This window comes from Salvia miltiorrhiza, chromosome 2, assembly GCF_028751815.1.
Source record: "Salvia miltiorrhiza cultivar Shanhuang (shh) chromosome 2, IMPLAD_Smil_shh, whole genome shotgun sequence".
Taxonomy (NCBI): domain Eukaryota; kingdom Viridiplantae; phylum Streptophyta; class Magnoliopsida; order Lamiales; family Lamiaceae; genus Salvia; species Salvia miltiorrhiza.
Genome location: NC_080388.1, coordinates 10,685,013 through 10,757,101, shown reverse-complemented (window position 1 = coordinate 10,757,101; position 72,089 = coordinate 10,685,013). Strand labels below are relative to the sequence as shown.

At 39.2% G+C, this 72,089-nt stretch overlaps 1 protein-coding gene and 1 non-coding gene across 2 annotated transcripts; one reads left to right on the top strand and one right to left on the bottom strand.

The window, feature by feature from the left end:
• Positions 1 to 14,802: 14,802 nt before the first annotated feature.
• LOC131013687 (chalcone synthase-like) lies at positions 14,803 to 38,905 on the top strand. Its single transcript, XM_057941813.1, has 4 exons — positions 14,803 to 15,123; positions 16,197 to 16,424; positions 33,284 to 33,591; positions 38,090 to 38,905. The coding sequence occupies exons 1-4, from the start codon at positions 15,057 to 15,059 to the stop codon at positions 38,774 to 38,776; spliced, it is 1,290 nt and encodes a 429-aa protein (XP_057797796.1). The 5' UTR covers positions 14,803 to 15,056; the 3' UTR covers positions 38,777 to 38,905.
• A 13,484-nt stretch (positions 38,906 to 52,389) lies between these two features.
• LOC131013710 (small nucleolar RNA R71) lies at positions 52,390 to 52,495 on the bottom strand. The gene has a single exon (XR_009097797.1). It is a non-coding gene; the product is annotated as a small nucleolar RNA R71 (small nucleolar RNA).
• Between the last annotated feature and the right edge of the window lie 19,594 nt (positions 52,496 to 72,089).

Below are 72,089 nucleotides of genomic sequence, written 5' to 3'. Positions count from 1 at the left end.
TTCGAGTTATAGAAAGACTCAAACCGAGATATATATTTATATATATATATATAGGACCTTACGATGTATTAGAAGGAGTAGGCCAAGTGGCCTATAATTAGCGTTGCTTCCGAGCTTCGCGAACGTTCAAGACGTTTTTCCATGTTTCTCAACTTAGAAAGTAGGTGTTTGTTTCAAAACACGTCGCCCAGGAAGAAGAGTCCCTGGAACCAGTTTTGAGCTACGAAGAGAGAGACCTGATGCTATACTGGACCAGAAGATCCAACAATTGAGGAGCAAGTCGATTCCTTTGGTGAAAATCCAATGGAGACATCACGGTCAAGGAGAGTCAACATGGGAACGTGAAGAAAAGATGATTGTAAACAGATGTTTAAAGCAACAGTTACAAAATAGCCAATTTCCAATAACCTCGAATGGCTACGGAGCACAAAATTCTAGATGACTAAAAAGCGAAGAAATTGATAGTCACATTTGATGGACTACTTGGAATTAGCGGGAATGTATTCCCCCAGAGCTTGAAGAGAAGATGAAAGAGAAGTACCCAGAGCTTTATCCCGGAGATGAATAACTCAAATTTCGGGACGAAATTTCTTTTAAGGGGGGTAGGATGTAACACCCCGTACCTTTCCTTATGATAAGAGATAGTGTTTCAACACTATTGAGGATACTGAGATGTCGAGATGCGAGATTATGAGTTATGAGTGGACAAACTCATGATGGAGTTAGAGTGATGAGATTTGAGAAACGAGTTGAGTTAGAGATGCTGATTGAATTGAGTTGAGATTTTACTTCCGACTACCGGGAATAGAATTACCGGATACCGAGTTATCGGAGTTTGACTGTCCTATTAAGAAAATAGGAATAATGAGTTTGACATAGAGTCGAGGAAGAGAGGGAGAGAACCCTTGAGTTATCGATGGATGGTAATATGAGTAAGATGGAGACGTTGATTGATTTTTGAGATGAGATGAAAGACGAGAGATGGAGTCGAGGTAGTGACTGAGAGTCACTATAAAGAGGATTAAGCTAAGAGTGATGATTAGATAAATGACGAGTGATGATTCGTTTTAATGTGATAGCCTTGTGAGCTATTTGATTGACGTTATGTGATTTTTTTGATATGTGTGCACTTATATTTGTGTCTGTATGATTTTCAAAATTTAGCACACATGATTTATATTACCGCCGCACACTTCTACACTCACAATCAATATTTTAAGCCCTTTCTCACATGTGGATAATTGGCGGATGAGACTTGCTGCTAAGGGGGAGACAAAATACTGTTGAGCATTTAATGCTTCTTATCTTAAGGAATAAGAATCTTGCTAAAACCGAAGAGCTTCTCTCTCTTTCCGTCATTCTCATCATTTTCGGCTCTTCACCTTCTTCTCTCTCCCTTACGCCATTCTTTCTCTCCTCCATTGGAGACTAAGCTCAAGCTTCTAAAGACATAACTATGATGAAATCCTCCACTAAATCAAGCCCTTAAACACTTTCTATTCTTGATTCAAGAAGATTAGTGGAGTTTGATGCTTGAAAAATAGAGAGAAGATTTTCTTTTCCTCGAAACTACTTGAGTAAGTGTTTGAATCCTTTGGGATCTAGACTTTTTATGTGATATATGTGCTTAGAAGGATGACTGAAGCATGAGAAACTCCCCCTTCACTTTTTCGTCATTTTCGAAAATTAGGGTTCATGCCCTTTAAAAATCTTTCTGATTCTTTTCTAAAAATGGGGTGAGAAATGAGTTATATGTGATGAGATGTATGTTATACGTGATGATTTGAAGTGATTAAGAGGTGTTTTTCAAAATTGAGTCTTGAGCATGAGTTTTTACAAAATTTGGTTTGATATAAGAAATAGGGGAAAAATCTGTAAGTTATGTCTTAATGATGTTTTGACGATGAGCATGAATAGATGAAAGGATTAACATGATGTTTGATGATTTCTGGGTATGAAAAGTCGATGAAGTTTAGAGTTACTCTTGTTCGCTTTGTTCTGCCTTGAGTCCCGTTCTGCTCTGCCAAGTTGAGATCCCGCTGGCATGCCAGAGAAGTCGTTTCCCCGCTGGCATGCCAGAGAATTCATTTTCCCCAGATATGCCAGCGAGTTCTTTTCTCCGCTGCCCTGCCAGCGAGTCCATTCCTCTGGCGACAGAGAGTTCGCCATTCCTCTGGCGACAGAGAGTTCAACATTCCTCTGGCATAGCAGAGAGTTCGTGATTCCTCTGACGATCGATTCCTCTGACGATCGATTCCTCTAATGTTTGATTCCTCTGACGATCGATTCCTCTGACGATCGATTCCTCTGACGATCGATTCCTCTGATGTTTGACTCCTCTGATGTTAGATTTCTCTGATGATCGATTCCTCCGACGAAGTCATTCCTCTGACTGATGATTTCTCTGGCGAGCATTCCTCTGCTTTGGCGAATATTTCTTCTCTGCTCTGCCAAGCTAGTCTGCTCTGCTCTGCTGAGTTCTTTCCCCCCTGACCACCGAGCATTTCTCTGCTCTGGTCTCCGAGTCAGACTTATGTTTGTTTGTTGTGATGTGTTATGTGAAGTTGTATGCTTATGTGATTATGTGTACCTATGTGCTTGACTGCTATGAGTATGGTCCGAGTTGAGAGTTAAATCGAGAATAAGACGTGTGAATCCTTAGAAGTTGAGTATACCTAAGGAATTAGTTTTACTGGGTAAACAGACGTTGAGTGAGAAGTTATCGATGAAACGAGATTGGATTTTAGTATTGAGATCTAACTGAGGTTTGTTTTATCACATGAACTTTCGTGATGATGTTTGATGACTCATGAAGACCCGAGCGAGACGAAGAAGTAAGTCACCTGTTCCTATCCAAGCTTAAGCGAAGGACTCCAGGTGGGCAATATTTTGAGTATACAGTTTATGAGCTTTTCTAAACTGTTTTAAATGATGATAAGATTATGAGATGTTTTGATGCTTTGAGTTAAATGATGTTTATGAACTGTTTGACTTGCCAAATTTTTTTGATGTTAAGCTTGTATGCTACCCTCTACTGATGAGACGAATTCGGTCCTGCCACAAGCGGGATTTTGTGCACAGAGGTGACTGTGAGCCGTCTTCGGGTCGGCCGGTCACGGTACTTGAGAGGGAGGCCTACTTCTCAGTACCGATAATAATGATGATGTTGTAGACGTGGTACATACATGATGAATATTTTGACTGCAGTCGTTTACTTATGATGTTATGTTTATGAAAACTGCATGCACAGATTCTTTGATGATAACTTATTTCTGTGTATTGCTGATGATATGGCAAGTTTTCAAACATATAGCTCTAAGAGCGCCTTTGATGTTTTTCCGGCGTTTGCCCACTGAGTATTATTACTCACGCCCTGCATATATTTCTAAATGTGCAGGTTAAGCTTTGGAGCGAGATTGGACTGGTGCTGGTGGGGATGGTTTCGATGATGAAGTTCCTTGCTGATTTCCTTTGATGTTAGAGTCTTAAGGATAATGAACCTTGTTTTCCCTCTGATATTGATAAAACTTTAGAGAGATGGTGTATTATTTCTTTCTAATCAAACAATATACTCGCGATTATATGTCTTCATACATATAATTGTTACACCTTTTGCTGTGTTACTCTTGATGTTAGGCTTCCTTATGGAAAATAAGGGATACCTACTTTGCTTTTCTTCTTGAAATTCCTGATATTCATGAAGTTATACTGATGTTGATATATATACCTTTGAGCCAGATTATGATACTTTGCCTTGGTATATTTTTGATGCGAGCTTCCGCTGATGTCAATTTAAGTCTTATGGTTCTTTATTCATTTATTTTAGTCGTATCGATACTCGTACCCCGCTATTACTAGCGTAGGGATTTCGGGCTGCGACATACAAAGCCAAAAATCAGCCACTGCTGATTACATACATTGTCTTAGAACTTAGGCAAATATTGTATATCCAAAGCCTAGGTGAAACTGACTGCAAAGAACTTGTTCTTTGTTTCTTTGTGGTTTAGTTGGCAAGTTTTCAAACCTCTCTTCAACTAATCGAATTGAGTGTTTGTGTTGAAAAGGAGTTCAGACCAGTGTTCTGTCTCCGTCAGATCTTAGTGCCCAGTGTGCGCTAGGAGTGAGAAATCCAACCCAGTGTGTTGGTACTGAAGATAGGATGTTCAGTCGTCTCAGTTTGTGTGCACTCGCAAGCACACATTCAGGTTTGCTGTGCACCCGTAAGCACATTCATCTGTTTACAGTGCACCCATAAGCACTTGCCCAGTGAAGTTGTTGGTCTGATCAACCGACCGTGGATGTAGGAAGTGTTTTCCGAACCACGTAAAATCCTTGTGTTATTTACAGCTTTCAGTACTTGCATTCTTACTTGTGCTCTTACCTTCATAAACTTAAAACTGATTAATCGTAAAGAGAAACTTAACGATTGACAACGTGATTAATATCACAGGCTATTTCGAAACAAAAGTTTTCTGCTGCATGTGTTATCAGTCTAACTGATCTATCTTCTGATAGTCAGTAAGATTCATAACATATCTCTGTTTATCAAACTCGACTGAAGCCTTACGTGTATCAGTTAAAGTCTTTGACTTAACTGATAACTCCTTATTGAAGAGTATTCAGTATCAGTCGTCATCCCTATTTTGTCAAAACTCTTTTCAGTAAACAGGTTGAGTCAATTCGTATTTGAAGTTTTGTTCTTACTTCTTAAAAATAGCCCATAGGTGTATTCCCCCCGATACACCTATTCGAGACCCTCCGGACCTAACAATTGGTATCAGAGCAGGTTGTTCGCAAGAACAATTTTGCTTCGATCAGGTTCTACAGAACTAGATCATTTTCCTCAAAGGTCTCGAAAACCTCTCTTTTTCAAAAAGAGCTTACTGATTTTCTTATCTGTTGTATTCTAAAGCTTCCTCACCGCCCAACATTGCCGAATGTGGGAAGTCATCACCAAATGACCCATCATCATCACGGAGGTGATCAAAAGAATTCCTCTAGACAAGACTAGAGATTATTTTGATGAAGTCCAGATCAAATCAAAGGCTGACTTCACCACAGAAGAAATGATGCAACATAAGCTCGACAACCTCGCCAAAAGCATCATCTCCGGCATAGTTCCAGACAAGCACGTCACCGAGATCATCAAGTGCAGAACTGCAAAGGAGATGTGGGACATTCTTGAAGGAATATGCATCGGATCAGAGGAGATAAAGGAGAACAAGTTATCAATAGCTTGTCCAAAATTCGACTCATTCCTCATGCTAAAAAATAAATCAGTCGACGAGATGGAACTCGGATTCAACCAGATCCTGAACGAAGTTCAATCCATCTCTAAGGACAAGTACACTCAATGAGAGATCAACCTAAAGATTCTACGAGCACTTCCGTGAGAAGATTGGCAGATCTACGCAGTTGCTTATCAGAACAAGTCAGGATTCAATCAGCTCCCAACGAACAAGATTTTTTTTATCTCGTGGCGAATGAGTTCGACATCCAGAGAAACCATGAGACAAAGAAAGCTGGAGGATCAGACGAAGATCCTCCATCAGCCTCAAAAGGAGCGGCGTTGAAAGTTTCAGCAAAAGAAAACAAGAAGCAGTCAAAGGAACAAGCGGAACTCAAACCAGAAGACTTCTTCAGTCAATATGCTCTATTGACTGAAAGATTCAACAAGATGGAATCTAAGTTCTGCAAGTACAGGAAGTTCCACAAGCAGCACTACAAAGGAAAAGAAAGATAAAGCAAGTCCAGATATTCCACTGACAGAAGCGGAGAAAGAAAGTAAACCGCTATTGATCTAAAAGATGTGGAATGCTATAGATGCAAGAAGAAAGGGCACTATCGGTCTGAATGCCCTGAAGTGTCGCAGTCCGAGCGCAAAGAGATGAAAGCTAAGAGAGAACGCAAATATGCGAACAAGAAAGCTATGGTTGCTGATGATGCATCAGAATCATCTGTCTTCAACTCCACCAGCTCAGATGATGAGAGCCAAGCCCTCATGGCCAACGACACCGAAAGCGTGGTCGACAACAGCTACGACAACGAAATGAATGGGCCAGAGGTAAACTCTTACTCAAAAACTCATTTTGCTAATAACTCCTTGTTGTTTACAGGAGACTACTCAGAATTTGGAGATAGCTCAGTCGATGAAATTGAAGAGTACGATCAGCTCATGACTGATCACTATCAGTTAAGGAAAATGTTCGAAGATCTTCTCATGCAGAATCAGAAAATGGAAATGGAGATCAATGAAGAACGAATCAAGAATCAGACGATCATCTGCTTTCCAGATGAAACCTCTCTTGATGGATTGATCAAGGAGAACAGTCGACTGGAAGAAAAGCTCAGAATTTCTACATCAGAATGTGACAGAGCATCTCATGAAATCAAGAGGCTCAATCAAAAATTGGAGGAAACAGTCTTTATGATGAAATCTCCCATGATGACTAACTTTTCTTCAAAAGCTCTTGTGGAAAATATCGGAGGAAAGGTGGCTCCTGCCGATAAAGGAAAGAATATCATGATCAAGGAAGTAACTGACACTTATGAAGACAACACTTCAGAAGAGTCTAGGGATCATGATATGGAAGAAATTCAAAAGCAAAAACTGATGGAAAGAAGAAATGTTCCTCGTCCTCAAAGCTACAGACAAGCTAAGGAAGCCCCCAACCAGTTCATCCTTCTAAGAAGACTGGAAAGCATATTTCAGTCAAAATATAGGGAAGGAACATCGGGACTAAAACAGAGTCTTCCTCACCAGTCCAGGGGGAAGAACAACATAAGCAATCAGAAACTGAAATCAGTTCAGTTCCGAAGATAACAGCAACCATGGAGTCAAATCTGTGATAAGTCCAGACGAGCCAAAGGTCATCCACAACAGTGTGCAACTGGACATCATAAGACTCATGTTCCACAACATCAGTCAAGACTCCATCAGTCGAGGATAACTCACACATCTCAAATGAGACCCTCATTGGAGCAAAGGAGACCTCAATACTGCACCAGACAAAGCTTCTACAAACGCTAGGCTTCTAAGAGGAAAGGTCAACGGAAGAAAGCACCGAACCCTCTACAGTTTTGGTGTGGGGACCAGGAAAAGAAGAGGATACTAAAAATCTTCAGTATCAGAAGATCAGTCAAAGGTCTGAAGATCCGATTGGAGTTACTACAGATGGCATCAGTGTTGGATTTGTATACTGAAAGCAAGAACGTTTTATGCTTGTATACAATGATTCCTGTGTTCACTATTTAATCTCCTATCTGATTGTGTTCATGATTGCATATGTGTGTTCTTTATCTCTATATAAGTAGATTATATGGTGTGTTGTAGATCACAGAAGACCATATAATTAGAATAACCTTAAGAGATATAAAATGATCACAGCCGAAATGACTCTAGGACGAGTCGTTGGTTTAGGCTGCAGTATAGATGGAAGGAGTTTATCTTGACTACTTGTCTATACTGGTACGTCATAACGTATTGATAGGATCACAGTGAGATGTATTCTTCTATCTGACATAAGTGAATAATCAAGATCTCGGTGACTTAATAAAATCTTAATACTAATAAGATTTCAAATATATATGTTGAATCATATATCACTTTGACTTACTATGGGTGAGAGTTATATAGTAACTTGAGTACTCTGTATCTTGGGTGATAGCGGTTAATATATGATATTTGATTATCTATATTAGTACCCGTATCCGGTATAGGATAATGACATCCCCTTAAGGAGCTCAATAAGGTTTATTGCGTTAAACCCTGCAGGTTGATTAAGTTCAGACGCAATAATAAGTTTTGACTGGTACTGCTTAAGGATTACAAAGAGATTAATTAATTTAAACTGTCCGAGCTCTAATTAATTAATGGATGTCAGATATTTTAAATACGGAGATTTAATAAGTCTAAATACAAGCCCCGACTCATCATCGGCAATAAAGGGGTAAGTCAGTATTGATTCTCTAGTGGAATGAATTAATACTTATGAATTAATTATGATATGGGTTGATCATAGAAATTAATTCATTATAGGCCCATCTTTATTCCTTGTATCTGGTCCCTGGACTAGCCCAAAGTCTCCTATACCCTAGTAGGAGAATTTTCGCCCATCAAAGTTATAGGTGCCCTAGGACTGTATTTTGTATTTAAATACAGCTGTCTACTCTCAGAAAGACACACACGATATTTAGGGTTTCGAGAGAGCAGCAGAGGGGCGCCAACTTTGAGAAGGCCGATTTCTCCTTGGGAACTCTCACAGCTCGTTGTCCATCCAACGGTGAAAGTTGAGCGGGATACAGTTTAGAAGATTAGAACTGGAGTCTTTCAACTCAATAATCAACAGCCTCTGCATACAATTCTCAAGTAAGTGTTTCTAACTCCAATGTGCAGCACTTAAATTCATATGAACATGTTAGGGATTAATCGTTGTATGGTGAATTAAGATATCCGAGAAACGATCCTATTGGAGCTATAATCCTTCAATCAGTCAAGGGGGAACTCCGACGGTCGAAGAACTAGTTGAACCTACTGCAGCAACATCAGTTCAACACTTCCCTGCTCGAGAAACTTTTGAAGGACTCAGAACCATTCTAACTGAAGAACCTCCACCCTCGCCAGAAGAAATCAAGAAGTATCGACGATAGTTTGAACTCCACTCAAAGGAGAACATCATTAGAGAACCATCAGACGGTGTGAAGACTCGAAAATCAATATGTAACCTCGTCTACGATATAAACCAAAACTGCATCAATGAAGACAAGAACTTCAGCTGTTTCTTATCATCTACAGAGCCCAAGGACATTGAAGAAGCTCTAAAGTCTACTCAATGGATCATCGCAATGCAAGAAGAACTCAATGAATTCAATCGGAATTCAGTTTGGGAACTGGTGGATCGAACAGACGATGCAAAAGTGATTGGTTTGAAATAGATTTTTAAAAATAAGAAAGACGAAGAAGGTCACGTGGTGAGAAACAAGTAAGGCTAGTAGCCAACGGGTACAGTCAAGAAGAAGGAATCGACTACGATGACAGCTTTGCACCTATTGCAAGACTGGAAGCAGTCAGGCTCTTCTTAGCCTTCGCCACTCACAAAGGATTCGAAGTACACCAAATGGATATGAAGTGCGCATTTCTCAATGGAGTGCTCACCGATGAAGTCTATGTGGAACAACCTCCGGGTTTTGAGGTTGCTGGACCAGAAAAGGTGTACAAGCTGAAGAAAGCGCTCTATGGATTGAAATAAGCTCCAAGAGCATGGTATGATACTCTTTCTGAGTATCTAGTAGAACAAGGATTCAAGAAATGATCTGTTGACATAACCCTGTTCACTCTAAAAGAAGGAGAAGATCTCCTACTTGTTCAAATTTATGTCGATGACATATTCTTCGGATCCAAATCTGAACGGATGTGCAAGAAGTTTGTTGACATTATGACTAAGAAGTTTCAGATATCCATGATGGGAGAAATTAATTTCTTTCTTAGACTACAAGTCAAGCAGACCAGCGAAGGAATACTGATTAATCAGTCGAAGTACGCCAAGGAACTGATCGCCAAGTTTGGTATTCAGCACATGAAATCAGTCAAGATTCCAGTGAACACAAATTGGAAGGTAGATCCAGGATCGGAAGGAAAATCTGTATCTTCAACCAAATACAGAGAAATCATTGGGTCATTACTGTATTTAACTACTAGCAGACCAGATATCGCGTATGCAGTCGGGGTTTGTACAAGATATCAGTCAGATCCAAATGAAGCTCATATGGATGCAGCAAAACGAATTTTACGATATCTCAAAGGCACACCCAACTTAGGATTTTGGTATCCAGCTGACGACGACTTCAAGCTCTCCGGATACTCAGACTCTGATTTTGCAGGATGCAAAATTGATCGCAAATCAACTTCGGGAACTTGTCAATTCCTAGGCAACAAACTTATCTCTTGGTTTTCAAAGAAACAGACTTCAGTCGCCACTTCCACAACTGAAGCTGAATATGTTGCTGCGGGAAGCTGTTGTTCACAACTCCTAGGGCTAGTCCAACAACTCAAGGACTATGGGATCGAAGAAAATGAAGTCCCAATCTTTTGCGATAGCTCCAGTGCTATTGCAATCTCACATAATCCAGTTCATCACACAAGAGTCAAGCATATTGCAATCCGACATCACTTCATTCGTGATCATGTGGAAAAGAATAATGTCTCTGTTGAATGGATTCCAACCGCAGTTCAGAGAGCAGACTTGCTGACCAAAGCTCTGCCTGAAGATAGGTTCAACGATCTTTGTGGAAGGATCGGCCTCATCAATCCTGAAGAATGATGATGTGTTTAAAGAACTCAACAGCAGTCACGATGACTGTTGCTCAGCCAACTGGTGCTCCTCAACTGCTGACGTGGAAATCAAAAAAGATGAGTCTTCATCTGAAGGGGAACTTATTCTTATAAGTCAACCAGAAACAGTGGTATCGACTGAATACAATGTTCAGTCGATCAGTAAGTATCTTCAACTTACCCTGTGAAAATCAGTTAATTCAGTTATGAGTCTTTGATAGTCTTCAAAAATCTTTCTCTAACTGATCAGTTTGTTTCAAAATACATTAATCGATTGTTGGAAAATGAAATATCCGTGAAGGGCAAGTACTTTTAAGAAGATTTAAAAATTGCTTTAACTTGTCCTGATCCTTTACTTAAACTATTTCCAACCTTTTTGCCTCTGAAATAAAAATCTTGAAAATCCCATTGATTTGACAAAATGCAATGATTTTTCTTACCTTTTGAAGCTTCCGTCCTCTGCACTGACGGCAGACATGAAATTTTTCTTCAAAAAGATTTTAGGCACCTTTTTCGAAAAACTTTTTCATCTTCTGTCTTGGAAATATAGTCTATATATGCCTCGATGTCTTCAATTATTTTCTTCATCAACTAACATCTCTCCATAGCATTCTCTTTGAGAATTTCATACTTTCAAAAGTTGCAGAAGAATTTCGTTCCGACCAAGGAGAGTTCAATGACAACGAAGTCATGGCGTGGAAAAATAACGCTCACACACTTGGTCTTCACAGAACCCTTCCACTGGATCTCAACGTCTCTCCGACGTCAAGCTTATTTCTACCCTCACTTATATCCAGCGACACGAGTGTCTTCCCTCCTAATGCCTGGCGCCAAGAAGCTTCTAAGCTTCAGGAGGTTATCAAGCTTATTTTACGTATCTTGCTCACCTCCATGGCATGCAACAACAACGAGCTCTCTCTCGTTGTCTGTCGGCATCACCAGCCGCACATGGTCCTTTCTTCAAAGACCTCATGCCGGTAAATCGACAGTGTTAGTCCTCACGACTGTCACTGATTCGATTTTTCCTTCTCACACCCCTCTTCTGTACTCTCCCTCTTTCTCCAACCTAGTCCCCTCTCTCTTCTTCATAAGCCTCTCCTCCTCCCTCTAAGGCAGCCTCATTCACCTCTAAGGCAGCCTCGTTCACCTCTCCATTTCCTTCACTTCTCCGTCTTCTTTCTCATCTCCCTTTCCACTGGCGTCTTCCTCTTCTGCATCTCTGGACATCCTTTTCTCGAATCCTCTCACTAGTTTTTGAGACTAGGAGTTGGGTACCATCTGATCATAGCTTTCATCATCAGCTCTCTTTTTTATGTTGCCAAAAAGGGGAAAAGTAGAAGTCAGAGAAAAACCTTCTCAAAGTTGGTTCTCTGCATCTTCTCGAAAGACTGAAGATGGTAAAGCAAAAGGATCACCAGAAGTTTTAAGGATGACGTTCCAGTAAGACCTCAAGTCAATGGAAAATAAGTGTGAAATGAACAAGCTTAGGAACATGAAGATGAAGATGAAGATCAAAGAAGTTCAAGGCGCAAACAAGCAGACTGCTGGAGTCCATAGGTTTCCATATGTTTTTCTTTGTTGTTTTTACTCCCTTGTATGTCTTGCTCTGTACCTCAATTGATTTCTCATCAGTTATTTTAATGCTGAAGACAATAACTTTTTGTCCAGGCTCTGATTAATGCTTTTATGTTTTGCCTTCGTTCAGTCTCTTTGAACTGTTGTGTTCTTCCTTCAAAGTGAAAGTTTTAGGTTCTATTGTTAAGGGGGAATAATATTCACCCTGTTTAATAACTTGTGCTTTGAGTTCAGTCTTTTTCTTGCTTAGAACTATTGTGTGGTTTTGGCATCAACAAAAAGGGGAAAATTATTGGGAACTTAATGAAATATCATAATCCTAGTTTTGATGATACCAAAATCAATAGGTTTCAATTGTAATAGACTAGAACTGTTCGAACTCAAGTGTTAGAGTTCTTTCTCTAGTTTAGTTGTTGTTCTGAAGACCGAAGAACGAATGACTGAAGACTGAAGATGCCGACTGATGTAACGATTAAGGCAAAGTCAAATATTGACATTTGACTTATCAGTCGAAGGATCAGTTTCGGCTGATTACTTAATGCGCGCCACGTGGATTCAGCGGACTGATACTAAAGTCATGTATCAGTTAAACATTCTTCCTTGGACTGAATCTCCAACATTCAAAGGAAGCCACACACTCCAGAAGTACAGCCGCATTAAATGCAGAGATTTTAGGATCGTCCTTTCTCTACAAAGGCCATTCCTTTTTGGTGATTACTTTTTCAGAGATGTCGCATCTCCTGCTCTTCAAAGTTGTCGTTCTCACCAAACAAGGAACCTCAAAGATTGAAGCCTCAGCCCAAGTTCAAATTACTTTCTAACGGAAGAAATCTTGAAGACAATCTCTGCGAACGGATCTATTCAAGACGTCTCCAATAAATAGCACTCGAGGATCACTTCAATCTTCACTAATTCAACGACATAAGCTGAAATGCTGCCGAATTCGTTACTCAGCAAAATCAAGCCTCCCCAAAGTTTGAATCGAAGAAGAGAATCACAAAGCCAAAAATCAGTCATTGCTGATTACATACATTCTCTTAGAACTTAGGCAAATATTGTGTATCCAAAGCCTAGGTGAAACTGACTGCAAAGAACTTGTTCTTTGTGGTTTAGTTGGCAAGTTTTCAAACCTCTCTTCAACTAATCGAATTGAGTGTTTGTGTCGAAAAGAAATTCAGACCAGTGTTCTGTCTCCGTGAGATATTAGTGCCCAGTATGCGCTAGGAGTGAGAAATCCAACCCAGTGTGTTGGTACTGAAGATAGGATCTTCAGTCGTCTCGGTTTGTGTGCACCCGCAAGCACACGTTCAGGTTTGTTGTGCACCCGTAAGCCCTTGCCCAGTGAAGTTGTTGGTCTGATCAACCGACCGTGGATGTAGGAAGTGTTTTCCGAATCACGTAAAAATCCTTGTGTTATTTACAGCTTTCAGTACTTACATTCTTACTTTTGCTCTTACCTTCATAAACTGAAAATTGATTAATCGTAAAGAGAAACTTAACGATTGACAACGTGATTAATATCACAGGCTATTTCGAATCAAAAATTTTCCGCTGCGTGTGTTATCAGTCTAATTGATCTATCTTCTGATAGTCAGTAAGATTCATAACATATCTCTGTTTATCAAACTCGACTGAAGCCTTACGTGTATCAGTTAAAGTCTTTGACTTAACTGATAACTCCTTACTGAAGAGTATTCAGTATCAGTCGTCATCCTTGTTTTGTCAAAACTCTTTTCAGTAAACAGGTTGAGTCAGTTTGTATTTGAAGTTTCGTTCTTACTTCTTAAAAATAGCCCATAGGTGTATTCCTTCCTCCCCCCATACACCTATTCGAGACCCTCTGGACCTAACAAGGTGGAAACTAGGGTTTTTGATGAAGTTTCCCCAAATTCGAAGAGAGCGAAATAGAGAGCAAGAGAGAGGTGCCCGATTTTTACCTTTTTTATGATTAAGTAACTTTAAAATACAAGAGTTAATTAAGAAGTAAATAAGCCATAATTATTTATGATAAAGGAAACAGGTCATTATTTGTGAGACAACCGAAAGAGAAAAACAGGCCATTGTTTATGGGACGGATGGAGTATTTATTTATTTCAGGGAACATTTATACACAACAATACTTCACAGATAAGTCTGAATTTACTGTACATAATACAATTTCTATTTAATTTTGCATGGACATGTGGATAACATTTATATTGAAGTCCATAGTTCAATAAAATAAAACTCAAATTTTCTTAAACAAAATTAAAGGAAGATCTAATGTTTTATTTATATATTTTCATTGATCATTTTTTTTATATAAAATAACAAGTAAATAATAATTAAATTTAAAAACTACGTTATGATGAACTTAAATAAGCTTAAAACCTTTAACTCAAACATTAATCACTCAGTCATAGGCCAATACACACATGAACTTAAGCTTAAAACATTTAACTCAAACATTAATCGCTCAATAATAGGATAATACACACGTCAAATTTTTTATTTTGATTTCATAAAATTTGGGTTCCATATCATACTGATAATATTATACTCTATGTTTTACGGTGATAGAGATGACTCTGTACTCTACTTACCTTGTTGGGCAGGCTATTTATATATATACCTATTTCAAGATTATAGGCTAGGTGGCTTTATTATTCAACTTTTTCTCTAATTAAAACCCATCCCGGCCTATTCAAGATTATATGCTAGATGGGTTTATTATTCAACTTTTTCTCTATAACCGAATAAATATTACAATATTTAGTTGTGAAGACATAAATTTTTAAAGATTGTGTTGTGGTGAAGAATCGAATTTAAAACGTCTGACTTCAAATATTAATCACTCTACCACTGCACCAACACACTCATATAAATTATAGGGGTTAAACTGGGGCATAAACATTGGAGGAGGCCTAGCCGTGGGCGACTTCGGGGCAGATGTAGATGCGAAGTTTAACCCAACAAAGAGAGAGTATGGTGTGGGCGTTATTATCAGAAACCACGGCGGTGAGATTGTTGTGGCTGCCGTGAGGAGGCCGAGGCCTCCTTCGACTGTTATGATGGCTGAAATAATGGCAGTAAATAAGGGATCATTGTATGTGTTGAGCATGAGATTACTCCGATAGATATTTACACTAATTCGCTGCTAGCTGCGAGAGCTATGGTGAGCGAGGATGAAGATTCGAGGTGCTTACCGGATGGCTTGAAAGAGATTGTTCATATTACTCGTGAGAATTTCCTTCTTTCATATAATCAAACATGTGTCAAGGGAGGCTAATATGGCGGCCCATGGTCTGGCCAAGTTTCCTAGTAGGTGTATAGAATATATATGCTGGACTAGAGATTTCATTAGATGGCTTAGGGATATTGTTGCTGATGATATTACATAATATAAGTATTTTCTTCGGTCTAAAAAAAATTATACTAGTAAATATTCTTTTCAAACCATGTAACTTAATTATATAGAAAGAAGGTGTTTGGCTAAACTTATTTTAAAGAGTTTATAAGATATTTTAAGAACTTATAAGATGTACTCTATCTGTCTCACCTTCATATTCCATTTTATTTTTTTACACATATTAAGAAATTACAATTAATATTTTTTTTAGAAGTACAGATTATATGTAATGATTTAATTTTGCCCTTATTTATTCTATGTTTGATTATATTTATTGAAAGACAAGAAGTATAAATTGTGAATTTTTATAAATTTTAATGGGATTATTTTAGTAAAAAAATACTTAATTTAATTTAAAAATTTGACTATAAATTAGGACATCCCAAAAAAAAATAAAAGACTATGAAGGTGGGCCATGGAGTAATATCTCATGAACTTATAAATTGTCAAAATATTTGAATAATTGAGCTTATAAGTTATAAAGTGAATTGTGAGACAGAGAGAAAAAAATATAGAAAAGATAAAATTTGAAAGGTATATGAAGAAATAACAAATTAACTTACTTGAGTTATTTTTATAAAATATTTGTTGTTCATAGATAATGCAAAAATAAACTATGGTAAAATTAGGGAGTTTATAAGCTCTTGAAATCTATTTTTATAATTTATAAATTATTTAAAAGTTTATTTTATCAAATACTTTTCAAAATATTATAAACTTCTAAATATTATAAACTTCTACTTAGAAGCTGAGCATTGATCAAGCTGTTGCCATCACTAGAATCACAATCAATCTAAATAACTTAGAAGCTATTTTAAAATGCTTACAGCTCAACCCAACACGTCATATATTTTAAAGTCCCCTGTTTAACTTTGAATACACAATTCTCTTATACCATTACAGCTCCTCTCATTCGACTAATGTCCGCAAACGACATTTTTCCGGCAACAAAGATGGCGACCGTGGAGGAGATCCGCCGTGCTCAGCGGGCCGAGGGTCCAGCCACCGTGTTGTCAATCGGCACCGCCGTGCCGCCGAATTGTGTCGAGCAGAGCACGTTTCCTGATTCCTACTTCCGTGTCACAAACAGTGAACATATGGCCGATGTTAAACGGACATTTAAGCGCATGTGTAAGATTTTCTATTTCTTTAATTGGGATAATTGCGTGAAAATACACAAACTTTGTCAAAAATTCATATTTGACGGGAAGTTAGGATTTTACATTTTAATACACCAACTTTCGTTGTTGTCCAAATTTGACACGACTTAATTATTAAAAATTCAAAAAATAACCCATTTTTGTAAATAATTATACAAAGACCCACTTATGTTATTATTTGGGACATTTAAACCAAAACAAGATATTTCCTTATGATGTTTTCTTTTAATCTTTGATCCGCACCTAAAATGGTTTAAAAGAAAACATCATAAGGATATCTTGTTTTGGTTTAAATGTCCCAAATTATAACATAAGTGAGTCTTTGTATAATTATTTACAAAAAGGGGTTGTTTTTTGAATTTTTAAGAATTAAGTCGTGTCAAATTTGGACAACAACGAAAGTTGGTGTATTAAAATGTAAAATCCTAACTTCGCGTCAAATATGAATTTTTGGCAAAATTTGTGTATTTAGGTGCAATTTTCCCTCTTTAATTCGTTATAAATTGCTTCTTTCCGTTTTGCTTTTATTTTACTATACTTTTCTTTGGATCAAGAAATTCTACAAAAATTTCCACTCGAGATTGATTTCCCTAAACTGCTTGTTGATGAGTCTACTTTCCAATAAATTTATGAATCGTACTCGAAGAAAAAGTCTAGGGAAAATTTATTTTCCATATATAGAATTTTCTCGGGAGCCTAAAAAAGGGTAAGAAAACGGGAATTAATTACTTGTAATTAGTAATTTTATCAAATTTTGATTTTATAAATTAATTTTAAATTTTTTTGCATGGTAATTATTAGATTATTGATTTAATTTTAATTAACTATCAATCAGGTTATTGTTGATATAGTTAATAGAATATTTTGACGTTATTTCATAAGAAATGATGTCGATCGTTTAAACTAATTGCCACCTAAGAACGATTATACCACATCAATTATCGACTAATCATGTCAGGCTTGTCAGCAGTAAATTTGGTCGTAATTCTAACTAGTGTACCTCCCGCGCTATATGTGCGACGAATATAATTTTAGACTTGCGTAATGTTGAATTGGATATTAGATATTAGATTCAATGACAAATTTATGAAAATGTGAAGAAAATAGAGCTAAGAACTTGTTCGCTATTATTTTCACCACGCCGCAAGTGTACGGTGTAGTTGCAATATAAGGGAAGCAAGGTCGTATTCCACAAGGATTGGTGAATTTAAACTTCTAAATATTCTTAATAAGTTGTTTTCAATCTATTTAGACAACCAAAGTTCAAGAGGTATTGATAACTAAAACAAAACTAAATAAAGCAAGAAAAGTAAATAACAATAACATAAACTTAGTGAATAAATTGGGGAATGACTTGAATGAAAGTTATCCTAGGGACTAGATTTCGATAGATCGTAATGAACTTCAATCTAAATCAATTTAAATCTTGATATGGCCTACTTATCTAGGGCGATCTCCCCACTAGTTTTAGCCCCCTCCCGGACGACTAAAACAGTAGATTACGGGTCATAATTGCCGTCCCCGGTCAATTTCTAACCTATAACTCCCAAGAGCACAAAGGATCAACAAGCCCTCACCCAACTCTCAACCTCCCGGTTTATTGAGATGATATGTATCAAACTCCTAATCTATTGTAATTATCCTCTCCCGATTCAAATCACAAATTAGAAATGCACAAAAGGTGGCCAACCAATCATACAAGAGATAAATCTAGGACTTGAAAAGATAACAATAAGCACAATCAAGATATATATTGAACAAAGAAATCAATCCATTACAAATCCATCTAATCTAATCCCTAAGATAAGAGATTTTAGCCAAGCATATTCATAATAAAAGCAAATCTCAAGTCATAAGAAAACATAAATAAAGATATAGAGAGATAGAGATTCATAGACAAATCCTATAATCTTGATCTTCAATCATGTAGTCTTGATGAGCTCCTTTCCAAGTCTTCCCCTTCTTTATTTGATTTTGGTGTTGTTTTTGTGTGTGGAAGAGAGAAAAAATGGTAGAGAATGGAGGCTAGGGTTTGGGATTGGAGAGTTGGGGAAGATGAAGTGGGTGTGTGTGGTGAATGAATGGGGAAAGGAAGAGAAAAATGGAGTTTTGAGGCTAAAATCGCGTTTGGGGTCCATTTGGGGGAGCCCCGCCCTTTTCCCGCGGTCACGGCCCGCGTCCGCGGCCTTCAAACGTGGGGGATGCTCAGGGGACCCGCGGTCCCGCCCCGCGGCCGCGGGTGGTGACCGCGGGTGTCTCCTGAGTCGGGGGCAGCTGACCCGCGGTCCCACCCCGCGGCCGCGGGTGGTGACCGCGGGCTACTGGGCGTTATGCGCAGTCCGCTCGTTTTGCTCCGTTCTCCCTCGTCCGGACTCGGATTTGATCGCCGTTTGCGCTCACGGATTCCTCTCGAGACGTACTTCAATATAATATCTTCAAAATCCTCCAATTAATCCTTGATTTTTCCTGAAATTACTCCAAAACTACACCAAGACATCAAATCTTCATAAAACTCAACATTATGGTACAAACACGCATTGGCAAGCAAAATATGAAGGGAAATGTCAACAAATCATGTGGAATTGAGGTACGAAAACCATGTTTGTCAACCCCCCCAAACTTAAAGCGTTGTTTGTCCCCAAACAACAAAGAGAAGAGAAATAAAAGATAACAAACATGTGAGAATGAATTGGTGTCATTTCAAGGGCTTCAACAATTTCAAAAATTTTTCAAAAGTGTATCACAAGTAGAAATGCATTCCAAAAAATCACAAGTGATGAAGAGTTCAATATTATGGCCTCCAAGCTTGAATCCTCACAAATGTGGATGTTTCAATGATGCACTCAACTCTCAAGTGTTTAGATTGGACGTGTTTGCACTCAAATTGAAACAATGTATACAATCTACCATAAGCTTGCCATTTATCCTAACTCTCTATACTTCAATGTGTTATAAATAATGATCAACAAGGGCTTTCATTGGGTTGTAATGAGGGCTCTTTGGTGAGGTGAGGTGTTTTTAGGCAAAGTGACTCATCCCACGATCAAATAATCATAATGAACAAATCGACTTTACTATTTCTCTTATCAATCAAAAACCAAAATCCCTACATTTCATCTTTTCATCCTTAGTGATATCTATCATGGCTATGATTCAAAAGGCAAATCACTCCCCTTTATGCTCTTTTATTCACATTCATTTTCATTTCTTTTTCTTTTTGAGCTCATAGGGGATTAGTGATTTTCACACAATCAAAGCTTGATAAGCAATTTCAATCATTTCCCAAACTTTTTTCTTCATCAAAGCAACCACTAACACTCTAAGTTCTACCCCTTTATCATTGGTTCATTCAATGAAAGGCTACAAGGCACAAAAGGGGTAAACTAGGATCATATGAGAATTTGGCACAATTGGGGTCAAGTGGCTAACAAAGATGGCCTTAAATCACTTCAATATTAACAACACATCTACTTTTATTTTCAAGAGAGGACTCATGGCAAGTTCTAGAGACCAACATACATGCTCAATCGATTTACACTCAAGAACAAAATGAGATTGTGATAATATGACAATCAATGGCTCAAATCTTACAAGCTCATTATCAAGTTCTTGGAGGCAAAACATTTAACTCACTTGTCACAAGTTCAAACTTTTCATGCATAATCCACAAGTGATACACACAATTTCTTTTCAAAAGCAACATTCATATCATAAGCCCAACACACATTTCATCCAACTCATGTTTTTCAACAATCAAGCTCAAAAACAAAAGACAAGGAAAAGCTCAAAAACAGAGACAAAATCTCATTATTCGAAAACTAAACTAACTAAATAAATAAACAACGGATAAACGAGATAAGTAACCCATCTTCACCCTCCCCCCAAACTTATTTCACACAAAGGAGAAATAAGTTTGGATGAAGGAGAAAATGGTTACTTGTCTCGTACTCACAAACGAGGTGGAGGCTTAGGTGGTGGCCATTTCTCATCAAATTTGCATGCTCCATCCACCGCGATCCAAAAATATGGTGGCTTTGCAATTCTTGAGACATCCCGGGCGTCATGGTAATCTCGTTCACCATCTAGAGTACCACCACACTCAAACAATTCCTTATTAGACAAATCAAAGTGAAAATCAAAAGATGAAGATAAATAAAAGTGAAAGAAGCAAGCCTTCATAGAATCGCCTGTGGCGAGGTAAGGATCGACAAAATTTTTGACTTTGCTTTCTTTAAAGCTTGTGAAATCTTCATCTTTTTGAAATTGTAGAGGTTGTGTCGGAAAAGTTGGGCTCTCGACTTCAAGGGGTTTGGAGAATTGATCCTCATCTTCTTCATACTCTTCTTCAACTTCTTGAGGCTCTTCACTTAGCATTGGCATTGGTTCCTCATACAAGGTTCCATTTTGAAGGCTAATGGCCATGCACAAATCATCAATTCGCTTTTGATTTTCCATAGTGGTAGCCAAAGACCTTCTTTGCTCTTCTAGCATAACCTCCGATTTTGCTAGACTTTTTTCTATCCAAGCTTGTGTAGCTATGAAGCATTGAAGGAGATCGTCTTTTGAATTTGATTTCTCCTCTTGATAGTATTGATTTCCCCCTTGGAAGCCTTCTTGAGTGGAATAAGAAATTTCATAATTCCAACTATTGAAATGGTCCTCATACTCCAATGGTGATTGCCACTCCATGGCATTGCACCCCATGTCATAATACCCACCATAAGAAGGTGTTGGTTGGAAGGCTTTTTGGATCAATGGTTGCCTACAATTTCTTTTGGCTTCTAAAACTCGCAGCTTAAGTTGCATCAACGCCAATTGTAGTTGGAGTTGCTCAACCAACTCATTCCTTCCATCATCCATTTAATTTCTTTTTGGTGCCACTTCTTCGGTTGTGCGGCAATTTTCTCTAGCAAAAGTAAATAAACATATAAATAAACAAACATAAAAACAATATCTAAATTAGATAAAAACAACTTTTCACAATATCAAAAGTAAAAACTCAACCAATCTCCGGCAACGGCGCCAAAAACTTGTTCGCTATTATTTTCACCACGCCGCAAGTGTACGGTGTAGTTGCAATATAAGGGAAGCAAGGTCGTATTCCACAAGGATTGGTGAATTTAAACTTCTAAATATTATTAATAAGTTGTTTTCAATCTATTTAGACAACCAAAGTTCAAGAGGTATTGATAACTAAAACAAAACTAAATAAAGCAAGAAAAGTAAATAACAATAACATAAACTTAGTGAATAAATTGGGGAATGACTTGAATGAAAGTTATCCTAGGGACTAGATTTCGATAGATCGTAATGAACTTCAATCTAAATCAATTTAAATCTTGATATGGCCTACTTATCTAGGGCGATCTCCCCACTAGTTTTAGCCCCCTCCCGGACGACTAAAACAGTAGATTACGGGTCATAATTGCCGTCCCCGGTCAATTTCTAACCTATAACTCCCAAGAGCACAAAGGATCAACAAGCCCTCACCCAACTCTCAACCTCCCGGTTTATTGAGATGATATGTATCAAACTCCTAATCTATTGTAATTATCCTCTCCCGATTCAAATCACAAATTAGAAATGCACAAAAGGTGGCCAACCAATCATACAAGAGATAAATCTAGGACTTGAAAAGATAACAATAAGCACAATCAAGATATATATTGAACAAAGAAATCAATCCATTACAAATCCATCTAATCTAATCCCTAAGATAAGAGATTTTAGCCAAGCATATTCATAATAAAAGCAAATCTCAAGTCATAAGAAAACATAAATAAAGATATAGAGAGATAGAGATTCATAGACAAATCCTATAATCTTGATCTTCAATCATGTAGTCTTGATGAGCTCCTTTCCAAGTCTTCCCCTTCTTTATTTGATTTTGGTGTTGTTTTTGTGTGTGGAAGAGAGAAAAAATGGTAGAGAATGGAGGCTAGGGTTTGGGATTGGAGAGTTGGGGAAGATGAAGTGGGTGTGTGTGGTGAATGAATGGGGAAAGGAAGAGAAAAATGGAGTTTTGAGGCTAAAATCGCGTTTGGGGTCCATTTGGGGGAGCCCCGCCCTTTTCCCGCGGTCACGGCCCGCGTCCGCGGCCTTCAAACGTGGGGGATGCTCAGGGGACCCGCGGTCCCGCCCCGCGGCCGCGGGTGGTGACCGCGGGTGTCTCCTGAGTCGGGGGCAGCTGACCCGCGGTCCCACCCCGCGGCCGCGGGTGGTGACCGCGGGCTACTGGGCGTTATGCGCAGTCCGCTCGTTTTGCTCCGTTCTCCCTCGTCCGGACTCGGATTTGATCGCCGTTTGCGCTCACGGATTCCTCTCGAGACGTACTTCAATATAATATCTTCAAAATCCTCCAATTAATCCTTGATTTTTCCTGAAATTACTCCAAAACTACACCAAGACATCAAATCTTCATAAAACTCAACATTATGGTACAAACACGCATTGGCAAGCAAAATATGAAGGGAAATGACAACAAATCATGTGGAATTGAGGTACGAAAACCATGTTTGTCAGAACTAAGAACAAAAAATTGAGTGTTCAAAAATTATGGAAAAGAAGATAGGAAATTTACAAATTTCATGTCTTAAAAAAAATTAAAAAATTACAAATTTCACGTCTTTAAAAAAAATCATTTTGCCAATAAATTTCCTATTGATATTTTTTAATTAAAATAAACAAAAATACACAATTGAAAATTATAATATTAGAATTAGGAAAAAAGAAAAATATAAAAAGTTTGAAATACAAATTTTAGTTTTTTTTTTTAATATCATTACTTAAAAATATAAATAAGTTAATATATTAAACTTTAAATTATTTAATATAAAAAATTAGTGCAATAGAATATTCAATTATTTAATGTTATATTTATTTAATTATTTATGAGGCAACCATTTAATATTGTTATTTATTTCATTTTGATTATAGATGGAGAACAATTCTTGGCGGTTTATTAATTTATGAGGCAATCATTCAATATTGTTAATTAATTCTTCACAATTTATTAATTCTTAGAGATGGAGTAGTTGCTTTTGTTTAGAGATAGTGGTTTTGCAGCAAACTAATTGTCGGCTAATTTATAGGAGATTGTGATTATAATTTTTTCCTTAATTTCCAATTATATCCTTTCAATTGAATTAAATTACATTTACTTTACTTTATATATTTATATATATATATATATATATATATATATATAGGGGAGAGTTCAATGGAGACCACTCCCTATATAGAGAATGAAGACCAAATCTGGTTCCTTAATCTAATGGTGGTAATTTAATTGATTAAATTTATTAATTTTCATTTATTTTATAATCAAAAGATTAAGCATGTCATTTTCTATTTAACCCTAATCTCACTCACTCTCTCTCATTCACACTCTCTCTCTATCTCTCCCTCTCTCAATCACTCTCCCCCCTCTCCCGCCGCCTCCCCAATCCCGTCCATCTCTCCTACTGCTCCGCCGCCTCCCTCCCCGCCACCTTCCCAATCGCCTCCATCTCTGCTACTCCACCGCCTCCCCATCTCTCCTACTGCAATTCGTAACCATTATAGATGTATAAAATATAAATGATTTTCAGCCCTTAGATCATCAAGATCTACGGTTGATTCGTAACCCTGTTGGATGAATTCGTGGTCCTGAGTTCGAATCCCAAAGGTAACAAAAATTTATTTTTCGCAATTCGTAACCATGTTGGATGAATTCGTAACCCTGTTGGATAAAATTCGTACATTAAAAAACGTTTATATTTTATACACTTAAGAGTGTTTTTATTCTAACCCTCCCCGATAGATAGATATATAGATATATAGATATAGATTAGCATCTAAATAAGATTAAATTAATAGTCCAATAATTACCATGCTAAATTTTAAAATTAATACTATATAAAACCATAATATGATGAAGTTTTATTAATTTATAAGCAATTGGCCACAAACGAAATTCTAAAGATAATTTTCCTTGGTATTCATGTAACGTTTGTATGGTTCTACCTATTTAATGAAATAGTGCCAGAGCTTTAATTTTTTATTACTTAAGTGTATGGCAACTTGTTAATCTTGTGAGTACCGTATATAAAAGATGGACACATTAAGGAAAATAAGTGTCATATATATGCTGGCTATTGCATATGAGCAAATGTTGTTTTTATACCATTTAACAAAACTTTTAGTTCTAAAAAGAAGGTTTGGAATTCGTTAAGCTAAAGATGCAAACTATAGTCTTACTTAGTTTTGTTAGGTTATGATGATTATGTCCTCGTATTAAGTTAAACTTTAGTTTGATATTATTTGATTTTGTTAAATTATGGTTCTATATATCGTCATATATAGCCAACTAGTTTGACATTACTTAAGTGTTTTTATTTTTTTTGAAACGTTGACATTACTTAGTGTTGTTAGCTTATGGTTCTAATTTCTTCGTAGCCAATTAACCACTTCCAATATGGCTGAAATATTAACCCATGTATAGCCACACATCTTCGACCGAAGCATCGAAGTTGACATATGGTAAAGTCGAGCAGCAATTAATGCAGCTAGAAGTTAATGAGGACTTTATAGCTACATCATTATAAAGAGGTGATCTTAGGTGCAATCGGTTGCACCCGCATCCAGATTCTGATCCGTATCCTGACGCAAATCAGCATCCTAATTCGAATCGTGTAAATTACACTATTTAATTATACAAATAATACTGCCTATAATTGACACTATTCGATTATATAAATGACACATGCGTATAAATGACATGTTATAGTGTTATATTGTATATAATCAAATAGTGACAATTATAGACAGTATCATTTGTATAATTGAATAGTGTTATTTATAGGATTTGGGTCAGAATACAGATTCGAATCAAGATGTGGATCAGGATTTGGGTCAGAATATACAGATTCGAACCAAGTTTTTGTGCATTATAAATCTCTAATTATATTAATCTATAAATTAAATTTCAGTTTTGGATGCACCCCTAAGTTTTTATTTAACATCCTCTATTGTCACTTGGTGTGAAATTATATATTTATCCTCTATTATCAATTTGTATGACATTATCTATTACGTACATAGATGAAGAACAAGTGACATTCTTAAGAGTTTAAGATTGTGCAAAATTTATGTTTATTTTTCTTATATAAATCGTAAATTATAAATATTTGTTATTGCCACACACCCATATATATATATCATCTACGAATAATAAAAGATGTCACACTAGAAGACAATATATCCCAAATTGCTAAGTTTTAGTTGTGAAGATTTATGGTAGCCAAAATAGTTAATATTTTTTAATGAATATAAGGACTAATTGCTCGAAAATACACGAAATGTATCTAAATTTTTACTTTTAATTAACCTACACTTTTCTTTAATTAATTAGTATATTAATTTTTTTAGAATTTGGTTTCAATTAGATTTCCGCAACATTTTATCCTATGTAAACGCGGGAATTTTTATTACATGAACGTAGAGATATTATCTCATTTTTTCTTCGTCATAACTAGCTTATATAAAAAATATCACACAATAAATTTCTGGTATTTATTTAGGAACAAATATATTCTAAATTTTTATTCGGGCCAAATTTCACAAAATTCAAAATTTATATTAATTAAAAAAAGAAATAGTAATTAAAATTGAAAATGTAAGTATATTTGGCATATTTATTGTATGCAATTATTAAAATAAAGATTTCCTTTTGTATTCGCGGCTGCGTTTAAGTGAAGAAATGTTTATCATGATCACACTTACTAAACTTTTCCTTCTATATTTGCGGCTGCCTTTAGAGGAAGAAATGTTTATCACGATCACTTTTATTTATAGAAGTGAATAGAAGTGAATCTTATCAAAAATATGTGTACAACTAAGAGTACAACAAGTAGGATGTCAAATCCAATTCGAAACCCGTGACCCCATTAACCCGTCAATTCTAAAATATTAGGATTGAAAATTTTCAACCCGATAAAAATTACAATGCAACCAGTCTGTAATTGAATAATCTGGTGCCCTGTAGGATCAACCCGACTAATCCGATGGGCTAGCCCAAAATCCGAATATTTGACATAAAATATTTAAATATAAAAATTAAAAAATAATAAAATATTATAAAGTCTCATTATTTAACTTCTTTGTATTTTTAATATAAGACTTAACATAAAAAAAGGATGAAGAGTTAGGTAGAACCTCAATCAGTAAATAAATCAAATCAATCAGTATCGCATACATGATGCTGCCCAAAATATTGCATCTTTATATCTTTATTATGTAAGTCGATGTTGAAATTTTGCTTATTTATACATATATTTGTTTATTAAAAATATAATATTGTCAAGAGAAATATATTAATTAATTTTTTAAAAAATAAAATTTTTAGCTCGATTAATCGACTAACTTGATAGGCTAGCTCGAAACCCGAACATTTAAAGTTAGGATTGAAAGTCTTTTAACTCGATTAACCCGCACCTGAATAACCCGTAATCTGATAGAGCCAGCTCGAAATTCAATAGATTGACCCGATTGACATCCTTAGCAACAAGTAGTATATAATATAACGTAAGGAAACCGAGAGTTTGGCGGTGTATTTTGAGAGACGAGAAGGGAGGAAAATTCGTCTTTTTAAAATAGTAGCTTAACTTTTTTGTGTTTCTAAATATTTGAATTTGAGATATATGATTTTATAATCTTATTATATTTAGTGGAAGATTTATAGGCTCCGTATAATATTCTCCATTTGACTTTTTCTTGTGCGTAAAAGTTCTTATTTCACATTGATTACACATGGGATCTCATTATTTTGTGTGTATATCATCGTGTACCACTCTTAATTTATTATAATTTTTAATTATATTTTTTTTAATTTTAATTTATTATGCTTTAATATTATAAAAAGATAATTAACAAGAGTTCACTTATCCAATTAGAGTTTATAATTATTTTTTTATATTTATTTGAATTAATAATTCATTATTTGGATTCATTAATTCAAAGTTAGGGTATATACTGTTTAAAAATTTTAATTTTTAGTTATAAATATTAATTATAGTTCATAATATAATAATATTTTTTATTTTTATAAAAAATAATTATAAAATACATAAAGTAAGAGTGGTACACAGTGATACACACAAAATAGTGGGACAGAGGATCTCATCTGATTTATTATTCTACGCCCACTTGGATTTCTTGGATTTCTATCAACTTGACCTTTAGAGAAACCATAGTTAACAAAGAAACATTGTTAACCTTTCATACCATGCATGCGGTGCTTGTTTTAAACCGTACAAAGCTTTTTTCAGTTGGGATTATAGCCAAAAAATACACGAACTTTGATAAAAGTTGCAATTTTCACCTGAACTTTCAAATTGGCCAAAATATACCTGAACTTATATTTTTTGTTGTAAATTTCACCTCGACGGAGTTCAATCATTGCAAGTTCAGCTGAAATTTACAAAAAAAAATATAAGTTCAGGTATATTTTGGCTAATTTGAAAGTTCAGGTGAAAATTGCAATTTTTATCAAAGTTCGTGTATTTTTTGGCTATAATCCCTTTTCAGTTTAAACACATGGTCATGTTTACTAACATCCTCAAACCCTTTGGGCTGTTCAACATAGGCTTCTTCAGTCAACGCACCATTTAGAAAAGCACTTTTAATATCCATCTGTAACAGAGATATCCCAACTTGGCATGTTATAGCAAATAACAATCTAATCGACTTAATTCTAGCAGCATGAGCAAAAGTCTCATAAAAAACAATGCCTTCAACTTGTGTGTAACTATGAGCAATTAACCTAGCCTTGTTTCTCACAATGTTACCTGCCTCATCAGTTTTATTTTTGAAGATCCATTTTGTGCCAATAACATTCTTGTTATGTGGTCTAGGGATAAGATCCCACACATCATTCCTAACAAACTGATTTAGCACATGAAGCAAGGCATTCACCTAATTAACATCGTTTAGTGCTTCGGTAACATTCCTAGGTTCAACAATGGACATGTAACATCTAAACTTAACAGTTTCACATGCAGAACACATGCATGAAATCCTTACCATATCTTTGAAGCTGGTCTCCTTCCTCTTTCGAGTTTACATTTGTTCTGACACATCACCAATAAGCTGAGTGTTGGTGTGATTCTTTCTAACATGTCCTGGAGGATCGCACCTGCTGGAGTCATGAAGAAGATGTCTTCCCTGTTCATCATCGGGGTCTGATGTGTTTTCAACTGACTCAGGTTCGGGTGTTGAGTCACTGGATGTTACATCCGATGTTGGGTCAACATTCACATTTCTCCGTTGTTCAGATGTTTGCTTAGATTCCTCATGTTCTTCCAGTAACACTGACACATCTTCATCATCTGGTCTCAAGTAACCTCGATTGATAATGTGACATGCAGTGTTGACTGTTTCAGTCCACAAACATTTGGACAAACTCTTTGCAAGAACATTGCTCTCATCATCTCTTGAAGTATCATGTTCTTCCATACTGCAACACTAGTCTGATAAGGGGTTTTGAGAGTCGAGTACTCAAGAAGAAAACAATGGTTAGTGCAGAATTCATCAAACAATAAGTTCTCAAACACTTTTCCATGATAAATTATGATTCTGCCAATATTCATTCCATATTGTGCACCAAGCATTTTATACAGTTTATCAAACTGACAAAAAGTTTCAGATTTTATTTTCATGAATGCAACCCATGTATATTTTGAGTACTCATCAGCACAAACAAGAACATACCTCTTACCTCCAAGACTTTCCACCTCAATAGGACTCATCAAATTCATATGTAGTATCTCAAAGCATCTGGTGGTGTTGCATGTTGACAACATTGGATATGCAGTCCTTAGTTGCTGCCCCTTCTGACAAGGTTGGCATACAACATCTCGTTTGATCACAAACTTTGGGAGTCCACGAACAACATCATTTGCAATGAGCTTCTGGAGATTTTTGAGATCAACATGGCCGAGTCTTTGATGCTACAGCTCGACATCATTCAGCTTGGCAACATTGCAAATGTTATCATCCTTAGATTTGTAGCTGATGTCAGAGGATCTTCTACACATCATCACACATTGATTGATGTTGTCAAACTCTTCACATATGTTCTTGTCAAACTTCACCAACATGCCTGCTCTAAAAGTAACATCTCCTCCATTTGTTGAGACATAGTCAGTGAGCAACGCTTTAGAACCTGTCATGTATCTTGAACAACCACTATCAAAATACCAACTATTAGAGATGTTAGCATGTAAAAATATGTATAAAACATTGCAAGGTTCGTCATCTTTTTCAGTGTTGGACATTGCTCCAAAAATAAACCTGCTAATGTTACTAACATTCGTTTGGTAACTATCAAACATCTGTTTGGCAGATAGATCATCAACATCACTGAGGCATTTAACACTGTAGGGTTTAATGTGACCTGGAGTTGAGCAATAATGGCACGCATAGGATTTAAGCTCCCTCTTTGATTTTTCTTCATGTGAAAATCCTATGTTAGTAACATTTTCCATTATCACTCCAACATTTCTCTCCTTAGCACACACAGTGGTATTGTGATGTTCATTCAACATACTGAGCCCTTCAGTTATGTATCCTAATCCACATTGACCAGTTTGAACTTGAGACAACACTTTGTTAAGATCAGAGGTACCTTTGTTTAGAAGCTCAAATGTTCTTTCAACACTAACAACCTCATCATTGACCTTGCCCAATTCAACAACACATTGTGTTAGAAGGCCTTGAATTCTAGTAACCTCATCTTTCGACTTTTGATTCTCATCCAGCAACAAACAAAGGTCATTCATCAATTCTCCACATTGATTGTCCACTTCTTCATACAAGGCTTCATTGTTCTCAATTTCTTTCAGTGGATCAATCACATGTTCTTCAACAACAGCAGTACAAGAAACATCTGGTATGTTAGTATTGAATTCACCAAGAAAGATTATTTCATACCAGTTTGTTGCGTTAGTGGAGATCTCCATATCATCAACATCTTGAATGTTTGAAACAATGTTATAAACATTATCACCAACATTCGTCAAATCTGGTTCAGTAACATCATCAGATATTTCAACATCAGAGATAACATCAAGCTCTTCAAGGACTTCTATCACTCCGGCTTCTGACAATTCATTTCATCAATCGTTGCAGACCACAAAAATTGTTCTTCCTCAGATTTTGAAAAAGAACTAAGGACGGGTGAAAGTCCAGCTTGTCTTTTTCTTGCAACTGTAGGACACTCATTTGCATAAGTACCCATGCCTTGACAACCCCTGTATTGAATGTTGTTAGCATTTATAATCTTTGATGCTGGACTAGTGTAGTTCCTCTTAACATTACAGATGTTAGATGAGGATCCCACTGACATCCTTTTGCCTCCAGATTTGTTCTTCGCTTTCTTCAGAGACTTCATCATGTTGTTGAAGGTCTTGGCCAACATGACAAGATTAACATCATCATCATCATCTTCCAGATCAACATCTGCGCTCTCAACATTGTTAGTAACATCAATCGCAAAAGCATATTTGTCAACATGAAAAGCAACATTCTTAGGATAGTAATCGGGTTTTTGCTGCTCAAGATTCGTCTCAAATGCTACTAACATACTAACCAAATCACCAATTGTAATTGAAGTAACATCAGCAGTTTCTTCAATAGAAGAAATTTTCATGTTATACCTTTCCGGAAGTGATCTCAACATTTTACTTACAAGTCTCTTGTTGTTGATCAGTTCTCCAAGATCAACTGCCTCATTTGAGATCTCACACAACTTCTCATAATATGCTGAAATAGTCACATCTTCATGCATTCTCAATATTTCAAACTTTGTGGTCAACATTCGCAATTTTGTTGCTCTAACACTTGCTAATCCTTCATATTTTTCCTGTAAAATAAACGAAGCATCACGAGCTTCAACACAGTTAGAGATCATGCGAAAACAAGGAACATCAACTGAGATGAAAATAGCCTTCAAAGCCCTAGAGTTGTGATTGGAAATGAGTCGTTCATCTGCACTCCATTGACTTTCTGGTTTAGGAGTAATGTTGCCAACATCATCAGTATCACGCGGTGGAGTCCATCCATCCAACACAGCAACCCAGGCACATTCATCAATGAATTTTATGTACATCTTCATCCTAGTTTTTCACAAGGAATAGTTCTTCCCACTACTATCCAATGTAGGAGGACGAACCGAAGCATTAGATACATCCATTGGTGGTAATTTTGCACACAGAAATCGATTCTTAGTTCGTCAAGAACCTGCTCTGATACCAGTTGAAAGAGTTTAGTGCCCCAAATTGCCACAAGTAAAAACTGTAAATTCGTAAGAGTAATGTTAGCAGGAATGTTGATAACAGGATGTTAATAACATTCAAGCTAACATGCAGCGGAAATTAAAGAACACACAGGAATACTTTTTCACGGATTATATCACTATAATCCGTGAGTGCTTCAAAGGCTAAAAACACTATGATCATCAACAATACAGAGTACAGATTTGAGATCTCTTGGAGATCTATCTTTACAGAATGGCTGCCTAAGATAAATCAACCTATCTACTCACTGAACTAGAATGTCGAATCAACACAGAACCAAAACACCCTGCTACGCTCCAATGGCCTTGTACTTCAATTCTTGCCCTTGACCTCCCGTCAATACAAAGTGAGACTTTACAGATTAACTGTCTAAGCCTCCTTCGTCAAAGCAATCCTTGAAGAACCGGTAACACGTTTGCAGCAGGAATGTTGAAACAACACAGCTGAATAACTCGGACAAAACAGTCTGCTACGCTCCGATGTCCTCGATCTTCAACCCTTACCATTGACCTCCCGTCAATACAGAGTGAACCTTTACAGATGGGCTGCCTAAGACTCCCCCGTCAAAGCAAGGTTTGAAGAACTGGTGTCATGTTTGCAGCAAGACAAAAGTGACGAGTTGGTTGTAAGCGAATGTTAGGTCAGTGAAAACGCACTCCCAAAACGTAAGGATGAATGAAGCGTATTGCTGCTTTTATAGACCTTCATGTCGTGGTTAGTTTCCTCCACTTCCCACTTCCAGAAGTTTCCTATAACTGCCGCAATCCACCTCCGAAAACTGCCAGTCGACCAGTCTGGAATGTTGGTTGAGAGATCATAGGTCCTGAAAAATAGGAACTAACAGCCCACTACTTTGGACCATGATAAACCATCTTTCTACTTATTAAAAACGTGGTCAACAAGCATAAAACCTTTATTCCACAACCAAAGAATAATAAAACGTGAAAGGAAGGTAAAGATTAAATATATACAATTACCAATGGAGAGTCGAAGTATGGAGTAAAGGCAGACTCCGGAATGTTGGTTGAAACCCAAAAATGTTGACACCATGAATGTTATCAACATTTCATCCAACATTGAAAACACGTATGTTATCAACATTGGTCCCAACATTGTCGGAGTCAACATTGACTCTAACAATAAATATCAATTAGGATTTATTATATTTTAATATTTTTTATTTTATAATAGTATTGTTAAAATGATGAATAAAATGGCGAAACACTAGTAAGACAAAAAATATTTGGACATGTGATCTAAATGGCTATTTATCGTACAATTTAGGCGCCTCACTTGTATCACACCCAAAAAATTATAATTTACATTGTAGTTGTTATAAAATAAATCTGATTATATATAGTCAATCACGAGTAGCATTTATTAACTTAGAATTAGAATATTAAGAAACTCATATGTCCTAATTACGAAATAATCTTAATAATGAATTAGTAATATATCTCATTCCCACTCTCATGCACAATGTAATTTGTTTTTGTAGGTGAGAGCTCTACGATAAAGAAACGCTACACGCACCTGACAGAGGAGCTTGTGAAGGAAAATCCGAACATGGCCGCCTATATGTTGCCGTCGCTGAACGTGCGGCAAGACATGGTGGCGATACAGGTGCCGAAGCTGGGCGCAGAGGCGGCGGAGGAAGCCATCAAGGAGTGGGGGCAGCCCAAATCCATGATCACCCACCTCATCTTCTGCACCAACGGCAGCATCCACATGCCCGGCGCCGACTACCACCTCACCAAGCTCCTCGGCCTCCGCCCCACCGTCAAGCGCTCCATGATGTACCTGCAGGTATAAAATACTATTCACATGGGTTGTCTTTTTAAATTTTGATTTCAAAATGTTTAGAAAACAGGTTTTCTATAATTTAGTTTGATGATTGGGTTTTGTTCAAAAATTTTCGCAAACAAATGATGATCTGAGGATTTTATAAAAAAAATGATTAATTGCCTATAAATTATTGAAAAATTCAAATTTTATATAGGTAGTTTCAAATTTTGACATATAATATTAATTATTAAACCATTCATTTAATTTATCTGATTTTGCTATCAATTAAGATTTCGATCAAACTTATACGTGACAAGTAGAATAATTGACATTATTTCATAATAGATGATGTTCACTACAAGAATCTGACCGATTACCGACGGAAAATTCCGTCGGTAAAGTCAAAAATTCCGTTGCTAAATACTAATACCGACGGAAGCCATCAATGAGTTTTGCAATCGGGCCACAACTCTTTATCCGCTGCTTTCAACATATTATATAACAATTGGGCTTCCGGATTTGGGGGTTCTTCGATGTTTTGAATGTTATATTGGGATGCAGCAATATCCATAACCATATTCTGATAATTATCTTCATTAGCCTCTTCTTCTTCAAAATTATGATATTCAGTCGTGGCCATTTCAATTTCACCATGAAACCTCCAAATATGGTAATCCCGCACAAATCCATTCTTTGCAATGTGATACTGAACATTATTTTTAGTATGGAAACGTATATTATCGCATTTCCTACACGGACACCTAATTTTTTCACCATCCATTAAATCACGTCTACTGTTAGCGTAATCAATGAAACCTTGAAGACCTCTTTGAAAATCGGGATTCAAAGCTCCATCAGATAGAAAACGCCGATACATCCACTCACGATTTTCACTCATTTCTACAATTTGGTTCATTTAAGTATGTTAGAAATTTAAAATCTATTGATTTTTTAAGTATGATAATTAATATAACACATGTTGAACACAAAATCTATAAATCAAACACAAAAGCACATACGCGGCTCCAAGCCATCACCACAGCAACAAAATGGGATGGAACACAGCCATCCCCCAACCTAATCTCCATTTACTACCTAGATACATGCTCATCTAAAATATATATAAAAAAAGAATAAATACACTTACATACATGCTCATCTAAAATTTTAAAATCTCACAATGGCTACCATTTGAGCCATACTAACATTTCAAAAGATAATGTAATGAAAACTTACTTGTTTTGTTACTAGCTTTTCTTTTCGATCACCTTGACTTCTTTTTTTCTTCCTCAAGAAGCAATGGTGGAGTGAAATACTACAAATGAGAATTAATCCAAAAAAGAATTAATAATTATTCAAGAACCAAAGTATATAAAATTATAATTTAATAAAACTAACAATCAAGTTTATTTTTCTTGAAAATACTATAATTCAATCAAGTTTATTTTTCTATTTTAAATCCAAATCTTCTGATTATGAGGAATCAAGTTAGATATATATATATATATTATCTTCATTCCATCATACAATATGTCAATTACAATCCGACTCAAAAAAAATGTTATTTACAAATATAAAAGGAGTACGATGAACGCCAAAAACTTAGCAATTTTATGTGATATTGTGAGTAATATTATTCAGAATTCTCATAAATTAATTTATGGTGATTAGTTTAAAAAGTAAAGTAGAGAAAGATATATTTTTACAGAATATTAATACAAAATTTACAATAAAACATAATAGGATTTTTCAAATAATTAATGGAAATTAAAAAAAAAATTACAAACCTATGGAGCAATCCGACGGACGCAGGCAGCGGAGGAAGAGGACCGGTGGCCGCGGAGGAGGAGGACCGGTGGCAGCGGAGGAATCCGGCGCTGGCAGCAGAGGACACGGTGCCAGGGAGGGGCGGGGCGAGCAGCAGCGCGGTGTGGGACGGGCAGCGGCGCAGGGCGGGGCGAGCAGCGGCGCAGGGCGGCAGCGGCGCGAGGCGGGGCGACCAGCGGCGAGGCGCGGGGCGGGCAGCAGCGCAGGGCGCGGAGCGGCGCGGGGCGGAGCGAGGCGGGCAGCAGCGCGGCGTGGGACGGGCAGCGGGGCGAGCAGCGGCGCAGGGCGGCAGCGGCGCGAGGCGGGGCGACCAGCGGCGAGGCGCGGGGCGGGCAGCAGCGCAGGGCGCGGAGCGGCGCGGGGCGGAGCGAGGCGGGCAGCAGCGCAGGGCGCAGAGCGGCGCGGGGCGGAGCGAGGCGGGGCGAGCAGGGGCGCGGTGGAAACGGCGGCGTGGACGAGTCGCCGGAGGGGAGCACGCAGCGGGAGTCGCCGGAAATGGGGAATCGGAGGGGGGAAATTTAGGAATTTTGAGAAATAGAAGTGAAAGGTGTGTTGAAAAAATGAAGGAGGAGGCGCGGTTCATTCACCTTATTTTTAGGGCTCAGCAACGGAATAGCAACGGAAAATTCCGTTGCTATTTAGCAACGGACGTAATTTCCGTTGTTATGTTTAAAATAAATATTTTCGGTTATTTGAATTAATTATTAGCAACGGAATAGCAACGGACAATTCCGTTACTATTTAGCAACGGACGTGAATTCCGTTGCTATTTAGCAACGGACTTGAATTCCGTTGTTATTTTTAAAATAAATATTTTCGGTTATTTGAATTAATTATTAGCAACGGAATAGTAACGGACAATTCCGTTCCTATTTAGCAACGGACATGAATTCCGTTGTTATTTTTAAAATAAATATTTTCGGTTATTTGAATTAATTATTAGCAACGGAATAGCAACGGACAATTCCGTTACTATTTAGCAACGGACGTGACTTCCGTTGCTATTTAGCAACGGACTTGAATTCCGTTGTTATTTTTAAAATAAATATTTTCGGTTATTTGAATTAATTATTAGCAACGGACAATTCCGTTACTATTTAGCAACGGACGTGAATTCCGTTGCTATTTAGCAACGGACTTGAATTCCGTTGTTATTTTTAAAATAAATATTTTCGGTTATTTGAATTAATTATTAGCAACGGAATAGCAACGGAAACTTCCGTTGCTATTTTAGCAACGGACGTGAATTCCGTTGTTATGTTTAAAATAAATATTTTCGGTTATTTAAAATAATTATTAGCAACGGAATATCGTCCGTCGGTAAATAGCAACGGAATTGTCCGTTGCTATCTGCAATTTTTAAAATCGCGGAAATTAAAAAAAAGAAATAACAACGGAAAACTTTCCGTCGGTAATTTTCCATCGGTGATCCGTCGGTAATTCCGTCGGTAATTTAGCGGGAAAGATTCCCGCCAACACCCGTCGGTAAATCCGTCGGTAAATCCGTCGCTATGTATGAAAGAGTATTTCCGTCGTTAATCCGTCGTTATTCGGTCGTTATTTTGTAACGGAATTAATTCCGTCGGTAATTCCGTCGGTGTCCGATAGCTTTTCTTGTAGTGATTGTTTGTGTCAACCGATCACACCATGCATCCGAAAACAATTATGTTATGTCAATTATTAGTCTAGCTATGTCAGCAACAAGTTTAGTCGGAATATTGATCGAGAGTAAATTAAATTAGGGTTAAGTATCAAATAAGTCCCTAACATAGAAGTCCTTATCACGTATAGATCCCTATAGTCGAAGTTGGTCCAATTAAATCCCTGAAGTCCTTAATTTTGAACAATCAGGTCGTCCAACTTAACGGTCGTTTAACACCGTTAACTATTTTAATTTTTTTTAACATCGTTAATTTTCGCCGGAAACTGGCCGAAAACACCCCCTTAACCCTCCCCATAGTGCTCGAGGAATAGAGAATCGCCGTCGTGTCGTCCTGGAACACCTCCGGCGGATCGAATTCGGCGCCACGGGAGAGCATGAGGGATTCGAACTCAGGAGAGTCGAGCAGCACCATCCCCTGGGGCAGTGGCGGTTGCAGATGTGACGAAGGCGATCGCCGGTTTGGTGAGGTGGATTTGGTGGGAGATGTCGGAGTTGGAAGAGCGGAGATTGGAAGGGGAGATGATGGCGCCGAGGAAGAGCAGGGAGAGAGGGGGATGCGGCGTCGGGTTGCAGCACCGATGAGAGAGAAGGAGGTGGGGAGACATAGTGCAGGAGAGAGGAAGATGGAAAGGAAATGGAGGGGCGGAGGGTGTGGAAGGTGGCGCCATTGTTACGCCACCATGGGTGGTGGTGGTGGTGGTGAAGGGCTTTCCCAAAACAGTGTTTCTGGCTAAAATTAACGGTGTTAAGTCCCTGTTAGGGTAGATGGCTCGATTGTTCGATTTTGGGTAGTATGAGGGTTTAGTTGGCCCACTTTGACTATAGGGAGCTAAACGTGATAAGGGTCACTATGATATGGACTTATTTGATACTTAGCCCTTAAATTAATAATTCAGTAATTATAATCGGGACGTAAAATTAGAATTATATTATAATTTAATAATTGATAGGAAATTAATCCTTGAAAACAAGAGATATCTAATTAATTTGCTTTGTCCGCCACTTCTTACTTTCCGTTATTTCCTGTAGGGGTGTTATGGGGGCGCTGCCGCCCTCCGCGCGGCCAAGGACCTGGCCGAGAACAACGCCTCTGCTAGGGTTCTCGTCGTCAGCTCCGAGACCACCACCATCGGCTTCCGCGGCCCGAGTGGGGCCCACCCCGAGAACCTCATCGGGCAGGCCCTGTTCGGGGATGCTGCTGCCGCCTTGATCGTGGGCTCTGACCCGGTGGCCGGGGTGGAGCTGTCGCTCTTCCAGATCGTCTCAGCGGCACAGGCGATCATCCCCAACAGCGATGGCGCGATCGTCGGGGAGGTGCGTGAGGCCGGGCTGGTCATCCATCTCCGGCCCGATGTGCCGGCCTTGATCTCGGGAAATATCGGGGCGAGTTTGGAGGAGGCTTTCGGGCCGTTGGGGATCCGGGATTGGGATTCAATATTCTGGATCGCACATCCCGGAGGGCCCAAGATACTCGATCGGATAGAGACGGGCTTGGGCCTGAAGCCCGAGAAGCTCCGGCTGTCGCGGCGCGTGTTGAGCGAGTACGGGAATGTGTCCAGCGCGACTGTGCTGCTGATTTTGGATGAGATGAGGAGGGCCTCCGCTGAGGAGGGGCTCAGCACCACCGGCGAGGGGCTTGATTGGGGGGTGCTCTTTGGGTTCGGGCCGGGCCTCACCGTAGAGACGGTGGTGCTACGTAGTATGCCGATTAATTAAGTTGTTACCGCTAGTTATTCTTATTGCATGTTTTGATAAATGAATATGTGCCATGATCGTTGTGGTAAGTATATTTTTTTTAGTTCTTTACTTTGTACGTTTAAAATAAAATAAAATTAACGAGTGATCGATCACAATCCCTGCATGTAGTCGTAGCTAGATATGATATATTATTCAGTTTTCGTATCGATAATATGGGTTCTTACTTATATATTTTGATATACTTGCTGGCTTGATATACAATATGAGATAAAGTGTGATATATTTAATGAGTTAATAGGTCAAACTATATACTCTCATTTAGTAAAACGAAAAAAATATCAATAAGGATAAAAAATTGGAAAAATAACCTTTTTTTTATGTAAATGTACAAATATATCCTTAGGGGCCTTTACTTTAAAAGATTAGCCTTGATTGATAAAAATAGTAGTAATTAAGATTAATTCCTTGTTTACTTTGATGAATTGAAACTTTGGGATATCCCAAGGTCCTTAATTATTTATATCACTTAAGTTAATTTTGCTTGATTATTATCCAATTGAATTTGATATAGTGTATAAAAATATTTTACTTAATGTATAATTCATAATTTTTATTATATACTCCATCTGTCCTGTAAAAATAGTCATAGGAAGGAGTGACACGAGTTTTAATAAAAATAGTTTAGTATGTTATGAGTGGAGAAAGGGTCCCACAATAAAGATAGTGTTAATAATGATAATCAATTGTATTGTGAGTGAAGTGAAGGTCCCACCATGTGGTAGAATATGTAAATAAATTAATATATGGAGAAGTGTCCATAAATGGATTAGGACTAAAGTTTGTGGACACCCAAAATGGAAAATTATGACTATTTTACAGGACGGAGGGAGTATTAAAATTATATATAATTAATAACAATTATAATAAGGTTAATTGCATGTAAATACACTAATTTTGGCTAAAATTCATTTTTGACGCGTACTTAGAAAAGTTTAGTAAAATACACGAACTTTATTAATTGTAAAATTTTGACTCTGATGAGCTACATAAGACGCCGTGTAGACGTCATGTAGACACCATGTAGATGTTGTGTAGACGTCATGTCATTTTCAGCGAGCCACACATACGCCATGTCATTTTTTAACTTGAGGAAAATGAAATCGAAGTCAAAATTAGACAATTAATAAAATTCATGTATTTTGAATTTTTCTAAGTATGTGTCAAAAATAGATTTTGGCCAAAGTTAGCGTATTTACATGCAATTATCCCTTATAATCAGTTATAATTTATATTACATATACCATCTTTTTAGATGGTATACATAATCACTCAAATCCATTTATTTATCTATTGAGATTAATCCTCCAAAGTAAACGTCGTGATGAGAAAATGATACTATACTCAAACTTAATAAATAATAGTGAAATTTTAAACTATCTATATGCATTCGAATTTCATTTATTTTTCCTTCTTAAATTTAACGAAGGCTAGGGCTGTAAATGAACAGAGCTATTCGCAAGCTATTTGAGATTAGGCTCGAAAAAAGCTCGATTCAATAATAAACGAGTCGAGCTCGAGCCTGATTTCGAGCTCGAAAATTTTATCGAGCCGAGCTCGAGCCTGACAGTGCTCGGCTCGTTTAGTTCACGAACATGTTCGAATTCGATTGTTCGCGAGCCTGTTCACGAACCTTCAGTCGAGCCTTCAATCGAGTTAGTACACGAGCCTTAAACGAGTCGAACTCGAACTCGAGTAACATATTAATTAAGAAGATTTTCTTAAATTTATAACAAATTCGAGCTTGAACATCATATATACGAACATCTAACGAGCCGAGCTCGAGCTCGATTTTGAATTCGACATTATCGAGCATCACCCGAGCCGAACTCGAACCGAGCTCGAGCTTAGTAAGTGGGTGATGAGCCGAACTCGATCATCAAGATAACAGCTCGAATCGAGCTCGAACACCTGAATATTTAAACGAGCCGAGCTCGAGCCTGCTAGTATTCGGCTCGGCTCGGCTCGTTTACAGCCCTAACGGAGGCATTATCATAAAAGTAAGGGTAATTTTAAACACAGTTCTCAATTTTCTCACTATAGCCCCTTATTTAAAAAAAATAAAATAAAATTAATTATGATTGTATTATTATACCCTTATAGCTTCTATTTTAAATCTATAATAAATTATAAGTTATAAAAATTAATTTGAAAATACATCACGCATAATTTTTTCACAGAAATCATATATCCCCATCCTGATCTAATACTATACAGATAAATCATATAGCCCCCATCCTGATCTAATATTAAAAATACCGATAAATAACTTTAATAACTCCATCAGTATAACCCCCAACTCAAATTTGAATTAAATACGTAATTTTGGCATATAATAGACTCAGAGAACAGAATGCAGGAAAAAGAAGAAGAACATCAACATAAGAAAAAACAAAGTTCAAGGTCATCTAAAATTTCTAAATTACAGTTCTCATCAAAATAGTTCAATGAATGTTGTGCATCGTCTGTTTAGGGCACGGTGAAGCAATCGCCCATCCTCTGCTTGCTGAGCTGAAGGGATCCGAGGGCAGCCGCCATATTCACTGCTTTCTCGTTCGCGTGGGCTGTGCTCCTCTACATCACGCCTTTCCTGATCATCGCCCTCCTCATCGACCTCTTCGTGCTGAGCCATTCGCGGTTCAAGTACAAGGTACCGCCGATACCGGTTAACTTCTTAAAGAGGTTTCCGTCGAGATCAGACTCACTTCTCTGAGGAATCACTCTACCCAATTTCTAATTTTCTAAACCAAAAAAAGAAGGAAAAAAAACAGAATTTTATGTGGTGAATGAATAAATCAAATAAGTATGCAGCAAGAGCATCAATGTTTATGAGCCACAGTTTTTTTCTATGATAATATTTAGTTTCAATGTATTAAGCAGAACAGTTTTTTCTCTTATTTCTGTTGACTGATTTTTGGTGATATTCAAGATTTCAATATTTGAGTGTCTGTAACTTACCTTGGGAAATCTGTCTGTTTATAATAGGAGTGCTTCCGCTTCCAGGTAAACTCTCTTATGAAATTGGTTCATTTTTTCTTAGACATTTTGTCAAACATGTGGAGCACGCAATGTTGGAACTCCATTAAACGTATCCTACCTGCAAGTAATGACTGGTTTCAATGATTTAAATATGTGAGTTTCAGTTCCTCTTGCATCGCATGCAAGGAAAATAGAAACTTTATATGAAGATCAATCTCTCACAAAAAGATAGAACAATTTTTCTCTCTTTTCTGTTCCCTGATTTTTGGTTATGTTCAACGTTCCAATATATAGCTTCATTTCTTCTTAGACATTTTCTCCAACACCTAGTACGCGCAATATGGAACGCCATTAAAACGTATATGGTACCTGCAAATAGGGACTGGTCTTAATGATAACTTTGGATACGAACACTTGGTTTCTTCATTTGTTCTTCTGCAATGGGGCTATAAAAAGTTATTTAGAAATATTTAAGTTGAGGTTATAAAAGTTGAGATTATATGCGTAATCTTCTTTGAAATTAATTTTTGAAAACTTATTAATTTATCATAAACTTTAAATGGAGCTATAAGGATATGATAGTAAAATTATAATTATTATTATAATTATAATTATTTTTAATAAGGGACTATGAGAAAATTGGGTGCTATGACTAGGCCAGTCTATCTTCCATGTTGCTCAACTTATATGCATACATAATCCAAGCCCATACGTATAGCCCAAGTCCATAATTAGGAGATATTGACAGTAGTCAGTAGGTTAATTCAAACTTAAGATTTGGTTTTGCTTTAACTATTAATAACTCTATGATCTATCATTGAATCAATGTATGCACATGTCTCCATCCCTTATTAATTATTATCAACTAAATTAATCAAAGTAGCATACCCACATGTGCTAAACACGAGAGTCTTTAAAATTAAATAAGATAAAATAAATATAAATACTATGCATAACTTATAAGCTAGTCAAATTATTTATTAATTCAACAAAAAGAAATACATAATTAGGGGTGTAATCGAACCGAGCCGAACCGAATAGTGGTGTGCTCAAGTTTGGTTTATTTAGTATCGAATCGAATCTCGAACTTTACGTACCGAATACTTTGAGGCTCACGAGCGGCTCACGAGCCTAATCGAACCTATACGAACTTTCTAAATTTATATTTATACTCAAAATATTGATTATTTTATTTTAAAAATAAATTATTTTATTCAAAATAATAAATATATTAATATTTTCTTATAACAAATAAAATTAATTAGAGATTTAATACAATTATTATTAATTTTAGTGGATAAATAAAAGTTATATTTACTAATAATTTATATTTTTCAAGTTGAATCACTTGACGAACATGTTCACGAGCTAACGAGCCGAATACTACTAAGCTCAAGTTTGGTTTGTTTATTTATCGAGCTTCTCTAAACGAACTTGAACGAACTTTTTTCGAGCCGAGCTCCGAATAGTTCGCGAGCGGCTTGATTTGTTTACAGCCCTATACATAATATTATATATTTGAAATACTTTCTTACACATAATATTTCTATTATCCACATAAGTCATAAATCAAAAATTTTAATCAATTGCTATCTCATACTCTTGATAGAGCAACATAAAATTAGCGTGTGTGAAAATTATAATGGCACAAAAAATCAACATAAAAAAGCGTTTGTTCTTGATATTTGTTGATCGTCATTGTATAAGACATAATTACAAGAGTTCAAACTTAAAAGAGATGAAAGGTCTAGGCAAGGGCTGACAATTTAGGACACGAAAACACAGTAAAAAACTGCACGAAATTAATGGGTTAAAACTTAAAAGTATCAAGCCTTATCGGGTTTGTGTACGTCCTTATCATATTGACCTGATAAGGACGCAAAAATTTCGTGTCGAATTCGTGTCATGGTCATATAACCCATTATTATTATTATTATTATTATTATTATTATTATTATTATTATTATTATTATTATTATTATTATTATTATTATTATTATTATTATTATTTGTTGGGAACCTTGTGGAATATCCTAACCCTTGTTTTGATGATACCAAAAATCATAGGACTTCATTGTAATAGGCTAGAATTGTTTTGAACTCAAGTGTTAGAGTTCGTTTCTAGTTTAGTCTGCGGTGTCGAAGACTGAAGACTGAAGACTGAAGAACGAAGGACTGAAGACTGAAGACTGCAGATACCAACTGAAGTATCAGTTGAAGAATCAGTTGAAGACTGATTAATTAATGCGCGCAAAGGACTGATACTAAAGTCAAGTATCAGTTGAACATTCCTCCTAGGACTGATCTTCCAACGTTCAGAGTAAGCCACGTACGCACAAGTACAGCCGCATTAAATGCAGAGATCTCAGGATCTTATCTCTGCAGAGGTCATTCCTATCTGGTGGTTACTTTTCAGAGACGTCACATCTCCTGTCCTTCAAAGAGAGCCGTTTCCACCCAGACAAGGAACCTCGAAGATTGAAGCCTTAGCCCAAATTCGAATTGCTCTCCAACGGAAGAAATCTTGAGGATGATTTACGCCAACGGATCTATTCAAGAGTTCTCCTACAAATAGCGCTCGAGGATCACTTCAACCTTCACCGATTCAACGACATAAGCTGAAGCTCTGCCGAAATTGCTACTCAGCCTTAAGCTTAAAATCCCCAAAGTTTGAATCGAATAAGAGAATTCCAAAGCCAAAATCAGTAACTGCTGATTACATACATTCTCTTAGACCTTAGGCAAATATCTGTTTACGCAGAAGCCAAAGGTCAAACTTGCTTCAAAGAACTTGTTCTTTGTAAGTATAGTTGGCACTCGTTCAAACCTCCCCCCCATAAGAGTGTTTTGAGTGATTCGGAGGTCAGAATGGTTTTCTGACTCTGAGAGTCTTAGCACGGGTTGTGTTAAGCAAGGGAAATCCTACGCGAGTGAAGCGCGGGTACTGGAGAAGGGTTTTCTTCAGTGTACGGTTGTGTGCACCCGGCAAGCACACGGTTCGGTTTGCAGTGCACCTGTTAAGCACTTGCGGAGTGGATTTTTGGTCTGATCAACCAACCGTGGATGTAGGAAAGGGTTTTTCCGAACCACGTAAAAGTCTCTGTGTTGTTTACAGCTTTTAGTTTTACATTCTTACTTGTGTTATTTCAATTGATAAAACTGAACACTGACTAACTGCAAAGAGAAACCATAACCAACAACTTGTTCCACCGAGGCTATTTCGAAACTAAATTTAATTTCCGCTGCATATGATATCAGTCCGACTGATCTATCTTTTGATAGTCAAGAAGAGTGTTATCATCTCTGTTTTAGCAAACACGACTGAAGCCCTTACTTGCGTCAGTTAAGTTCCAGCAACTTAACTGATAACTCTTTACTGAAGAGCTTTCAGTATCAGTCGTCAACCCTGTTTGGTCAAAACTGATTTTAGTAAAACAGGCGTCTTTGTTTGCATGAAAAGTTTCGTTTTGATCTCTGACTGAGATCCCTCTGATTGAGGTCGGTAGATTGATTTATAAATAGCCTATAGGTGTATTTCCCCCCCCCCCATACACCTATTCGAGACCCTCAGGACCTAACAATTGGTATCAGAGCAGGTTGTTCGCAAGAACTACCTGTATCTGACTAATTCTAATTGAATTAGATCCTTTTTTCTTAAAGGTCTCGAAAAAGTTCTCTCTTTCTTTTTGTGCTTGCTATCTGTTCTATCTGCTGTTATCTGTTCTCTCTTTTTTGATGGAGACTAACCACAGCAGATTATCCTCACCGCCCAACATTGCCGAATGTGGGAAGTCATCACCAGCGGACCAATCACCATCACAGAAACTGTCAAAAGGGTTCCTGTTGATCCACAACAAGATCCTTACGATGAGGTCCAGCCCAAGCAAAAAGCAGACTTCACCACCGAAGAAAGGAAGCAAGATGAGCTAGACAACCTAGCCAAAAGCATCATCTCCGGCACCGTTCCCGACAAGCATGTCATGAAGATCATCAAGTGCGGAACTGCAAAGGAGATGTGGGACATCCTGGAAAGAATGTGCGTAGGTTCCGAGGAAATCAAGGAGAATAAGCTATCTATAGCTTGTCAGAAGTTCGACTCCTTCCTCATGCTCAAGAATGAATCTGTCGAGGAAATGGAACTTAGATTCAACCAAATTTTGAATGAAGTTCAATCCATTTCTAAAGACAAATACACTCAACGAGAAATCAACCTGAAGATTCTTCGAGCACTGCCACGTGGAGAATGGCAGATCTACTCAGTCGCTCATCAGCATAAGCCAGGATTCAATCAGCTCCCGACAAATAAGCTTTTCTCCGATCTCATGGCAAATGAGTTCGACCTTCTGAGAAATCTTGGAAACAAGAAGGCTAGAGGATCAGACGAAGATGGTCCATCAACCTCAAGAGGAGTTGCACTGAAGGCCTCAACAAGAGAAGGCAAGAAGCAGATCAAGGAACCAACGGAACTCAACCCTGAGGACTTCTTCAGTCAATATGCATTGTTGACTGAAAGATTCAACAAGATGGAGTCCAAGTTCCGAAAGTACAGAAGGTTCCACAAGCATCACTACAAAGGAAAGGAAAGAGAAAGCAACCCCAGACATTCCACAGATCGAAGCGGAGAAAGGAAGTCAGCCGCTTACGACATCAAAGACATGGAATGCTTTGGATGTAGAAAGAAAGGGCACTTTCGACATGAATGCCCTGATCTGACTCAAGCTGAGCGCAGAGAACTGAGAGCTAAGAAAGATCGCAGCTTTTCGAAGAAGAAAGCAATGGTTGCTGACGATGTTGATTCTTCCAAAGACACATCAGAATCATCCGACTTCGACAGTTCCAGCTCAAACGATGAGAGCCGAGCCCTGATGGCCAATGAATCAGAAAGCGTGGCTGACAACAGCTACGACAATGGAATGAATGGCTCAGAGGTAATCTCTCACTCGAAAACTCCTTATACTGATAACTTTCTGATGCTTTCAGGAGACCACTCAGAATCTGGAGATAGCTCATCCTATGAAACTGGCGAGTTTGATCAGCTCATGACTGATCACTGTCAGTTGAGGAAAATGTTCGAAGATCTCCTCAAGCAGAATCAGAAACTGGACAAGGAGATCAATGATGAACGAGCTAAGAATCAGACAATCATCTACTTTCCGGATGAAACTTGTCTTGATCAGCTAATCATGGAGAACAGCCGACTGGAGGAAAAGCTCAGAAACTCCAACTCAGAATGTGAGAAAGCATCTCATGAGATCAAGAGGCTTAATCACAAGCTGGAAGAAACAGTCAAGAACTGCATGATGCAGTCACCCATGATGAGCAACTTTCCATCGAAAGGTCTTGTTACAAGCATTGGAGGAAAGGTTGCAGCTGACAAAGGAAAGAAGATCATGATCATTTCAAAGGACGATCCTTCTGAAATCACAACATCAAAAGAATCAAGAGATCATGATATGGATGAAGTTCGCAAGCGCAGGCTGATGGCTAGATCAAATGTTCCACCTCCACGGAGCTATAGACGAGCAAATGAGGCTCCCAACCAGATCACCCTACTGAGAAGACTGGAAAGCAGATTTCAGTCAAAGATCGGGGAAGGAACATCAGGAGTCAAAAAGAATCTTCCTCACCAATCCAGGGGGAAGAAAGGCCACATCAGTCAGAAACTGACATCAGTTCAGTTTCAGAAGGAACAACATCCATAGAGACCAAGCAATGCTGAGTCCAGACGAGCCAAGCGACATCCACGACAACAAGCATCTGGACATCAGTCAAGTCTCCATAAGTCTACAAAGACTCGAGTATCTCAGGGAAGATACTTCACCAAGTAAAGAAGACCTCAACCACTCATCAGACAGAACTGCTACAAGAGTGAGGCCTTCAAAGGAATTTCTCAACAGAAGAATGCTCATGTGCCAACTGAAGCGCCAACAACGTCAATCAGACAATCAACAAAGCGCAAGAGATCAGCCAGACCAATTCTGAAGCAGATATGGGTTCCAAAGGGAACTCGAACTAACATCGAAGGACCCAAAGCTTGATTGGGTGCCTGAAGCTACTCTTCCTTGCAGGTCAATGTCAGGAAACACAAAAAGAAGGAAGAGGTCAAAGCTTCAATCAGAACGTGGTATCTGGATAGTGGCTGCTCGAAGCACATGACGGGCTATAAAGAATATCTGTCTCAGTACGTTGAGAAAGCTAGATCCAAAGTTGCATTCGGAGACAACTCAATCGGAGAAACAAAAGGCTACGGTGTGCTCAACATGGGTAACGCCAGTATCAGTAATGTTAGCTTTGTTTCTGGTCTTAAACATAACTTGTTGTCTGTGAGTCAATTTTGTGACAGCGGTTTCACAGTGAAAATCAAGAAAGATGAATTCACTGTTAGAAACAATCAAAAGAAGGTGGTTCTGAAATGATTCAGACAAGGGAGTCTCTATGTCGTTTCTTGGGAAGACAGCCCTCCAGAAACATGCCTCATCAGCAAGAGCAGCTCGGAGCTCAACTGGCTGTGGCACAAGAGACTCAACCATCTCAACTTCAAGACGATCAACAAACTTGCTAAACATCAACTGGTAGAAGGCCTTCTTTCTATTGTGTTCCAGAAGAAGCAAGAATGTGAAGCATGCCAAAGAGGAAAGCAGACACGGATGTCATTCAAGTCAAAGTCAGGACACTCCTCTGAAAGGGTTCTGCATCTACTTCACATGGATCTGTTTGGCCCGATCACTCCAAGAAGCTACAATGGTAGGAAGTACACCTTAGTAGTTGTGGATGACTATTCACGATATACTTGGGTTATCTTTCTCTTCAAGAAGAAAGAAACGCTAGAGGAACTGCCAAAGCTGCTGAGAAGACTGAGCGTTGAAAAAGAAGTCAACATCATCAGCATCAGATCAGATCGTGGGACTGAGTTCCTCAATACTGTCATTCGTGAGTATTGTGATGAACATGGAATCAGTCATCAAACTTTTGCAGCAAGAACTCCACAGCAGAATGGAGTTGCAGAAAGAAGAAACCGGTCTTTGAAGGAAGCAGCAAGGACAATGCTAGCCGAATCAAAACTCTCCTTGAAGTTTTGGGCCGAAGCAGTCAACAACGCATGCTATATGCAGAATCGCTCCTTCCTCACCCAGAGACATGGAAAAACTCCATACGAGCTATGGAAGAACAGAAAGCCTTCTATTTCCTACTTTCATGCTTTCGGTTCTAAGTGTTTCATCCACATCAATGAAAAGAAGAGGTTAAACACTTTCGATAGTAAAGCTGATCCAGGTGTCTTCCTTGGATACTCTGGAACAGAACGCTCAAGCAAAGCATATCGAGTGTTTAACTCTCAAACTCTTTGTGTTGAAGAAACACCTCATGTGATCTTTGATGAGTCTACAGATGATTTCAGGGAACAAGAAACTGAAAAATATGTCCAAAACACTGAAGGTTCCAAAGCTGAAATCCACAACACCGAGCCCTCTACTGTCTTGGTGTGGGGACCAGGCAAAGATGAAGATACTGAGATGCTTCGGTATCAAAAGATCAACCAAAGGTCTGAAGTTCAGATTGGAGCCAATGCAGACGGCATCAGTCAAGGGGGAACTCCTGCTGCTGAAGATCGAGTTGAACGTGGTGAAGCAGATCCAGCTCAACTCTCCCCTGCTCCAGAAGGTGCTCAACACCTCAGAACTATTCTGACCGAAGAAGCCCCACCATCTCCAGAAGAGATCAAGAAGTATCGACGATGGTTTGAACTCCACTCAAAAGAGAACATCATTGGAGAGCCATCAGATGGCGTCAAAACTCGGAGATCAATGTGCAACCTCGTCTTCGACATTAACCAGAACTGCATCAACGAAGATAAGATTTTCAGCTGTTTCTTATCATCTACAGAGCCCAAGGATACTGAAGAAGCCCTGAAGTCTACTCATTGGGTCATCGCAATGCTAGAAGAACTAAATGAATTCAACCGAAATTCAGTTTGGGAGCTTGTGGATCGACCAGACGATGCAAAGTGATTGGCTTGAAATGGATTTTCAAGAACAAGGAAGACGAAGAAGGAAACGTTGTGAGAAACAAAGCAAGGCTTATGGCTAAAGGATACAGTCAAGAAGAAGGAATCGACTACGACGAGACGTTCGCTCCAGTTGCCAGATTGGAAGCAGTCAGACTCTTCTTAGCCTTCGCAGCACACAAAGGTTTCAAGGTACACCAAATGGATGTCAAGTGTGCATTTCTCAATGGAGTGCTCACAGATGAAGTCTACGTAGAACAACCTCCAGGGTTTGAGGTTGCTGGACCAGAAAAGGTGTACAAGCTGAAGAAAGCGCTCTATGGATTGAAGCAAGCACCAAGAGCGTGGTATGATACTCTCTCGGAGTATCTTGTTGAACAAGGTTTCAAGAAAGGATCTGTGGACAGAACTCTGTTCACTCATAAAGAAGGAGAAGATCTCTTGCTTGTTCAAATTTATGTCGATGACATAATTTTCGGATCCAAATCCGAACACATGTGCAAGAAGTTTGCTGACATCATGACCAACAAGTTTCAAATGTCCATGATGGGAGAAATAAATTTCTTTCTCGGATTGCAAGTCAAGCAGACCAATGAAGGAATACTGATCAGTCAGTCCAAGTATGCCAGGGAACTGATAGCCAAGTTCGGTATTCAGCACATGAAGTCAGTCAAGATTCCAATGAACACAAACTGGAAAGTTGATCCAGGTTCAGAAGGAAAATCTGTCTCTTCGACGAAGTACAGAGAAATTATTGGATCTATGCTGTATTTGACTGCAAGCAGACCAGACATCGCATTTGCAGTCGGGGTATGTGCGAGATGTTTAGCCCTATTTTGTGATGTTTTTATGGGCCTTTTTATTGTGCATTCGAGCATGCTTCGTGTCTTTTTGACTTATCCTTCACTTGCTCGATGTTATTTGGGTGTGCTACTGTCGTGTGCAGGAATCGGGAGTTACCGAGCGTTTTGGCATCATCGGGAGCAAGTTCTGGTGAAATCAGCGAAGGCGGCCTACGGTGCCGCCGTGTCACGGCGGCCGCCGTCCATGGCGCCGCCGTCTCACGGCGGGCGCCGCCTTGACAGCGGCCGCGGCCCCACGGCGCGGGCCGTGTAATTTTTAGAGAAATCTGCGAAGCACCCTCACGGCAGCGCCGTCTCACGGCGGCCGCCGCCCCTGTGCAATTCCGGCAGTTACGTTTCAGCATATAAAAACCGATTTTAGGGTTTTATTTGATACTTCCGACCCCAGCAGCCTCCACCTGCGATTTTATGCTTTTTCCCTTAGTTTAGGTAGATAGAAACATTTTGGATACTTGTGGATTCCGCTAGATCGTTGTTTTCATTGAATCGATTGTAAGTTCTCCATTTTGATTAGTTAATCTTTACAAGCTTTCTTGTTATTGCATTGCCTAGATAATCGAGCACTTAGATAATGATATTTGATTTATGCTTTTGATGTTTTCATCGCCTAGATAATTGTTTCTTTATGCGCCTAGATAAATATTGCTTTACGTTTTTAGGTTGTTTATCGCTTCTAGATTAATCAGCTTAGAACCCTAGTTTTTTATGCTTGATCTATTGCTTCATATTTATTTCTCGCCTAGATAATTTTACTGCTTTCTTTCTATTACGCGCTAGTTAATCGGAGAGAGTGTCAGACCCAATCTACCCGATTAGAGTGTTTAGGTTTCCTTTCAGTTTCTTGTGAGCAACACGATTAGAGCCCTGCTAAGTCTTCCTTGTGAGACGACTTGAGTCACCTTACCACCCTAGGACGACCTCGTATAAATTCGAGTCCATCCACTAGGTGTTTTTGGATGAGTCAAATTTTGGCGCCGTTGCCGGGGAAGGCTTTTGGCATTTGATTGTGTTGCTTTTGTTTTCCGTATTTATTTTTGTTTCTTTCTTTTGACTCGGTTATTTTCTCCCTCCGGTGCGTTTGATTTGTTTGTTCGTGTTGTGTATGCAAGGACGTAGAAGCTTGAAGAGAAAGCTTGCACCTTACTACGACAACATTCATCGACCTCGTGAGGTTCTTTCAAGCCTGGAGAAGGAGTCCGAGTCCAGTTCAAGAAACCTTGTGGAATCACAGTCTTGAGAGGGAGACCGTGAAGAGAGAATTGCTTCCAACCCCATTCTGGAAGCCGTTGAGGATACACCTCCGTTGCACTCGGAAGGAGAAGAAGAAGCTCGGCCTAATCCTGACCAAGAAACCATGGCGGAGCAGAACGTACAATACATGGGAGATTTTTCCAGGCCGGTTATTGGGAACACTAGCACCTCTGCGATAGTGCTTCCCACGGCGATCCAGAACTATAATCTGAAGCCTAACGACTCGAACCTGCTGCCGCTCTTTCATGGGATGCCAAGTGAGGACGCCTTACAGTTCATCCGTGACTTCTGCTCTCAAGTGCAAACCTTCCCACTGTTGGGACTCACCGAGGATCAGTTGAGACTCAAGTGCTTACCTTATGCACTCAAGGACCGAGCTAGGACGTGGTTACTGTCCCTGCCGCCGAACTCCATCACCACATGGGGAGAGGCATGCGAGAGGTTCATGCTCAAGTACTATCCTAGTCACAAGACACAGGAGATTAGGAGCCAGATAATGAACTTCATGCAAGAAGCTGATGAGCCTCTCCACGAAGCTTGGGAGAGATTCCAAGAGCTCCTCCGCCAGTGCCCGCAGCACCAGTTAGCACCCGTCATGTTGATGCAGTTCTTCTACGACGGATTGATTCAGACGGCACAATTTATGGTGGACAGTACAGCAGGGGGCAACATTGCCCGAAAGACAGCTGATGAACTCAAGGAGATCTTCGACACACTAGCCGCGAGTTCTCAACAGAAATCAGTTAGAGGGAGGAGGGTTGAAGCCAATGCAGTAGCTCCCAACAATGAGCTTCAGAAGCAAGTAGCTGACTTGATGAAGCAAGTACAACACCTCACGATGAACCAGGTGAAGGCTCCACCAGTTCACGCGCCACCAGCAGAAGGATGTGGCATATGTGGCGATTTTGGTCATGGAACCAACGCGTGCCATCGAATGGGGGAATTCACACCTGAAGGAGGAGTAGAGGTCTATGCTGCTCAGGGCTATCCGGGGAGGCCTCAATTTGAACAGAGGCCCATCTTCAATCAAGGGCAACAAGGCTCAAGTTCGGGATGGAGAAACCAAGGTCCTGGCCAAGGGTCGGGATCAAACCAAGGCAATCAGTTCCCCCGGCCTCCACAGCAATACCCATCTCAACAACAGCCCTCATTCCCTCAGAAGCAGCATTACCCTCAACCATATCAGCAACAGCAGCCCCCGCAACAACTCTACCCACCTCAGCAGCACCAACCTCCAGGCCCCTTATTTGAAGATCAGATGCAAGCTAGCAAACAGGCGATGGAGGCTCAGAGTGCTACCATCAAGCGCCTCGAGACTACAGTTAGGCAACTAACAGGAGCCTTGAGTCAGCTGCAGCAAGAACAGCCAACTGGGAAGTTTCCAAACCAGGACCAACAGCCGCATCAAGCTCATGTCGTGGCGGTAATCAAGGAGGATGCCCCAATAACCACGGGGAAATGGAGAAGCAAAGCCGTGCAAGCAATCAAGGCTACCCAATGCCCCAGTGAGCCACTGCCACCTGTCACTGTTGCACCAGAACAACCACCACCCAAGCAAGGAGATCCAGGTAGTTTTATTTTTGATATTAGCTTAGGTGGGGTTGATAAGGCTTTAGGAATGCTTGATTTGGGCGCGGCAGTCAATTTGATGCCGCTTGATATTTTTGAGGAATTGGGAAATAAAGAGCTGAAATGCACGAACATTAAGATAGAGCTAGCTGACGGCTCCATTAGCAGCCCACGAGGCCTTGTTGAGGATGTTGAGGTGGTTGTGAGGGGGATTAGAGTCTTAGCTGATTTTGTTGTCCTGGATGTGGGAAAAGGGATTAGAGGCGAGAATGGGCATCTCGTGCTACTCGGCCGACCCTTTATGGCTACCACCCATACTCGCATCGATGTGGGTACGGGAACTGTAAGTATGGTAGGGGCAGGTAGAGCGGTAACATTCTCTGTTTTTAATCAAAAACCTACTACCCCCACTCGCTTAATCCAAACCTGCTCTTATGTTGAAGCATTTGATGCTTTGGATGAGAACTATATTGTGCAGGAATTCCTTAATCAGCTGCAGGAGGAGGACGAGATCGTGGAGGAATTCCTTGCTAACCTGCAGGATGAGGCTGACATTGAGCAGGAATTGCTGGAAAAGCTGCAAGAAGAAGATGATAAAGAGCAAGGCCTTCTGTGTACTTTGCTATTGGAAGAGAAGCGTGATGAGGTTGAGTCACTCAATTCCATTGGATGTGTGGATAGAGGGCCATTCCAGGATATGAGTATGGAGGACGCATTTGGAGGACCCGCAGCTGCAATTCAAGAAGATGTGTTTACAAGGGCGCTAAGGCAGCTGGAGCTTCAATCAGATTTTGGTTAAGGGTTTCTCTTAGTCGGGCTGGCGACTCAAAAACTAGCGCTGCATGGGAGGCAACCCATGTTTTCTTACTTTTTCTTGTTTCGTTTTTCTTTCGTTTTGTTTGTGTTGCGTTTTGTTGCTTCTGTTGTTTGGCGCAGGTTGTTGCGTTGGAGACTGCCTGTTCTAGGGATGAGAGTTGGGCAGACATCGTGGGACACTACAGACTCACCACTGGATCGGTATTTAGGGAAGTTCCTCTTTTACCCCTCTTTTTGTTTGCACTGAGGACAGTGCCAGATTTTAAGTGTGGGAGGGGGTGTTTGTTGGTATTTGTTATTCCTGTGGGTGTTTTTCTTGTTGTGTTCTTGGGCTTTATTGTGTTGGGGCGAATGGTCCCCTTCTCTTGTTTTCTTGCCTATTTTTAAGTACATCGCATGATTGATGGTAGTTCACTGGCGATTCTGGATTGTGTCTGTTTGGTTTGTTGTCCTTGTTTTCTTGATTGATTTGTTCCCAATGAAGTGTAATCAGTTTAAGGTTTTGGTGCAACACCCTGATGAGCAACTCTTGACGTGATTTGTCCGGTAGATTCTAAGGGGAGTGTTTTCAGTGCAATTTCCTAATATCTGTCTCTGTTTTGAATTGTTTGGTTGGTTGTTGAGTTTCTGATAGTCTGGGTCTCTGCTCCTCTAATGTTTTCATTATGAGCATGGGAAACCACACGAGAACATTTTGGATCACCTCCAAAAGTGCAATCTCGTGAAGTATGGCCCACCTATTAAGAGCGAAAATAACTTGACCCAAAAAAAAATTCAGAAGTGTATTGTGAAAAAGTGAAAGAATATGAAAAGGAATGAGATATGATTGTAAAGGAAATTGCATTAGGAAATTCACCCTTAGCGGAGAATTAGGTCTGATCGGATTGAGTTGTATCACCTTGTTGTTGCACTTTAAACCTTAGCTTTGAACACTTGATTGGGGGACTTTGACATCTTGAAGGACTAGGATTAGTTTGTGTTTGCTTCGTGAGAAGAATCGCTTGTGGATTTTCTGTCGATGTTGTGATTGTTGCTTGAGGACAAGCAAGGATTTAAGTGTGGGGGGGTTGTTTAGCCCTATTTTGTGATGTTTTTATGGGCCTTTTTGTTGTGCATTCGAGCATGCTTCGTGTCTTTTTGACTTATCCTTCACTTGCTCGATGTTATTTGGGTGTGCTACTGTCGTGTGCAGGAATTGGGAGTTACCGAGCGTTTTGGCATCGTCGGGAGCAAGTTCTGGTGAAATCAGCGAAGGCGGCCTACGGCGCCGCCGTGTCACGGTGGCCACGGTCTCACGGCGGCCGCCGCCTTGACAGCGGCCGCGGCCCCACGGCGCGGGCCGTGCAATTTTTGGAGAAATCTGCGAAGCACCCTCACGGCGGCGCCGTCTCACGGCGGCCGCCGCCCCTGTGCAATTCCGGCAGTTACGTTTCAGCATATAAAAACCGATTTTTAGGGTTTTATTTGATACTTCCGACCCCAGCAGCCTCCACCTGCGATTTTATGCTTTTTCCCTTAGTTTAGGTAGATAGAAACATTTTGGATACTTGTGGATTCCGCTAGATCATTGTTTTCATTGAATCGATTGTAAGTTCTCCATTTTGATTAGTTAATCTTTACAAGCTTTCTTGTTATTGCATTGCCTAGATAATCGAGCACTTAGATAATGATATTTGATTTATGCTTTTGATGTTTTCATCGCCTAGATAATTGTTTCTTTATGCGCCTAGATAAATATTGCTTTACGTTTTTAGGTTGTTTATCGCTTCTAGATTAATCAGCTTAGAACCCTAGTTTTTTATGCTTGATCTATTGCTTCCTATTTATTTCTCGCCTAGATAATTTTACTGCTTTCTTTCTATTACGCGCTAGTTAATCGGAGAGAGTGTCAGACCCAATCTACCCGATTAGAGTGTTTAGGTTTCCTTTCAGTTTCTTGTGAGCAACACGATTAGAGCCCTGCTAAGTCTTCCTTGTGAGACGACTTGAGTCACCTTACCACCCTAGGACGACCTCGTATAAATTCGAGTCCATCCACTAGGTGTTTTTGGATGAGTCACGAGATATCAATCAGATCCAAAGGAAGCTCATTTGGATGCAGCAAAGCGGATTTTAAGATATCTTAAAGGCACACCCAATTTAGGATTGTGGTATCCAGCAGACGACGACATCAAGCTCACCGGGTACTCAGACTCAGACTTTGGTGGATGCAAACTTGATCGCAAATCAACCTCCGGAACATGTCAATTCCTAGGCAACAAGCTCATTTCTTGGTTTTCGAAGAAGCAGACTTCAGTCGCCACTTCTACAACTGAAGCTGAATATGTTGCTGCCGAAAGCTGCTGCTCACAAATCCTGTGGTTAGTCCATCAACTAAAGGACTATGGGATCGACGAAAAGGAAGTTCATATCTATTGCGACAGCTCCAGTGCTATTGCAATCTCCCAGAATCCAGTTCATTACACCAGAGTGAAGCATATTGCCATTCGACATCACTTCATTCGTGATCATGTCGAAAAGAAGGATATCTCTGTGGAATGGATTCCCACTGCTGTTCAGAGAGCGGACCTGCTGACCAAGGCTCTTCCAGAAGAGAGGTTCATTGATCTATGTGGAAAGATCGGCCTCATCAACCCTGAAGAGTGATGTTGTGTTTGAAGACTTCTCAAACAGTCATGTTGACTGGTGGTCACCAACTGCTGATTCTACGACGTGGAAAGCAATGAAGTCCGAAAGCTCATCTGAAGAAGAAGTCATCCTGATGAATCAACCAGGATCAAGTGGTATCAACTGACTACGATGCTCAGTTGATCAGTAAGTATTTTAGATGCTTACTTTTTAAATCAGTTATTTCAGTTAAGAGTTTTAAGTTTTTAGTTCAAAATCTTTTCTCTAACTGATCAGTTTCTTTCAAAAACTTTAACTGATTGTTGGAAAATGGAATATCCGAGAAGGACAAATGTTTTAAAAGGGAAAATCTGTTTTGATTGAACTTGTCCTGATCTTTTACCAAAAATCTTTCCAACCTTTTTGCCTCTGCAATAAAATTTCTTGAGAAGCTCATAAACATGACAAAATGCAATGATGCCTTTCAACTTTTTGAAGACGCAGTCCCTCGCCGTGACGGCGGACGCGAACTTTTTCTTCAAATGCATTTTAGGCACAGTTTTCGAAAAACTTTTCATCTTCTCTCATGGTTCACATCTTGTCTATTTATACCATGTTGTCTTCTCAATTTTTCTGCATCAACTAACAACACTCCACAGCCTTCACTGTGAGAAAAATTTTCAACATTTCCAAAGTTGCAGAGAAAAATTGTTCCGACGAAAGGAGAAATCTATGACTGCAAAGTCATGGAGTGGAAGAATGACGCTCACATACCTGGTCTTCACCGGACCCTTCCACTGGATTTCAACGTCTCTCCGACGTCAAAGTTTGCTCTACCCTCACTTGTATCCAGCGAAGCGAGTGTCTTCCATCCTCATGCCCGGTGCATTGGTTTGAAGTACCTGTCTGAAAAAGGACAGACTTCATCATCTTCATCCAAAGGCCTCTCGCCTTTTGTGAAGCTTCCATGCGGAGCAACAACAATGAGCAGGAACTCGTTGTCAACCGACGCTACGTCAACAGTGAGACCCTCACAATCTCCACTGAATTGACGTCCCCTCACCTCTCCAAACCTCTGCTTCTCTTCTTGTCTCCCTCATCATTTCCCTCTTCTTCCTAACCTCCTTCTAAGCCTTCGCCTTCTGCATCCCCAATGACCCCAATATCTTCCTCCTGCGAATTTACCTTCGCATGGTCTTCGCTTCCTTCTTAGGTTCGCCCTTCTTTTTGATGTTGCCAGAAAGGGAGAAAAGAAGCACAATCTTATGAACTTAAGTCGGTTAAGCACCATGATCATCCTATTTCATCCGATGATCATGAAGAAGATTAGCCAAGAGGATAAGACCTCAAATCAACGGCAAACAAGTGAGAGTGGAACAAGCTTAGGAACATGAAGACACGAAGACAGAAGATGAAGATCAAGAAGTTCAAGGTGCAGCCAAGCAGACTGCTGGAGTCCATGGGTTTCCCATGATGTTTTTGTTTTTCTTTTTACTCCAATGTAAGTCTTGCTCTGTACTTAGACTGATGGCTTATCAGTCTTTATTACTGAAAAGAACTTCTTTTTTATCTCAACCTGAAGACAATGACTCTTTGTCCAGGCTCTGATTATGGTTTTTCTGTCTTCTCCTTGTTCTGTTTTAGAACTATTTTCGTTCTTAACTCTAAGTACAAGTTTTTAGGTTCTATTGTTAAGGGGGAACTGTTTTCACCCCATGTTTAGAACTTGTACTGTGAGCTCAGTCTTTTTGCTGTCTAGAACTGCTGTGTGGTTTTGGCATCATCAAAAAGGGGTAAATTTTTGGGAACCTTGTGGAATATCCTAACCCTTGTTTTGATGATACCAAAAATCATAGGAGTTAATTGTACAAGACTAGAATTATTTTGAACTCAAGTGTTAGAGTTCGTTTCTAGTTTAGTCTGCGGTGTCGAAGACTGAAGACTGAAGACTGAAGAACGAAGGACTGAAGACTGAAGACTGCAGATACCAACTGAAGTATCAGTTGAAGAATCAGTTGAAGACTGATTAATTAATGCGCGCAAAGGACTTATACTAAAGTCAAGTATCAGTTGAACATTCCTCCTAGGACTGATCTTCCAACATTCAGAGGAAGCCACGTACGCACAAGTACAGCCGCATTAAATGCAGAGATCTCAGGATCTTATCTCTGCAGAGGTCATTCCTATCTGGTGGTTACTTTTCAGAGACGTCACATCTCCTGTCCATCAAAGAGAGCCGTTTCCACCCAGACAAGGAACCTCGAAGATTGAAGCCTCGGCCCAAATTCGAATTGCTCTCCAACGGAAGAAATCTTGAGGATGATTTACGCTAACGGATCTATTCAAGAGTTCTCCTACAAATAGCGCTCGAGGATCACTTCAACCTTCACCGATTCAACGACATAAGCTGAAGCTCTGCCGAAATTGCTACTCAGCCTTAAGCTTAAAATCCCCAAAGCTTGAATCGAAGAAGAGAATTCCAAAGCCAAAATCAGTCACTGCTGATTACATACATTCTCTTAGACCTTAGGCAAATATCTGTTTACCCAGAAGCCAAAGGTCAAACTTGCTTCAAAGAACTTGTTCTTTGTAAGTATAGTTGGCACTCGTTCAAACCTCCCCCCCATAAGAGTGTTTTGAGTGATTCGGAGGTCAGAAGGGTTTTCTGACTCTGAGAGTCTTAGCACGGGTTGTGTTAAGCAAGGGAAATCCTACGCGAGTGAAGTGCGGGTACTGGAGAAGGGTTTTCTTCAGTGTACGGTTGTGTGCACCAGGCAAGCACACGGTTCGGTTTGCAGTGCACCTGTTAAGCACTTGCGGAGTGGATTTTTGGTCTGATCAACCAACCGTGGATGTAGGAAAGGGTTTTTCCGAACCACGTAAAAGTCTCTGTGTTGTTTACAGCTTTCAGTTTTACATTCTTACTTGTGTTATTTCAATTGATAAAACTGAACACTGACTAACTGCAAAGAGAAACCATAACCAACAACTTGCTCCACCGAGGCTATTTCGAAACTAAGTTTAATTTCCGCTGCGTATGATATCAGTTTGACTGATCTATCTTTTGATAGTCAGGAAGAGTGTTATCATCTCTGTTTTAGCAAACACGACTGAAGCCCTTACTTGCGTCAGTTAAGTTCCAGCAACTTAACTGATAACTCTTTACTGAATAGCTTTCAGTATCAGTCGTCAACCCTGTTTGGTCAAAACTGATTTCAGTAAAACAGGCGTCTTTGTTTGCATGAAAAGTTTCGTTTTGATCTCTGACTGAGATCCCTCTGATTGAGGTCGGTAGATTGATTTATAAATAGCCTATAGGTGTATTCTCCCCCCCCCCATACACCTATTCGAGACCCTCAGGACCTAACATGATTATTATTATTATTATTATTATTATTATTATTATTATTATTATTATTATTATTATTATTATTATTATTATTATTATTATTATTATTATTATTATTATTATTATTTTAAATTTATTTTAGAATTAATGTTTTTGACTTTTTGGAAACATTTTTTTTATCATATCCTTTGTTCCGCCGACAAGCTACACTAAAGTTCATGTTTTTTGGTGCAATTAACCCTTATATTTTAATTCTTATTTTTAAAATATTGCTATCGGGTCGTGTTTAACCAAGTTTTTAGTAGATTGTGTCATTTTTGTGTCGTGTCAATACGATTCAAATCGTGTCGCTATCATTTTCGTGTCATAGCCGTGTCATGTTCGTAATTTGTGTATATCGTGTCGTGTTCGTGTCGAGCAATTTTTAAGTTTATCATGTCGACCCGACACCACTGGTGGATCCAAGGGGGCTAGGGGGGCTGAAGCCCCCTCCCAAATTTTGAGTTTTTATTTATTAATTTTATTTCATTTTAAATAAATAAATAATATAGTAATAATGAAAATTTTAATACAATGTTTTAAGAGTTAATATATAAAAGTGTCCACTTTCATATTGTAAAATTAAAATCTAGCCTACGAAATAAAAATATTAAAAAATGGCCAGTTTTTGAGCAAAAAGACAGAATTACCCTCCCTTAAAAATTAAAAAATCAACTACACTAAATTTGTTTCTCTCTCTAGCGTGCTCTCTCTCTATGCTCTCTCTCTCTATGCTCTCTCACTTCTCTCGCTCTCTCTCTCTCCCTCCCTCCTTCTTTCTCTCCTCTGGCGAAGCACCGTCGCCGCGGCCTCGTCGTCTCCGCCCATAGCAGCGCCGAAAATGACGCCGCCCATCCAGATTCTGGCAGCGCATCTGATGAGGACTGTAATTCCCATCAGCGCTGTGCTTAGCAATCTAAGCCTATTTTACCTTATTATTATTATTATTATTATTATTATTATTACAGAAACTAACAGCGCAGGTACGATCGGATATCTTGGATAAAAGAGTAAGAAATCCACCTAAGTAGATGGAGTGAAGAATGATTGCACACAGAAACCTTCCCACGCAGCCAAGGTGCCTTCCTGCGCAGCCAAGTAGCTTTCCCGTGCAGCTGCGCAGCCAGACCAGAGCAGCGCAGGCCAGAGCAGAGCAGCGCAGACCAAAGCAGCGCGACAGCGCTGCGCAGTCAGAGCAGCGCCACCAAAGTGCCTTTCCTGCGCAGCTACATATGATAGTTCAACTTCGGGAATAAGACCATTGTACTGAGTTTTGGGCCCAATTGACTAGATGAGTAGGCTTTTAGAATTAGGGTTTGCTCACAAACTATAAATAGCACATCTATTGGAAAACTAGGGGATCAACTCATTCAAGCAACACACATGTAATATGTAACTCTCTCTAAAAGGATAGTGAAACGAAGGAAGAACCTCCCGTGGACGTAGGTCTTGATGGCCGAACCACGTAAATTTGTGTGTCATTTATCGCTTTCTAATTTCTAGTTTAGGTGTTGGTGATTCCGTGCTTCACCAACTGGCGCCGTCTGTGGGAAATGGGGGCTACGTCGTGAGTTCCGACGAGCCTCCAAAAATGGAAATTCGGCGTACTGTTCACCAGAGGAGATTATTGTTCATAAGAGAATTTTGGGGAAATTGGGGGTTTTGGTTACTGTTCATCGAAATCAGATTACTGTTCATCGTTTCAATTTCAAAGAAGAAAAGGGGAAGAAGGATAAATCGAAAGAAAAAAAATGAGAAAAGAGGAAGGGGGGGAGATACAGGCTGACAGGCGGCTGTTCCAGCTCCGGCGGGAGTCGCCTCGTGGCCGCCCGTCACCGCCGCGCAGGAGCTGCGCATACCACCGTTTCGCCGGCCGGGGATTTACGGCTCTGGCTTCAAATCCCTTTCGTCTCCGGCTTCGGCGAGCAGTTGCGAGCAGCTGCACCACCAGAACCCCGCACCGAAGCTCTCATCGCCGGGAAGAAACCAGACCAAGTCCAGCGCGGGTTTCGATCGAGACTGCCTCCTGCTTCCGCGACTTCAACATTCGATAATCATCTTCTCCAATCCAATTTTGTCCGATTTAGGGCAGAGGAGGGCCCTGTCTATGTTCCGGCTTCGGCCGCAGGACAACCGCACAGACCATCCGCAGTTTCCCAGCCACGGGTCCGGCGAGGTCGGCGACCAGCCTCTCCGGCGTCGTCTCTCTTTTTGAGACGTAGCTTAGTCAAGCCAGCTCGCTTTGCCGGTGCAGCTGCTGATTTCGTGATTCAATGAGCAACGAAGGCTCATAAACTATGGGCAGAGGGGAAAACCCCCAATTTTCTCAATTAATCTGTATTTTCCAAACGATTTATGGCAAATTTTGATGATTCTTCATGTCTCTCTGTGTTTCCCAGCGATTTATGCAAGCATCGACACCTTTCCCTGAGCTCCCAGCGCGAGAATCCCCAAATTGCCTTATGTTTCGGTCTTGAACGAATAATCGTCCGACGAACTCTCTGTTGTCATCAGAGCAATCACCACCGCAGAACTCTGTAGAAGGCTTATCGCCCCTTGCAGCGAAGAACCCTCTTCCAACAAGAGCTAAGTGCTCCACTATTCTTTTATTTTGTTGGAATCAATCATGTTTCTTTTACTACTATCAAAGTGGGTGTTGATTTAAGCATTTGAGTGATAGCTTTAATTAGCTAAGGTATGGGCATTGCATTTAAATGATTAGGAGGTAATAGGAGATAATTGTTAGATGTCTATTGAATCTGCGTGAGAACCTGGTGTCGAGATTGCAATTTTTTGGGGTAATTACAGTGCTATCCGGTCATTAGCTATTATTCTACCTTATATCTCATCTTTGTTATCTTGATTCGATGAAATCAGTTTATCTAACACTCTTAGAACATGGTTTTGGGAAATACAATAAGACTTTGAATCAGGGAAGAAGATGTCTCTGATAATTGCTATATTTAATTGCATTCTTCAATATTTTCAGTCATTATATCTATTAATTAGATTAGTAACTTCTGAACACTATGTGTTGGCTCTTTGTTGATGTTTGAAGGTGTGGAGCTGTCGATACAACTGAGGCCTAGACTTTACTAGCCGAGTCACCGTATTATTTCAGTTGGTTCGTTTTTGGGGCGTTTGCATTTTTAAGGGATAATGTGGCAATGAAAGCATCAACGCAGAAATGTGTGTATGAGAATGCCATAGCTAAGGGAAGCAGCGTTGAAATCTGTATGAATAAGCTCTCCGCAGCCAAGGAATTACAGCCCCCCTCCAGCCGACCACCGAAGGGCTCCCCACGGTGGTCGAGGACAAGCTCTTCGACCACGCCGCCGCTGCCAATTCCATCTACGCCGATCTCCGTTGAGGGGTTTTTCTAATTTGATGGGGAGATTTTCATTTTTGTTTAGGGATTTCTTCAATTAATTTCATAGCAAGCTTGATTCCTTAATGTTATTTGTTTATTTTTCTTATAATCTCTACTAATTATGTGCAATTCTTGATGCAAGGGGATACCCATGTTCGAAAATCTTACAGGAGTTGATTGATGGAGGGTATTGTTGGTAGAGAAAGCAGACTCCGGTGAAATATCGTCGAAGCATGATACCAGAAAGGGGCTGCTCAGCCTGCTTTGGCGAATCGGTGGTCACCACCGTTGTGTTCTCGAGTTCCATAATCAGAACTTGAGTTTACCAGGCTAATGGGCCTGAAAATTTTAAATAGCAATTCTCATCTATTGACGAGGTTCGATTTAATTGTTGGTGTATGGCACGACGCAGGGAAGTGGAAGATAAATTGGCCAATTTAAAGGATGGACATGGGAGGATAATTCTGAGCTGTTTGGGAAAATGGAGATTCATAATAGCTCTGATTCAGAGTCCTGGCTTACTCAAGCTCTCGTGAAACTTTTGTCCATGCTGACGACGCCATGCCTTATACGCCAGATGCCTGGTCGAGAATTTGGTTAGACTGCTATGGAACTTTGCCTAGCAGGCTGTCATTGTATCGGTTCGCCCAAGCTTTCTTCCAATGGCTGTCAGGGATTTCTTTGTGGAGTAATCTGGTGAGAATGACAGCTCTGCGTGCAGCCGCTCAAAGTATTCAGCCCGGGTCTCCCAGACTGAAGCATGCAGGACCTTACCACACTATTCTGGGTTCTTATTTCTTAGAGATATGGTTTTATATCTCAGTTATGGCATTGTTATAAAATATTTCGCAAGTAATAGTGGCAGTCGCGACATAACATTGGAACGACAGTGCTGTCAAGTCTCCTCAGGTCCATGTTCAAGGGGTAGTCATGCTGATAATGGGCAACCATACGAAGAAGCTAAGTTCTTTATTTTCTCAATATTGCATTGAATTTGGGTGAATTAGCCATACTCCCTCTGCTGCTATTTCTATCTAAGTGATGGTTTAATGTTAGTTTAATAGGCTGAGTTGGGGCATAATGTAGTTCAAAATGCATTTGTGTAAAGAGGCTCGCACTAGATTTAGTTTCCTATGAAGTTGAACTTGATTACGTTCGAACTCCACTTTTTTAAATCTAAATTTGCGGATTAAATATTAAATCTGACTATTTTTTGATCTGTCTACATCCTGCTGGGATAGAGTGGTTAAGCCCCTAAGCTCCGATTTCTTTTGTGAAATTCAATAATCATTAGATGTTTAAATAAATCTTTGGTGATATTGTAGTAATGATTTCATGCTAATATAACTTACGATTATCCACTGGATAATGCATCTGAACTTTAATGACTGCATTGGGGTTTGTTTTTATTTTGATCAAATGATCTGTTTTCAAAGTATAATTCTAGCTACTATGACTTAACTGATTCTAAGAAGGTGAACTGTTTAGTTGTGATAAGCATAGAAAAATAAATGCATAGCGATATATTTACATGATCAAAGTTTTGGGTTAATCTTTGCAACGAGTTATTATGGGGCATTTAAATTAACTCCTTATGATTTGGTTCTGATGTTCGTGGGGCCTTATTTGAATTTTGGTGATTGAATTTGAGTTTATTGGTTGGTTACGATGATTTACACCTTGCGACAATACTATGATTTTGCTTTGGTTTTGGGATTGATTTTGTGGGATTCGGACCATCAAGACTAATCAATTACTCTAATGTTTTACAGCACAGGAAGTACATGAATTATAATAAATTATTCCAACACCTGAGTCCCAGGAAGCTCGCCTGCTATTCCGGAGTAATTTCTTATTTTCAGGGCATAAAGTTCTTGGGGTATCAAGCTCGCTGCAGCGCCGATGCAACGTAGGGAGGGAGAGGGCAGTTCATCACCTTGCCACTGTGCTGATGCAGCATCGCATCAAGAACATCATGGCTATCCGAAAATTTCAGCGCAGCCAGCTCTGGTTCTCTTTCTCCTCTGGTAGCTGCGCAGCCAGCCCACATGGAACATGTAGGAATTGGGAAGTGACTAGAGAAAGAAACATCATTCCTTTGAATGTCCGATATGATTGGAAGACCTACAGGTACTTCGCAGAACTGAAATTTCTCACTACATGATATTAGGTTACTTCACCGAAGCATGTAAAATATGATCTTAAGTTATTTCATCGAAGCATGAAAACATGATTAGGATTTGGAAAATGTTATACTTTACCACTTAAGAAAAATCACGATTTATATTATCTCTTGAAGGGATTTGGGAATTTGATATTATGTCTTGGAAGCTGCACACCTTCTGCATATGTGCCTAGGTCTAAAATATGAATTGACTAAGTATACGAAGCTGCACACCTTCTGCATACGTGCTAGGGCTTGGAACATAATTTGGATAACATACTTTGGGACCATAGAGTCATACTAGCCCTGTCACTAGCATCACAAGTAGGAACACCAATCACAAGCATACACATAACATGTTTATTTTAATCATGCACATGTTACTAAGAGGGAGGGAGTAGGGTATATGTTGCCATCTGTATTTTTCTTGAAAATTTACAGCACATCAGTAATGGTTAACAATGCTGGAAAACCTGCTTCGGCAGAAAATGAGCTTTAGTGGCAATTCAGCCACGCTTCGGAGGGGAAAGCCTTAAGTAGAATTTGGGTCTTCCCAGCGCAGTCAGGATAGTTATCTCAGCTACCTCTGCGCAGTTATCTCAGCGCAGCTATCTCAGCGCAGTCAGGGCAGTTATCTCAGCTACCTCAGGGCAGCCACCTCAGCGCAGCTATCTCAGCGCAGTCAGGGCAGTTATCTCAGCGCAGCTATCTCAGCGCAGTCAGGGCAGTTATCTCAGCTACCTCTGCGCAGTTATCTCAGCGCAGCTATCTCAGTTATCTCAGCGCAGCTATCTCAGTTATCTCAGCGCAGCTATCTCAGTTATCTTAGCTACCTCAGAGCAGCTACCTCAGCGCAGCTATCTCAGCACAGTCAGGGCAGCTACCTCAGCGCAGCTATCTCAGCACAGTCAGGGCAGTTATCTCAGCTACCTCAGGGAAGCTACCTCAGCGCAGTAAGGACATTTATCTCAGCTACTTCAGCGCAGCCATCTCAGGGCAGCTATCTCAGCTATCTCAGCGCAGTTATCTCAGTTATCTCAGTAGTTTTCAGCGCAGAATGTCCGAGCCATTGTCAGTTCAGATTGTCTATGCTCCGCGCAGGAATATCGTAAGCCGCGAAAGTTAGACAGGGGTGTACCATCTTGAGGGCCGCTTCGGCGGGGGTGTACCATCTTGAGGGCCGCTTCGGCGGGGGTGTACCATCTTAAGGGCCGCTTCGGCGGGGGTGTACCATCTTAAGGGCCGCTTCGGCGGGGGTGTACCATCTTTGTACCATCTTAAGGGCCGCCATGCGGGAGTGTATCATCTTTGTCAGTGCAGGTAGTGCAGTGCAGTCAGCGCGGGGTTGTCAGCGCAGTCGGTGCAGCGCAGTCAGCGCGAGGTTGTCAACGCAGATCACTTGAGTCTTTCCAGCACAGGTTATCTAAGCCCTTATTATCTTTAATGATGTTCGACGAATCAAAAGGAATAATTGCTATCTCTTTTATCTCAGCTTATTTCCAGCATTAAAATACTTTGTCTTTATCATTTTTGCAAAGATTGACAGTTCTTGTCTAATAAGTCGCAGGGAATCGTGTATGCTTAATTGACACGGGTGAGCAGCACAGCGCTGACTTCACACCACACACCCCTAGTTGAACAAAGAGAACGCTGTTCAACTAGACTAGGGGGGAGTAGCTGATGAGGACTGTAATTCCCATCAGCGCTGTGCTTAGCAATCTAAGCCTATTTTACCTTATTATTATTATTATTATTATTATTATTATTATTACAGAAACTAACAGCGCAGGTACGATCGGATATCTTGGATAAAAGAGTAAGAAATCCACCTAAGTAGATGGAGTGAAGAATGATTGCACACAGAAACCTTCCCACGCAGCCAAGGTGCCTTCCTGCGCAGCCAAGTAGCTTTCCCGTGCAGCTGCGCAGCCAGACCAGAGCAGCGCAGGCCAGACCAGAGCAGCGCAGACCAAAGCAGCGCGGCAGCGCTGCGCAGTCAGAGCAGCGCCACCAAAGTGCCTTTCCTGCGCAGCTACATATGATAGTTCAACTTCGGGAATAAGACCATTGTACTGAGTTTTGGGCCCAATTGACTAGATGAGTAGGCTTTTAGAATTAGGGTTTGCTCACAAACTATAAATAGCACATCTATTGGAAAACTAGGGGATCAACTCATTCAAGCAACACACATGTAATATGTAACTCTCTCTAAAAGGATAGTGAAACGAAGGAAGAACCTCCCGTGGACGTAGGTCTTGATGGCCGAACCACGTAAATTTGTGTGTCATTTATCGCTTTCTAATTTCTAGTTTAGGTGTTGGTGATTCCGTGCTTCACCAGCATCTAATCCCGACGGTGGTGGCTTGTGGTCGTGGCACTGCCGGGGTTCCAGGTCTCTCTCTCTCTTTAAATCGTCCGCCGTCGTGCCGCCTCCAACGTCGTGTTGCCGATCCCCTCGCTGCTGCTGCCGTCGGCTTTCTCTCTTGTTGCGGAAATCTGACGACTAAGAGCGACCGTCGGAGTTCCAGACCTCCAATTTGGGTGAAATAGAAGTTGATCTGTTTAGATTTGGGCGAATTGGTGATTTTGGTGGTTATGGTGGATAACTGCAGGTCGGCAGGCGAGTAAACTGGAGGAGGAAAGGAGAAGGCAGAGGCGATAGGTGGAAGTCGCCAAGGTGGCGGCGGTGCCTCGCTGTCGCCAAGGTAGCGGCGGTGCCTCGCTGTCGCCAAGGTGAAGGTCAGTGCTGCGATTTTTTATCTGAGATGAGAGTAGATCTGAGAGAGAGCTATGAGGAGAAGGAGGGGTGAAAGGCGGCGATTGGCCTTATCGGCTGATGCGGTCGCCGGGGGGAGTCCTGGTGTTGGTGTTTGCGGAGGAAGGCAAGGCACTCGGCGGTGCCGTTGCTGCCCGGCCACAGTCAGGCGGAGACGGTAGTGCGGCTGGTGTCGTGTCGCCGCCAGAGTCAGAGGGTGGCCGGCGCGCCGCTTGGTCCTTTTTATGTGTGTGCAGGTGGTTGAGCAGAAAGAGAGGAAGTCAAGGGGAACGAGGGTGGCGGCAGCCGGCGACTGTTCGCGGTGGCAGACGTTGAAGGGCGGAGGAGAAGGACGGATTCCGTGAGAGAGGGAACTGGCAGTGTGCGTGTGGTTGATATGTTGAATTTAATTCACAACTGAGATTGTTGATTCGAAGGAATTGTTGTATTTTGATTGTAGATTGAATTGATTCGGATAATATTTTGTTGTATTTTGATTGTTGATTTAGCGGAATTGATGTATTTTGATGGTAGATTGAGTTGTTGTATTTTGGTGTTGTACAACAATTTGATTGAGCTGTATAATTATTTTTTTAATGTTCTTAAATTCACAACCAAATTTATGAATTCACAATTTAATGTTCTTGAATTCACGACCACATTTATGAATTCACAACTAGATTTAAGAATTCACAACCAGGTCGATGAATTCACAACTTAATGTTCTTGAATTCACAACTAGCTCGATGAATTCACAACTTAATATTCTTGAATTTACAACCAAATCTATAAATTCACAATCAAAATAAATTACAGTTTTAATTGTGAATTCAAACTTTAAAAACTCAAATTCACAACTACTTGAATTAACAACCAAAATAAATTCTAGTTGTGAATTAAATTCAGGTTGTGAATTCGACTGATTGTGAATTCACAACCAACATAAGTCTGGTTGTGAATTAAATTTTGGTTGTGAATTCGTTTGTTGTGAATTCACAACCAAAAAATTTTAGTTGTGAATTAAATTTTGGTTGTGAATTCGACTGGTTGTGAATTAAATTTTGGCTGTGAATTCGACTAGTTGTGAATTCACAAACAAAAAATTCTGGGTGTGAATTCGACTGGTTGTGAATTGCGGGATTTTTTAAAGGGGTGATGTAAAGAGGCCATTTTTTTAATTTTTAATGTGGAAGGGTATTTGTGTAACAGTGGCCATTTTTTAATATTTTTATCTTAGTGGACAATTTTTAATTTTACAATATGAAAGTGGCCATTTTAAAAATCCACTCATGTTTTAATAACTATATTATCCATTGTTAATTGCTTAACATTTTACATTGATTTGTTATATTTATCCTATTTTCTTTTGTTAGTTAATTTTAAATATTGAATTTGAGTCAATCCTAATGTTAAAGTAAAATTATGAACTATTAATAATGAAAATTAGTTCATTTTTTTAGAAGATGAAACAATTTTAATTTTTTTTATACAGTAGTAGGTCTTTATATGCTTTCAATATACTTCTTGTTGAATTGCAAAAAAATATTTATTATAGTAGGTGACGATTAAAAAAATGCATAAAAATGAACTGTACGAAATATCCAAAAAAATTGGCTCTGGGACTCCCGCCCCCGAACTCCCGTATAAATATGTTCAGATGTCATAGTTCAACAAATTCAACCCCCTAAACATAAATCCTGAATCCGCCCCTATCCAACACGTATGATTTGCCAGTGTAAATCTTAAGGAATCTTAGTGATGTTTATATGTCATAGTTCAACAAATTTAACTAAGATTTCGTTTGTATTAGGTTAGGAACCCTGTATGGTCATAGTGAATGTAGGGATGTTTCAGAACCACTACAATCCTCTTTGTCCTTTATCGCTTTCATCTCAAAGCATTCACCGAAATATCAAATGAGTGTAAACAAGCAAATTACCACATTCCACGGTATGAGTATATAGTGTGGCCACTCAATTTGTAAATTTATCTCAAGTTGTCAGTTAGTTCCTCAACATTTGACTGGCTAAGCTTATTTTAAAGAACTTATAAGCTCTTGGAGCTTATAAGATATTTCAGGAGCTTATAAGATGTAATTTTTAAGAGCTTATAAGTTGTTAAAGTGTTTGGATAATTAAGCTTATAAGCTAGAGAGAGAATTTTTTTGCTAGAGAGAAAATATTTTTTAGAGAGAGAAAATCGAAGAAAAATGAACTTGAATGATTAATGATGAAAATAATAAATTATAGTTGAAAAATAATTGTAAAATGATTGTTGCATATGAGATTATAAAAAAATAAGTTGAGGTAGATGAACTTATTTTTTGGGGAGCTTATAAGCTCTTAAAGCTTATTTTTGGAGCTTATAAGGTGTTTAGGAGCTTATTTTGCCAAACACTTTGAAGCAGCTTATAAGCTCAGCCAAACACCCTCTAAGTCACTTTTATAAGGTTTGGGAGTGAGAAATAGACTTTGTCAAAATAGTCGTTCAATCAAGTCGACTCAGACGACAGGTCGAAGAGAGTGTCCTCATTTCAGACACAATTCTTGATTTATTAATAATTGCACTGAAAATTTTTATATAAATGTATGAGTGGATTTTGAAAATAGCCTATTTCTTTTAGTAAATTTAAAAATTACTCACTATAATAAAAACTTAAGAAAATACACACACTTATCATTTTACCCTTGCATATAAAATTTAAACACTACCCTTTAAAAAATTCGCGTATTTCACAATCAGTCGAATTTACTATTTTGGTTGTGAATTCAAGTAGTTGTGAATTTGAATTTTAAAGTTTGAATTTACAACCAAAACAACTAGTTGTGAATTCGCGCATTTCACAACCAGTCGAATTCACAACCAGGATTTATTTTGGTTGTGAATTCAAGTAGTCGTGAATTTGAATTGTAAAGTTTGAATTCACAACCAAAACAACTAGTTGTGAATTTCGAGCTTTAAAAGTCGAATTCACAACCAGGATTTATTTTGGTTGTGAATTCAAGTAATCGTGAATTTGAATTTTAAAGTTTGAATTCACAACCAAAACAACTAGTTGTGAATTCGTGCTTTAAAACTCGAATTCACAACCAGGATTTATTTTGGTTGTGAATTCAAGCAGTCATGTGTAAAACCCCATTTTTCTCTAACTAAGTTTAGAGTAATTTTGAACTTAGAATTGAGATGATTCACGCCGGATAAAAAAATGAATTATTTTAAATTCCAACAAAGTAGTTTACAAAGAGTTTTTATAAATTATTTATTTAAGTTCTTATGCATTGTACATTTTTAAATCGAGTATTGAGCATTTACATAAATGTTTTTAATTAGCAAATCCTGAAGAATTATTATTGATTCAATTTTTTTTAGAAGGTTGTCATTCCCATCACTCATCATTTTCTCCCTCCAAAAGTCATGCTTTTTCTTTCACTCACGTTTGATGGGTACAGTCTAGGCCATGCCTCCTCCCATTATTTACCCATGCATAGGCATGAAAGAGCAACAACGTTT

Coding starts and splice junctions, on each gene's coding strand:
- LOC131013687 (XM_057941813.1), top strand. CDS start 15,057: ATGGTGAGCGAGGATGAAGATTCGAGGTGCTTACCGGATGGCTTGAAA. Junction 15,124..16,196: donor AGAGATTGTTCATATTACTC/GTGAGAATTTCC, acceptor ATACCATTACAG/CTCCTCTCATTCGACTAATG. Junction 16,425..33,283: donor ACGGACATTTAAGCGCATGT/GTAAGATTTTCT, acceptor TTGTTTTTGTAG/GTGAGAGCTCTACGATAAAG.